The following is a 60,948-nucleotide window of genomic DNA, read 5'->3' on the forward strand; positions in this document are numbered from 1 at the left end:
ATCCCCACCAAGCTAACAAAAAGTTTATGCTTATGATTAAAAATAGCATAATTCTTTGTCAAAGTTGCACAAATGATCTGCTATTATATTTGTTTGTGAGGCCTACTTTTCGAGAGCTCTTCTGTAGCACACCTTCTGATGTCATGTGCTATGATTAATTTAGACTTCGTAATGCATTTGGTGTCAGAAAAAGTATGTAGAGTTGTTAAACAGCTTTGGCAATGTTGTGCAAGCATTTTAATGCTATACAAAAATCATGATTGAAGTGTTCAACGGATCAAGTTGGCTTGATGCAAAAAATATAAGGTAGTGTATTATACATTTGTGAATGAAATTCCATAGTTTGTTAATGTTAACAGGTGGACAAAAAGTTTATTGTCAAGTTGTCTTTGTCTTAATGGATTGGTTTGGAGGATGCAGTGCACTTAAAAGAAAGAATTACAATATTGCATGTGAGAAGTTGTCAAACCTTGTTCTATAAAATAATTACTACGTCATTTACATGCTTAATAGAATGGTTACATATTTAGGAAGTTTGAGAAATCGTTAAAAGACGATATTGCCCCTAATGGTACCATTAAGTCGATTAAGCCTCGAACTAGTTCAAATAGGAATTTTAAGGTGAAATTAAGAGTTTCATAGTTCATGGATGACTCAAAATGGTAATTCGGAGTTCGAGGATCAATTTGGAGTCAAACCGAAATTTTTACTATTCAAGGGCAAAATGGTCATTTGCCACTTGGGGACAAAATGGGAATTTCTAGAAAAGATTTTTTTGGCCCAATTGACTTATTGGAGTATGATTTGAAGTTTAGAAGTGAAAAATTTTAATTTCGATATAATTTGGAGTATAAGGGTGAAATGGTAATTTTACCACCCTAGGGGCAAATCGGTAAATTTTCACCTCGACACTTGTCAAGACAAGGGGATTTTATTCATCATGGAAATGGATAAACATGAGAAATATGTGGCGGAAAATTAAAGAATTAAAAGTTAAATATTTAAAATTTGAACCAATAAGGAAATGCCATGTGTCATGTTTTTATTATTTTATTATTTCTTTTTAAAAAGGTAAAAAATCAGCCTATTTCTCCCATAGTGATCAGCCAAACCAGAAGAGAAGAGAAACCAAGGAAAAACAAACCCTAGGTGCGACAAATCAAAGAGAAAGTGTTGGAATTCAAGGATTTGATCAAGCAAAGGTAAAATTTCTTTGATTTTGCTAGTGATTTACCTTACCCATGCATTTTCCCTTAATTTTCATGGTTAAATTACATGTTTTCATGATGAATTCATGGCTGGTCAAAATGGGTATGGAGAGAGAATGATCTTGGATTGGTTTGATTTTTAGGTATGTTAGTGTTTTTAGGTGATTAATGATGTGTAGCATGAAAACAAGTGAAGAAAACCACCAAAGGTTTGGTGCCCATCAATAGCCGAATTCTCTAAGTGAATAAAGAGGAAGAATGGGATGTTATTCTAGGTGATTTGATTAAGAAATAATAGTTTTTGGTGTAGGAATCAATGAATTATGAAGAGAAAATTAAGTAGGAAAAATCACAGAGTTAGTGTACCATTGTTGGTCGAAAGTTCTAAGAAGAAAAGTGAAGATAAATTTTGCCTAATTGTGTGTTAATTAGTTGTGCTTGGTGAATTGAGGGATTGGAAAAGAAATGGAGCAAGTTGGAGTGAAATTGGACGCATTGGCCAATTTATTGGATGAAAAATCGACTTAGGTCAATACCGGGTCTAGATGGCTACTTGTGCATTTTTCATTTCATATCATGCATATATCGAGCCTGAAATAGCTTATGACTGTTAGACACAATTTAATTGAAATATGTGCCATGGATTATGGCTAGGTGGTGAGCCATTAGATACGGGTAAAGGACTGTACCCACAGACTAAAAATAGGAGTATATCGACTCCTAGAATAGTGAGTAAACTTGCTATCATCTTAATTATCTAGAGTAGATTTATTTAAATGTGTGATTTTATGAAAAAATGGTTTAATTGGAAAATTATTGTGTTTTATGGGAAAATGAGATTTTATAAAATTTTTGCAATTTAATAATGATTTCAAAAATAGAGTAATTGGAGACCTATACTATGATTGTGTTGTTTATCTATGATTTTACATTAAATGGCTTATGATAAATGTGGGTATGACTGGTTATTTTTATGATTTCAAGAATATGTGAGCTGCTTTGATTTGCCTTGAATGTGTTAAGTGAACGATGTCATACTATTGTGATTTTATTAGTTGGTGGATTATAAAGTGGGCACTGCAGTGACGGAGGTTCCGTGGGCTAGCCTAATTAGAGGGGCACGGTTCCCAATTATTGAGCTTACCTCGATTGGAGAGGCGCGTAGGATAACTCCCGAGGTAGGATTTGAGTGCACCTCACGTTCGGGCCACCACGTGAGAGTCAGACTCAGCGAACGTCAAGGAACGGTTGTGTTGTCAGAGGTGAAATGTGTTTGTGTGTGTGACAATAAACAGCCTTGGCGGTCTCGGTAAGATGCCTCCGCGAGGTATCCCCGAGAATGGATTTTTTGCAAGGGCCAAGTTTTGAAAAGTGCATAAGCCATGTTGAGTAATTGAATGAAATCCAATTATTTATATGGGTTGGGATGAATTATTTTAATTGTCTCTTATTACTTGGCTTTAGATTATTTTGATGATGTCTGTCTACTCACTGAGATTATGTAATCATAATCTCACCCCTCTTCCTATCCATTTTTCAGGCTCAGGACAATTTGTTGATAGTTGATTAAGACGAGAATTAATCTCGGAGTTGCATCCTAGAAAGTAAGGGTTCATATCCCTACATCTTCTTAGTCAGTTGGGGGCCCACGTGTCACTGTAAAAGTAATTTTATTCTTTAGTTATTTGATTTAAAGTATGTATGAATATATTTAGCTTTTACACCATGTTTTTGGCGAGTTTCAGTATTTTCGAAAAAAAATGACGAAAAATGCCCTTATGAGCCAGAAAGTAATATTTTATTGTTTTGATTTGGAAATGACTTATGATTTTTTTGAAATGTGAGATTTAATAACTGTCGCTCACTGGGGAGATGCGAAAGCTGATGCTAAGCCTTGTGGGGTTTCGATCGGCATTCGAGGTAATGAGTGCCTATCGGGACATCGCGGCGATTATTACGGGCTCGATGGGAGTTTCGGGTCGTGACAGAAGTGCTAAAATAAAATAAAAATCTAGATTCGCTAGATAGTTAATCATTAAAGGCATGAAGTACATGATGGGTATAATATTAGGTAAAAAAATACCAAAAGAAAAAAACAAATGCTAGGACAAAATTGAATGGAATTAAAAAATTAGATAGCTATACATAAATGTAAGTATTTGAGGTCATAAAATGATTTGTCTTTTAGTTGGGTAGAAAAGATTCATTAGAGAAAAGATATATGACTGTAATTTGCATGTCTAAAATTAAGATTGTTGGTGCGTGTAAGTGTTATTTGTGATGCTAGGAAAGATGAGCAATCATTATCTTCATTTACAGTGTCGTGAGAGATCAGAACTACAATTCATCAACTAAAAAATATGTTAAAAAGGATAAAATCTCCAATATAATAGAGTTTTGGAATTTCTAAAAGGATATAAAGTTGAGGAATTGGTGCAATTTGAGATGATACTTGAGTTGATAGAGGCCATTTATTTAAACTAGTCAATAAATCAATAAAAATCTTCATTATAAACATAATTTAAGTTAAGTAATCGAAAACTACAATAAACTGTTGGAATATAAATAAAAATGGTCATACAACTCTTTGTCAAATAATAAGCATCCATAAAACAGAACAAAGGACAAACCTAATAGGAAAAATATAGCAAAAAATTTTGAGAAGCTTTACACAGTCATTCTATAATTAGGGCAAAACATAGTCATAGCAAAATTCATATATTATAGTATTTGCAGAGCAGAACATAATTGTCTAGTGTAGAGAATGTTCTCAAAGTATTCACACACTCAAGTTAGATCATCAGGAAAAACTTAGTTGTACAATTTATGTCATCAAATTTGTTTAGCCAAAGGTTGCCAAGATATAGTTTTATAAATTGTATTCTTAAACCTGACACTTAACATAATATATCTCAAAGGTTAAAAGAATGATGCAGGTCAATAGCTGGCAATAAGAGTATTGGATTAGTGATAACTTTATGTTGAAGAGAACGAAGTCTATATTGAAGAGAAATTAGTAGATTTTATTTAATTATTTTAAATTAGTTATTTTAGGTGAGTCAATCTAATCATGGTCAGTTTTATGCTTAATTTCGTGTTAATGTGGTTAAGATAGGTTGTTATTGATTTATTTGTGCTTTTGTAGGTGTTTGAAAAAAGAATTTTTGTAAAAGAAGGAGAGCAATTTTGAGGTGTAGACTTTCAATGCATATGTTTCGGTATTTTGGCCATAACTCTCTTTACAGAGATCCAAATGAAGCGATTTTTAGACCATTGGAAATATAAGAGAAAAATCTACAACTTTAATGTTACACTTTGCCTAGTTCATCCTAGAAGATGGTTAAAAATCTTGTCAAAGTTGATGTACTATAGCAGTCCTAGAGCAATTATGATTTCTGTTAATTAATTGGGCAACACATAGTCTGGTGAGGAAATCCCAACTGAAATTGATTTCTTTCTTCACCCAACTTGGCTTAACTTCAAAACCTATAAAAACAACCTTTTAGAGGACTTGAAGAGAATGAAGAAAACACCAGATTAATAGTTGAGAGTCAAGCTACAGAGTTATTAAAAGAATTTGAAGAATTCAAGGAGATTTGAAGATCAAGAATACATTCTTTGGTTTTTTCTATCTTTTTGTTATTCTTTTATTCCCTTGATTTTAATGTGTAAATTTTATTCAATGATGATGTATGACTTGATGGGGAACTAAATTTTTTATCTAAGATTATGATTGAACTCAACATATAGTCTGAATTATTTATCTCTCTTTTACTTATGTTTGATAGATTTAAGTTATTTATTTTATTCTGTTCTTAATACTGCTAATTGCCTGATCACCAATTAGATTGAATTGGAAATGTAGGTTAAACTTTGATGGAGGAGATTTAGGTAGACCTTGAATAGAATACCGTATGATCGAATACACTTAGTTGATTAGGTGGATTGATTTGCATATAGGGTAGACATACACTTATAAGCCAAAATTAGAGCACAAACTTAGAGAATCTTTCTTCAATTTAATTTGCATAGACATATAGTAAATTAATTAGGAGAGGTATTTTTATGAGAAACTCGACAGAGACTTGTAAATAATTTAGGACTTTAGATTAGCAACTTAATCCACTAAACTGAGTTAAGAGAGAGAGAGACAATAATTAGATGAAGACCATTCTTAACTACAGCTAGAGCAATTAGTGGTGTGCAGAATGACAAAATAACTTTCAGAGTTGGAGAGGAGAAAGTGGAGTTTAATTTGATAATGAAGATTAACAGAAGATTATCTTCATTAAAGAGAACGAAGAAAACATCAGATTAACAGTTGAGAGTCAAGGTACAAAGTTATTGAAGGAATTTGAAGAATTCAAGGAGATTTGGAGATCAAGAATACATTCCTTGGTTTTTTCTATCTTTTGTTATTCTTTTATTCCCTTGGTTTTAATGTGTAAATTTTATTCAATGATGATGTATGACTTGATGGGGAACTAAATTTTTTATCTAAGATTATGATTGAACTCAATATATAGTCTGAATTATTTATCTCTCTTTTACTTATGTTTGATGGATTTAAGTGTTTATTTTATTTTGTTCTTAATGCTTCTAATTGCCTTGCCACCAATTAGATTAAATTGGAAACCTAAGTTAAACATTGAGAAAGGAGATTTAGGTAGACCTTGAATAAAATAGCGTATGATCAAATACTCTTAGTTGATTAGGTAGATTGATTTGCATATAGGGTAGACATACACCTATAAGCCATACGTAGCAAAGATTAGAGCACAAACTTAATGAATCTTTCTTCAATTTAATTTGCATAGACATATAGTAAATTAATTGAGAAATGTATTTTTATAAGAAACTCGACAAAGACTTGTAAATAATTTAGGACTCTAGGTTAGCAATATGATCCATTAAACTAAGTTAACCGAGAAAGACAATAATCAAATAAAGGATTGAAGGATATCATAATCTTAGGTCTGGTAGTCATTCACATTTAATAAAGTAAATTAGCATAGATTGGTGTTAGTTTATTAATTTAATTTTTTTAAATTTTAACTGTTTAAATAAAATTAAGGTGTGTTAATTTTAGTAGTTAACAACAAGGATTAATTCAATTCTTTGTGGGATCGACACTCTACTCATATCTATATTAACTTTGCGATACGTACACTTGTGTGAGTAGAAAATTCAACAAGTTTTTGATGCCATTGTCGGGGAATTGATTTTTAATTCTTCCTTGTTAATATTAATACTAAGCATTCTTAATTTTAATCTAGACTTTTCTTTTCTTTAATATTTCAAGTACTTTTGGTCGTTGTATGCGAAGAGCCCAAAATTTGAAAATTGTTCATCTTGATCCAAAAATCGAGAAAACTTTTCATAGACTTCAGAGGAAAAATAAAAAAATTTTTTGCTCCAAGTAAAATAATGGCTGATCAACAACAGGAAGAGACCAAACCTTTAAGGGATTATGCAGTCCCACAACTACAAAATCTCCACTCTAGTATCCGAAGACCTCTTATTCAAGCCAACAATTTTGAAATTAAGCCATAAATCATTCAGATGATTCAGACTGTTGTTTAGTTTTTGGGTTTGCCTAATGATGATCCGAATGCTCATATTGTAAAATTTCTGAAAATCTGCGATACATTCAAAGCCAATGGCATTACTGATGATGCCATAAGATTGAGGCTTTTCCCTTTTTCATTGAAAGATAAAACAAATAGTTGGTTAAATTTGTTTTCTGCTGGTTCCATTAAGACTTGGGATGATTTGGCTAAAAAATCCTTAGCAACATTCTTCCCACCTGCAAAGATGTGGAATGATATTACTTCTTTCATGCAATTTGATTCTGAATCACTATATGAGGCTTGGGAGAGGTATAAGGATTTGATGAAAATATGTCCTCACCATGGATTACCTAAGTGGCTGCAAATTCAGACTTTTTATAATGGTTTGCTCAGACCTTTTAGAACTACTATTGATGCTGTCGCTGGAGGTACACTGATAATTCTATTTTATAGAATTATTTTAGTCTAATTTTGTTAGTAAATATTAGCTAAGTCCTCAATTTTTAATTATAATTTACTTAATTTTTAGTTGGTTTTATAATTAATTTATTTTTAAGTGAGTTATTTTAATTTAATTGTTATTTATTAATTTTTATATTTTTTGTAGGAATTAAAGGAATTGGTCTTAATTTTGGAAAGTAAGGTGTTGAAAGACCTAGAAGTCTGCTTGCATATGCTTCAGTGTTTTGACTATAACTTGAGATACAGTACTCTAAATAATATGATTCTTAAACCATTAGAAAGCTAGGAGATAGGGCTACAACTTTCATGAAGGTCACTTTGCCCAATTCTGCATTGAATATAGAGAAAATTGAATTGGAAAATAGCTGGATGTACTGTGTCAGGAATGGAAATTTTTGAAGACTGAGAATTGATTTTTTGGGCCTCTCATTACACTTTTAAGCCCATTTAAACCCTAGGTCAACTTAAGGAAGTATATGTTAAGTTATTAGTATAAATAGGTTATTTTAAGAACATTAGGGCAGACAACTTTTGAGAGATTCAAAAAGCTAGGAGTTGAGGCTGAAACTTGGAGATCAAGGCGGCAAATATTATTTTGTTTTCTTCCTTAGCTTTTATCTTTCTTGTTAATCTCAATGGTTGAATTTATTATAATGTTATTTATTTTTACAATTATGAGAAACTAATTTTCTTTTTCTAAGATTGCTATTGAACTCATATGTAATCTAAATTTTTAATCTCTTTCTTGCTTATTTTTAATGGGATTTGAATTGTTTATTCCAATTTGTTCTTAATGCTTTTTAATTGCCTGATCACCAATTAAATTGATTTTGAAATCTAAACAAATTTGGGAAAAGGAGTTTCGTGTAGACTAAAATTGGAATAACATATGATCATATTAATTGATTTGTGTATAGGATAGGGATATACCTATAGGCCATTTGTAGCCAGATTAGAACATGAACTTAATGAGTCTGTTTTAATTTCAATTCAAATAGGGATATAATGTTTTGGTTAAAATAGATATTTTTATAAGATGAGTCGTTAGACTCTTATAAATAATTTAGGACTTTAGATTAGCAATTCAACCCATTGAAATAAGTTAAGGAAGAGAGGTAAGATTTTGATGAAGTGTGAGGGATATTGTAATCCTAGGCTTGTTTGATTTGATATTTTCTTAAGTTATTATTATTTTGATTTTTCTTATTAGTTTAAATTTCAGTTAATTAGTTTAGTTGATCAATTAATTTTGAGTGTTTGGATAAGATTAAATTGTTCTAATTTTAGTACTTAGTAAAGTTTTAGATAAATTCTCTATGGGATCGATATTCTGCTTGCTAATATACTGTATATTCGATACGTATACTTATGTAGTGGAATTTTAACTGACATACACTTATGAGTAAATCCATTAATGAGGCTTATGATTTGCTCGAAGATATAGCTTCTAATAATTACCAATGGCCATCCGAAAGATTGGGTATAAGAAAAATTGCTGAAATTCATGAATTAGATGTGTTGAACACTGTTTCTACACAATTGGTCTCTTTCACAAAGAAAATAGATAAACTGAGTGTTAATGCTGTTCAGAACTCCTTTATGACATGTGAATTTTGTGGGGAAGGACATTCCAATGACAATTGTCCCATCTATTCTGAGTTTTGTCAATTTGTTGGAAATAGGCAACAGAACAATTCCTATTCCAACACTTATATCCTGGTTAGAGGAATCATCCTAATTTTTCATGGAATAACAACCAAGGGTCTTCATCAGCAGCTAAGTCAAACTTTCCCCCTGGATTTCCATCTACAGCCCATATGCCAGAAAAAAAGCCTTCAATGGAGGATATGTTCATGCAATTCATGACAAAGACTGATGCATTTATGATAAGGACTGATGCCTCCATTCAAAATCAAGCAACTTCAATTAGAAATCTTGAGACACAAATGGGCCAACTTGCGAGTGCTTTAAATTCTAGACCTCATGGTACCTTACCAAGTGATACTGAACCCAATCCAAGAAGAAAAGGTAAGAAACATTGTAAGGCAATCCATCTTCACAATGGAAAAGAGGTAAGTAAAGACGTAAGTAGTAAGGATTTAAATTCAGAAATTTCAATTCAAAATGATGAAAAGAAATTGAAAAAGATGCTGAAAAAGAAATTGTAGTTGAAAAATTTGTTGAAGATTCAAAAGAAAAATCACAATTAAAATCTACTCCCACACCCCCACCACCTTTTCCTCAAAGATTTCAGAAAGAAAAACTTGATAAACAATTCCAGAGATTTATTGATGTGTTTAAAAAATTACATATTAATATTCCCTTTGCTAAAGCTTTGGAACAAATGCCAAGTTATGTTAAATTTTTTAAAGACATCCTGTCTAAAAAGAGGAAATTAGGTGAGTTTGAAACGGTTGCACTTACTGAAGAGTGTAGTGCCATTATTTAGAATAAGCTTCCACCAAAGCTTAAAGATCCAAGTAGTTTTAGTATTCCATATACTATTGGTGCTCTTTGTTTTTCTAAAGTTTTATATGATTTGGGTGTAAGTATAAATTTGATGTCATTAGCCATTTATAAAAAATTGGGTTTAGAAGATATTAAACCAACTTCTGTAACTTTAAAACTTGCTGATAGATCCAACACTTATCCTTATGGTATTGTGAAAGATGTTTTAGTAAAAGTTAATTAGTTTATTTTTACAGTAGATTTTATTATTCTTGATATGGAAGAAGATCGTGAAATACCGATCATTCTTGGGAGACCATTCTTGAGAAATGCACGAGCTTTAATTGATGTGGAAAAAGGTGAGCTTACTTTAAGGGTTGAAAAACAAGAAGTAACATTTAGTATTTTTCAAGCTTTAAAATTTTACCAATATTGGAAAAATATTAATGTGGTGGATGACATAACAAATATTGTGTTTATTGAAAATCATCAAGTTTCTACTAGAAACTTCTTTGAATTCTTCATGTGATATTATTGACAAAAGGTTCTTGAATATGCTAACCATCTTGATGCCCATTCACGTCTTCCAAGATCTCAATTTGAATCTTTACCATCTTGATGCCCATTGACGTCTTCCAAGATCTCAATTTAAATCTTTGGAATTATCAATTACAACTTTACCAATCAAACCTTTCATTGAAAAACCTCATTTACTAGAGCTCAAACCACTGCCCAATCATTTAAGGTATGCTTTTTTGGGAAACTCTTTTACACTACTAGTAATTATTTCTTCTTCTCTTTCTAATGAATGGGAAAATAAACTCCTTCGAGTTTTAAGGGACTACAAAAAAGCAACTGGATGGACCATTACAGACATCAAAGGAATTAGTCCATCAATTTGCATGCATAAAATTCTCTTAGAAGAAAATCACAAAGCAACAATTGAGCATTAACGAAGGCTGAATCTGATCATGAAGGAGGTAATAAAAAAAGAAATTATCAAGTGGCTTGATGCAGGTATTGTCTATCCTATTTTTGATGGTTCATGGGTAAGTCTAGTCCAATGTGTCCCTAAAAAAAGAGATATGACTGTAGTTTCTAATGAGAATAATGAACTCATTCCTACTAAAACTGTAACTGGATGGAGAGTATGTATGACTATAGAAAATTAAACAAAGCCACTAGAAAAGATCACTTTCCACTACTTTTTATTGATCAAATGCTTGATAGATTAGCAAGTAAGGATTTTTATTGCTTTTTGGATGGTTATTATGGTTATAATCAAATTGCCATTGCTCTTGAAGACCAAGAGAAAACCACATTTACTTGTCCTTATGGAACTTTGGCTTTTCGTAGAAATGCTTTTTGGACTTTATAATGCTCCAGCTACTTTTCAGAGATGCATGATGGCAATTTTTTCTGATATGGTTGAAAAGTTTTTGGAAGTATTTATGGATGGGTTTTTCTATTTTTGGGGATAATTTTGATGATTGTTTATTTAATCTTGCTAGAGTGCTTAAGCGATGTGAAAAAACTAATTTAGTTTTAAATTGGGAAAAATGTCAATTTATGGTGCAAAAAGGCATAGTCTTAGGCCATCGAGTCTCTATTAAAGGTTTAAAAGTAGATAAAGCAAAAATTGAAATCATTGAAAAACTTTCACCTCCCACCTCTGTTAAGGGTATTTGTAGTTTTTTAGGACATGCTGAATTTTATAGGAAATTCATTAGAGATTTTTCTAAAATTTCTAAACCACTGTGTAATTTGTTAGAAAATGATACTCCTTTTAATTTTGATGATGCTTGCCATGATGCTTTTGTTGAATGGAAAAAGAGATTAATTTCTGCTCCTATTATCACTGTTCTTGATTGGAATCTTCCTTTTGAACTAATGTGTGATGCTAGTGATTATACAGTTGGTGCAATCTTGGGACAACAAAAAACGAAAATTTTGCATCCTATTTATTATGCTAGTAAAACATTGAGAGGCTCAAGCAAATTACACCACAATCGAAAAGGAGTTGCTGGCTATTGTTTTTGCTTTCGATAAATTTCACTCCTATCTTGTTGGTACTAAAGTTATTGTTTACACAGACCATACAACTATTAAATATCTGAACAAGAAAAAAGATGCAAAACCACGCTTGATAAGATGGGTACTTTTACTTTAAGAATTCGACTTGGAAATTCAAGATAGGAAATGTGCAGAAAATCAGGTGACAGATCATTTATCGAGATTAGAGAATAATGAGCACATTGAGAATTCAATAGTGATCAATGAAACCTTTCTTGATGAGCAATTGTTTCATATAGAGAAGCAGAAAAATTTGCCATGGTATGCTGATATTGTAAAGCCCGACCTTATAAAATACTATTCATGACATACATGTGATGATAGCATGATTGCATACTAGGAGAGTCTCGAAAAATTTACAAAAGTCGGTATTGTACCTAGAGATACAACAAAGTTTATTTAATCCTTGAACTAGATTAAATAGGAATTTTAAGGTGAGATTAAGAGTTTCACAGTCCATGGATGACTTAAAATGGTAATTCGGAGTTTGAGGATCAATTTGGAGTCAAATCGAAATTTTCACTATCCAATGACAAAATGGTCATTTGCCACTTGGGGATAAAATGAAAATTTTAGAAAAGATTTTTTGACCCCATTTGACTTATTGGAGTATGATTTGAGGTTTAGAAGTAAAAATTTTTAATTTCGGTATAATTTAGAGTAAAAGGGTAAAATGGTAATTTTACCACCTTAGGGGCAAAATTGTAATTTTCCACCATCAGGATATTTTTTCCAGCACATGGTCTTCCTTTATCTTCATCTTTGACCCTTGAATAATCATGTGGTGGAGATAAAATGTTTAAATTTTTAAAATTTTAAAAATAGATCAATAAGAAAATGCCATGTGTCAAGCTTAGGATATTTTATTATTTAACTAAAAAAATCAGCATAAATCAGCCATTTACTCTCCAAATATTCGGCCAAGCAAGGAAGAGAGAGAAAGAGAGGAAGAACAAACCCTAGGTGAGGAATTTCAAGAGAAAAAGTGTGGAAAATCAAGGAAAATAAGTGAAAAAGGTAGGATTTTTCAACTTAAGCTTGAAATCTATTTTCCTTAAGCATTTCTCTTCATTTTCCATGCTTAATTTGCATGTTTTTATGATGAATTGTTGGCTGATCAAAATGGGTTAGGAGAGAGAAAGTTGGATTTATTTGATTTTAATTTATGTTAGTGTTTTTAGTTAGTTTAGCATATTTAGAAACAAAACAATAAGAAAAGAATTTATTTTCTCCCCCAACCATTAATGGCTGAATTTACCATGTAGTGAGTGAGGATGAGTTTGATTTTTATTCTAGGAAAATTGGTTAAGGAATGATGAATTATGAGCCTAGAAAAATAATGAGAATTTTCGGAGCAAAAATATGAATTTTTACCCACTAGGGGTATTTTCGTAATTTATTATTGGGACTGATAATTTGCACCACACTGAGGGACATTAAGTTAATTTGGGTGCAATTGAGGTATAGAAACTGAAAAGAATTAAATTGGAGTTTAAACGGACGCGTTAGGAATTTAATCGGGTGATAAGACGAATTAGGCCAATACCGAGTTTAGATAGTTACCAGTGCATTTTTGCATTCCATATCATGCATTGGTAGTCTAAATTAGTTTACTTTTGATTTAGTACCAACTTGGTGAAATTCTCGATTTTGTACTATGTCAAGGTGGTGAGTCCTCTGATAAAGGCAAGAAAATTGCATCTGAGGACCAGTAGACAGAGTGCTTCGAAAGTCTGCATTCTAGATATTGTGAGTAAACTTACTGTCATTTTAATTATCTAGGGTGGTTTTTATATGCTTTCATGAATTCTATGAAAAAAGGAATTTAAAAAGGTAAATTTTCATGTTTTATGAATAAATGAGTTTCAATGAAATTAATTTATAAATTGTTTTGGAATTAATAATGATTTTGAAAAATAGAGTACACGGAGACTGTTAATTGTGACAATTTGATTGTTTAAATTGACTGACTTATGATAAATCGAGCATGATTGGGTAGTTGGCAATTGTATTGAAATGTGAATTGTTTGGTTGCCTTGAAAAACTGCGAATTACAAAATTACCATATCATGTTAATGAGTTTTATTGTATGGTGAATTATATATATTAATTAATCACTGCAGTAGGGGGTTTTTGTAAACCAGCCTTTTAGAGGGGCACGGTAAACCCCATTATATTCTTACCTTGAACGGAGAGGTGCGTAGGGTATCTCTTAGGGTAAAGCTTAGGGTTCACTTCACGCCAAACCACCACGTGAAGGGGAACTTAGCCAACGCCAAAGAACGACTATGTTTTCAAAATAAAAATATGATTTATGTGAAATGTGAATTTTAATTTTAATAGCCTTGGCGGTGTCGGTAGGATGCCTCGGCCAAGGTGTCCCCGAGAATGGATTTATGGCACAAGCCTAGACTTTTATGAGATTCATAAGCCTTTTTATGTATTTTGAACGAGATGTGTTCTAAATATATAACCCAGTTTATGATGATTTACTTTATTGTCTCCATGTACTCAACTCTAGATGTTTATGATGATGTCTGTTTACTCATTGGGATTTTATAATCTCACCACCCTCATTTCCACCCATTTCAAGTTCAGTATAGACTGTAGATAGCTGATCTCATCGAGGACTACAGTGGGATCTGCATTTTCCAAATCGTAGGTTCACAGTCCTCTTTACTTTTGTTTATTCGGGGGCACTCTTGTTATTGTAAATTAAATTAAATATTTTGGCTTACTGTATTTAAGTATGTATAAATTTATTTAGCTTTTACGCTATAAAAATTATTCACGTATAACTCTATAAATATTGTTTTATAAGAAAATAAAATATTTTACTTAATATTTCTTTTATTTTCTTATTATATTCAAATAACCATAATTTCGTTTTAAATGAAGATTTTAGACTTTTAAACTCATTTTGAATATGAATTATGTGTTTTGTACTTGTATATTACGTTTTAGCCAGTTTCAAAATTTTTGAGAAAAATGACCAAAATACCCTTGTGAGACGAAAAATTAATATTTTATTTGTTTAAAGTTGGAAACAGCTTAAAATCTTTTAGAACACGATATTTGACAATGGTTGCTCACAAGGGAATAGAGAAACTGATAGTAAAGCCTTGCGGGGTTTTGGGTTGACATTCTGGGCAATGAGTGTCTACCGGGACACCGCGGCGATTGTCACGGGCTCGAGGGGAGTATCGAGTTGTGACAGATATTGTGAATTATCCTATGAGTAAACTCTTCTCCTGAATTTAATTCTCAACAAAAGAAAAAATTTTTTGCGTGATGTCAAATACTACATGTGGGATGAGCCTTTTCTTTACAAGCATTGTGGAGATCAAATCATTAGAAAATGTGTTCTTAAAGAAGAATTTGAAACTATTCTTCATCATTGCCATTCATTTGATTATGGAGGACATTATGGAGGAAAACAAACTGCTACAAAAGTTCTACAATCAAGTTTCTACTGGCCTTCTCTTTTCAAGGATGCTCATAATTTTGTTGAAAGATGTGATAAATGTCAAAGAATGGGAAATATATCTAAGAGACATGAGATGCCTTTAAACAACATCTTGGAAGTTGAAATTTTTGATGTGTGGGGAATTGATTTTATGGGTCCATTCATTCCATCCTTCAATAATGAATACATCTTGGTTGCTGTTGATTATGTCTCTAAATAGGTTGAAGCTATGGCATTACCAAGAAACGACTCCAAGGTAGTGATAAACTTTCTGCAAAAGAACATCTTCACACGTTTTGGTACACTTAGGGCCATAATTAGTGATGAAGGGACTCACTTCTGCAATAAAAATTTGGAAGCAATCCTAGCCAAATATGGAGTCAAGCACAAAATAGCCACTTTTTATTATCCTCAAACAAGTGGCCAAGCTGAAGTGTCAATTCGAGAAATCAAAAGAACTTTGGAGAAAATTGTTTGTCTTTCTAGAAAAGATTGGTCGAAAAAGCTAGATAATGCTTTGTGGGCATATAGAACTGCATATAAAATTCCAATTGGGATGTCTCCTTATAGATTAGTGTTTGGAAAAGCTTATCATCTTCTAGTTGAACTTGAACACAAGGCATATTGAGCAATTAAAAAGCTTAATTTTGATTTCAGGCAGCCGGAGAAAAGCATCTTTTGCAACTCAATGAGATGGATGAATTTCGTCAAGAAGCTTATGAAAGTGCAAGAATATACAAAGAAAAGACAAAACGATGGCACGAGCAGAAAATCATAAACAGAAGTTTTGAACCTAGCCAACATATTCTCCTATACAATTCTCGTTTGAAATTATTTCTTGGAAAATTGAAATCTCGTTGGTCTGGACCTTTTATTGTGATGAAAGTATATCCTTATGAAGTAGTGGAGGTAGCTGATGATAAATCAACCCTCAAAGTAAATGGACAATGGCTAAAGCATTATTGGGGAAGCAATTTTGATCGATAAAGGTCCTTAATCACACTTATCAACATAATTTAAATCAGCGAAAGTCAAGCCAATGACAATAAATTAAACGCTTCTTAAGAGGCAACCCAAGCATTCTAACTTACTTTCTTTTATTTTTTTTACTTATTTTTATTTATTTTATTATTATTTATTAATATTTTTTTCAAGAACATGTAAAAAAAAATTTAAGGAGTGGGGTAAGCCGTGTCTTCCCAACGAAGTAATGTAACACGGGCAACAACGCCCTTTAAGCAAGGCGCAGCCTCGAGGCTTAGATCAACAAGGGCCGCGGCGCCCACCAATGGAAGGTTGCGACCCCATGTTTTGGGCTACCAACATAGGGCAGCCCAAAAAAAAAAAAAAAAAGAGGAGGGGGTAGGCCTCGGCTTCCCCAAAGAGAGGTTACGGCCTAGCGATTGACCATGACGCAAGCTACGACACCAGCATTGTCAAACCCTGTTCTATAAAATAATTACGACATCATTTATATGCTCAATGAAATGTTTGCATATTTAGGAAGTTCGAGAAATCGTTAAAAGACGATATTACCCCTAATGGTACCATTAAGTCGATTAGCCTCGAACTAGTTCAAATAAGAATTTTAAGGTGAAATTAATAGTTTCACAGTCCAGAGATGATTCAAAATGGTAATTCAGAGTTCGAGGATCAATTTGGAGTCAAATCAAAATTTTCACTATCCAAGGGTAAAATGGTCATTTATCACTTGAGGACAAAATGAGAATTTTTAGAAAAGATTTTTTTTGGCCCCATTTGACTTATTGGAGTATGATTTGAGTATTGGAGTATGATTTGAGGTTTAGAAGTGAAAAAGTTTAATTTTTGATATAATTTGGATTATAGGGACGAAATGGTAATTTTATCACCTTAGGGGCAAAACGGTAATTTTGCACCCCCAGAGCATTTTTCCAGCACAAGGTCTTCACCCATAATCATTTTTAACCCTTGAATAATGTGTGGTGGAGATTTAAAGCTTAAAAGATAAGAATTTAAAAAAATAGACCAATCATGGAATGTCATGTGGCAAGTTTAAATTATTATATTATTTAACTATAAAAATCAGCCCACACCACCATTTTTCTCTCATAAGGGTCGGCTTTGGCAAGAAAACAAAGGGGAAAAGAAGAATAAACCCTAGTTGGAAAGAAATTCAAGAGAAAAGTGTGGATTTTCAAGGAAATCAAGTGAAAAAAGGTAAAATTTCTTTATTTTAGTTTATGTACTATTTTTCCTATGCATTTTCCCTTAATTTTCATTGTTGAAAAGCATGCTTTTATGGTGAATTCATGGCTGGTCAAAATGGGTATGGAGAGAGAATGATCTTGGATTGGTTTGATTTTTAGGTATGTTAGTGTTTTTAGGTGATTAATGATATGTAGCATGAAAACAAGTGAAGAAAACTACCAAAAGTTTGGTGCCCATCAATAGCTGAATTCTCTAAGTGAATAATGAGGAAGAATGGGATGTTATTCTAGGTGATTTGATTAAGAAATAATAGTTTTTAGTGAATTGAGGAATTGGAAAAGAAATGGAGCAAGTTGGAGTGAAATTGGACGCATTGACCAATTTATTGGATGAAAAATCGACTTAGGCCAATACCGGGTCTAGATGGCTACCCGTGTATTTTTCATTTCATATCACGTATATATATCGAGCCTGAAATAGCTTATGACTATTAGACATAATTTAATTGGAATATGTGTCATGGACTATGGCTAGGTGGTGAGCCATTGGATACGAGTAAAGGATTGTACCCGCGGACTAAAAATCGAAGTATTTCTACTCATAATACTGTGAGTGGACAATTTATTATCTTAAATATCTAGAGTAATTATACTTGTTTGATGCTTTTATTGAATGGTGAGTTCAAATTATAAAATATTATGTTTTTCAATTAAAATATTTTTTAATAAAAATGAGATTTATACTGATTTTGAAATCAAATATTGTTTTGGAAAAATTGAGTATATGGAGATTGTGTTGAATTTATGATTTTATATGTTATTGAAATTGTGGCTTATGACACTATGGTAGCATGATGGCTAAACTTTTGGGATTGTCATGAAATATATGAACAGTTTTGGATTGGTCTCGGTAGATTGGATTAAATTTTATTCGCCATATTATGCTACTGAAAATTTTATGGGTCTGGTGGTATATTAAACGGTCACTGCAGTGGTGGGGGTTTTTGTGAACTACCTATGAGAGGGGCACGATAACCCAATCATATACCTACCTCTGGGTGGAGATGTTGGATGAAGTATCTCTTGAGGTAAGATTTGAATGCACCTCACGTTCAGACCACCACGTGAGATTGAGACTCAGCCAACACCAAGGAACGGCTGTGTGTCAGATGTGAAAGCATGTTTATGGATATGGGATATTTAACAGCCTTGGCAGTCTCAGTGGGATACCTTGACGAAGGTACCCGCGAGAAGGATTCTGGTAGTGGTCAAGTTTAAAAAATTCATAAGCCGAAAAATTTTGATGAAAAGAAATTGTTTGGTAAGATTGAAACGAATTTTGCGTTATGAACATTATTGAGATATAATGTTGTTATTTGTCTCCATCTACTCGGCTTTAGATGCTTTTGATGGTAATTGTTTACTCACTGGGATTATGTCAAACCTTGCTTTGTAAAATAATTATAATATCATTCACATGCTCGATAGAATGTTTGTATATTTAGGAAGTTCGAGAAATCGTTAAAAGACGATATTGCCCCTAATGGTATCATTAAGTCGATTAAGCCTCAAACTAGTTCAAATAGGAATTTTAAGGTGAAATTAAGAGTTTCACAGTTCAGGGATGACTCAAAATGGTAATTAGGAGTTCGAGGATCAATTCGGAGTCAAATTGAAATTTTCACTATCTAGGGGTAAAATTGTAATTTTTCCATCTGCGGACAAAATTTGAGATTTTGAGAGAATTTAGATCACATTTGACAAATTGGAGAATGGTATGAGTATAAGGGATGAAAAATATGTCTATGGGTAATTTTTCATTTTTTGGGGTAAAAATGTAATTTTTCACTTTACGGGGTCAAAAGTGTAATTTTTAAAAATTTGCTTCACCAAATTTTGGAAAAGTCTAGAAATTTTATGGAAGACATGGATAAGTGAAGAGGATTGAGTGGTACAAAAAGAAAGTAAAAAAAGATGGCTAGAAAAAAATAAAATAATAAAATATTCAAAAGGTAAATAAAATAATAATATTTTATTAAGCCTATTAAAAGGCTTGAAAGTTCCAGAATTCTTCATTGGGATTGTCAGCCAAAACCAGCAGGAGAGAGAGAGAAATAAGAACAAACCCTAGAGTGAGAAAATTCAAAGAAAAAGTGTGATTTTTTAAGGAATCAAGTGTTTAAAGGTATGATTTTTCAAGCTTAGCTTAAGATTTATCATTTCCATGCATTTCCCATCATTTTTCATGGTTGAATCATGTGATTTGAGGATGAATTCAATTCTGAAAAAATGGGTTAGGAGAGAGAAACTTGTTAGATTAATTTGATTCTAAGTTATGTTAGTGTTTTAAGTTAGTTTAGCATATTTAGAAACAAAACAACAAGAAAAGAATTCATTTTCCTCCATTACCATTATTGGCTGAATTTTCTAGGGGAATATTGGCTGATGATCTTGATGTTTATTTGAGGAATTATGATGAATAATGATGAATTATGAGTCTAGAAAAATAATGGAAATTTTCGGAGCAAAAATATGAATTTTTACCCATTAGGGGTATTTTCGTAATTTCCTATCGAGACTGATAATTTGCACCACACTGAGGAACATTAAGTCAATTTGGGTGCAATTGAGGTATAGAAACTGAAAAAAATTAATTTGAGATTAAATTGGACGCGTTAGTAATTTAATCGGGTAATAGGCTGAATTAGGTCAGCATCGCATTTAAGCGGTAGTCGGATAAGTTGCATGTCATATCATGCATATATACCGAGCCTGAATTGATTTTATAATGGTCAAGCATTGATGTGGTGAATTATGTATTGTACATTGTGGATAGGTGGTGAGCAAATTACACTGGTAAAAGTATAGAAATTGTGCTTGAAGATTGGGATTAGGAGTACATCGACTCCTAAAACTGTGAGTGGACAATTTATCGTCTTAAATATCTAGAGTAATTATACTTGTTTGATGCTTTTATTGAATGGTGAGTTTAAATTATAAAATATTATGTTTTCCAATTAAAATATTTTTTAATAAAAAATGAGATTTATACTGGTTTTGAAAACTAATATTGTTTTGGGAAAATTGAGTATATGGAGATTGTGTTGAAATTTATGATTTTATATGTTATTGAAATTGTGGCTTATGACACTATGGTAGCATGATGGCTAAATTTTTGAGGTTGTCATGAAATATATGAACAGTTTTGGATTGGTCTTGGTAGACTGGATTACATTTTATTCGCCATATTATGCTACTGGAATTTTTATGGGTCTGATGGTATATTAAACGGTCACTGCAGTGGTGGGGGTTTCCGTGGACTACCTATGAGAGGGGCACGGTAACTCAATTATATACTTACCTCCGGGGGGAAATGTTGGGTGAAGTATCTCCTGAGGTATGGTTTGAGTGCACCTCACGTTCGGGCCACCACGTGAGAGTAAGACTCAGCCAACGCCAAGGAACGGCTGTGTGTTAGATGTGAAAACATGTTTATGGGTATGAGTCTTTGAATAGCCTTGGCGGTCTCAGTGGGATACCTTGACGAAGGTACCTGCAAGAATGATTTTGGCAGAGGCCAAGTTTAAGAAATTCATAAGCCGAGAAATTTTGATGAAAAGAAATTGTTTGGTATAGATTGAAACGAGTTTTGTGTTATGAACATTATTGAGATATAACGTTTTTATATTGTCTTCATCTACTCGGTTTTAGATGCTTTTGATGGTAATTGTTTACTCACTGGGATTATTTAATTTCACCCCTCTTCCTATCCATTTTTCAGGCTCAAGACAGTTTGTTGATAGTTGATTAAGACGAGAATTAATCTCGAAGTTGCATCATAGGAAGTAAGGGTTCGTAGCTCTACACTTTCTTGGTTAGTTGGGGGCCCACGTGTCACTGTAAAAGAAATTTCATACTTTAATTATCTTTATTACTATATGAATAAATTTATTTTACTCTTACGCTACAAAAGTTATTTTTTGAAGACTTTGAAAATATTGTGTTTTAAGAAAATAGAATATTTTATTTAATGTTTTTATTATATTCAAATAGCTATAATTTTACTTTAAATGAGTGTTTTACACTTCAAAATTTAATTTAAATCATGAAATATGTGTTTCCACTTACATATTACATTTTTACGGATTTCGAAATTTAAAAAAAAAAACGATAAAAATGCCCCTGTAAGCTAGAAAATAATATTTTTATTGTTTTGAGTTGGAAACAACTTATGATTTCTTGAAATGCGAGATTTAATAACTGTCGCTCACCGGGGAGATGCAGAAGTTGATGCTAAGCCTTGCGGGATTTCGATCGGCATTCGGAGTAATGAGTGCTTATCGGGACGTCGCGGCTGTTGTCACTGGCTCGATGGGAGTTTCGGGTCGTGACAGATTATGTAATCTCACCCCTCTTCTTATCCATTTTTCAAGCTCAGGACAGTTTGCTGATAGTTGATTAAGACGAGAATTAATCTCGGAGTTGCATTCTAGAAAGTAAGGGTTCGCAGCCCTACACCTTCTTGGTCAGTTAGGGGCATACATGTCACTGTAAAAGTAATTTTATACTTCAGTTATCTGATTTAAAGTATGTATGAACATATTTAGCTTTTACACCATATTTTTGACGAGTTTCGATATTTTTGAAAAAAAATGACTAAAATACCCTTGTGAGACAGAAATAAATTTTCATTATTTTTGGATGGGAAAATGGTCCATATCGTTTCAAAACATGATTTTAGTTATTGTCAATCACAGGGGAGGTAAGAAAACTAATACGAAAGCTTTACGAGGTTTTGGTCAGCATTCGGGGTAAAAAATGTTTGACGAGACTTCGTGGTGGTTGTCACGGGCTCGATGGGGGTTCTGGGTCGTGACAAGCATTATGAGGCCGCAACGCCCACTAGAGGTAGGCCCCGACCCCTTCTTTTTTTTTGGCTGTCTGCTTTAGGTAGCCCACTTCAAAAAAAAAGGAGAGAGAGACCCCCCTTTTATCCCTCCAGCTCACCTACCCTTTCTCTTTAATACAATTTTTTGCACTTCCACTCCTCTCTTCTCAACCATTCCTCTCGTCTTTCTTCTCCTCTTCCCCTTTCCATTATTTCCCTTTCATAGTTCTTTCTCTAGATCAAGTACCCACACCCATTATATCCTTCCACACTAATTTTCAACACCTATGCACTAAATATCACGTAAGTTTCAATATTTCTTTTCTTTTCTTCTTCTATTTTTAATATTGATGACTTACCTCATATTATTTATTTTGTTGAAAATTTGTGTTGAATACTGATGATTCTTGAGACATTGTGCTTAATTATTTTATGGGTATGGTAGATTGTTTAGATTTGCGCTTTAAATTTCAAACATAAGTTGAAAGTGGAAAATATGGGTAAGTTTCTTGATTTTATTTTTTTATGCCTAGTAGTATAATAATATTTTAATTGTAGGATTTTTACTCGATATTATGAGCATTATTTTATGATGAGAGAACTTATGAGCTACTATTGTTGATGGTCTATTGTGTTTTGTTGGTACTTTTCTTTTCTTTTGGTTGATAATTAATTGTAGGATATTCAAGAATGGCACCAAAATGATCAAGACAAAATTCCAATGGTTCGTTTAATCATACTAGACTTGTGTCAGTTGATGCTGTGGCTAGACACGTAAGTTCTCTTGTAAACAAAATTGCAATACCTGAATGAGAATTGGATCAAGGGTTGATTACACACCTTGATCTTCAACCAATGATTGATGGTCGCCACTGGCAAAAATTTTATGCTTTGCCAGAAGTTGCAAGTATCCCTTTGGTAAGAGAATTTTATGCTAATGTTGTAAAAGCTACTAATAATTTTGTTTTTGTGTGAGGTAAATTAGTTCTACTATACTCTGTGAGGAGGGGCTCAATGGCGATTTTTCAATAATGCACCAGTTTCATCCAAAAGGACTGTGATGAAACCAATTTCTAAGATATGGTTATACTTTGTGGCTTCCAAATTACTTCCTACCACACATACTAGTGATGTCACAAGATCAAGCCATCCTCATTTATTCAATCATGATTGGACGCACAATTGATATTGGTCGCATAGTTTACAAAACCATGACTCACACTGCACAATCAAAGTGTGAAGGCTTGTGGTTCCCTTATCTGATTACAGCTATGTGCAAACAAGCTGGTGTACATTGGGATGCTAGTGAGGAGCTGTTACATCTTAAACTTCCAATTGATCTTAATCTCATCCTCAGACAATCTCAAACTTTTACTAGGGGTAGTTCTTCTTCTACACATCATCTTTCACCCCCTTGACCAAGACACCAACAGCTGTCAATGACCCAGAGAATTGAGAACCTTGAGCACCTAGTTGAGAATCTTGCACAACAACTTCAGCAACACATGACTTATCAAATCCAATGCAATTAACATATAGGTCACATGTTTCGAGCTTATGGTGTTTTTATGGGAATGGATATGTTTACTCTTCCATCAGCACCTAATCCTCGTAGAGGTGTGTAATGCCCCGTACTTTGCTATGGTGACTAATAAAGCTTATCGGATGCCAATTGAGGTTAATTATAATGTTTAAAAGTGATGAAAGATGAAAAGAATAGTTTGGGATAAAATATTTCGCACGAGAAGAAATAATAATAAAATAATAATATTTTTATCAAGAAAGAATTTGTGAGATAAAAAGTGATTAGGAAGTGAATTGAGGCATAATAAGGTATTTTGGGTACCAAGGAGACAAGAAGAAATTTTTGGAATAAAATAATATTAAAACATTAATATTTTATTTAGTGTCAAAATTTTTCATGAAGGAGGAGTATATGGTCAATCTAAGTGGGGGAGAAGAGGAATGAGAAAATTTTGGAGAAAAATGACGTTAATGGGACCGCGTGTATTTATTAAGTAAAGATAGCGTAGGTAAATAAATATTTTAAATATTATGGGGACATCGCGTTGGAGTACAAACTTTATACTTTATTTGTACATGTGTAGAAGAAGATAATAGAAGGAAATTGGAGTTAAATGAGTGTTGGGAGGACTAAATGAAAGAGGGAAGAAACTTGAAGGGTAAAACAGTAATTTTACACAAAGTTTGGTCAAAGCTTCCGAAGGAAGCTTTGACTTTCATCCTTATCACCCCAAAACCGTCCTTATCTCCTCCAGCAAGATGTTTCTTCTTCATTCTTGAAGCTTCCAACGCCATTCTCTCATTCTCCCATAGAAAGTTAATTTTCTTTCATTTGTTTTCCTTGTTTTCTTTTCATTTCCTTTCTCTTCTTGCTTCTTTCTTCTCCCAACTCCTTGTGCACCAAAGTTACAACTTCTAAACCCAATTTCCAGCACTTCCAAACCCAAGGAGAGAAAAAAAAATCTCTCTTTCTTTCCTTTATTTTCTATTTCTACTTCACTTTCAACAACACTTGGATTTTTGGCTTCAAATCTTCATTGTCAAGGTTGAAAGGTATATATTTCCAACTTTTGGAATTTTTAAATTTATGGTGATATTTTCAGATTTATTCCCTAATTTCTTCAAATTATTTTTCTTGGAAAGATTAGGTTTTTCTGTTGATCTTTATACCTCCAAGCTCATCCAGATAACGAAAATTTAAATTGAAGTAGTTGGCCAAATGGGTTTGTGAATTAGACTAGAAACTTAGACATATTAACCAAATGCATCATTATGACCTTAGACATATTAACCAAATGCAAAAACAACATTGAACAGTGAAATAATGCAACAGAAACTATTCATGTCAACTAAACAAAGGAGATCTAAGTTGATTAAATAGTAATGAAAAAAATCAAACTGATCAATAATTAATTCAAAATCAGGGCAAAATTAGGAAGCAACAAATAACATTACAGAGAAAAAAGAAAGAATTTGTGATGAAAGACCTTGAAGAAACAAATTTTTGCTTGAGTCTTCAAATTGAACAATTGAGAAATAGAATTTTTGTCCATCAATCAAATTATAAAACAAAAGTGCTAAAACAATTTTATATGGACAAAGCACATTCATTGAGTTCACCAATAGTTGTAAGGTCACTAGATGTGAAAAAAAACCCTTCTGACCTTGTGAGGATGATGAAGAACTTCTTGGTCCTGAAGTACCATAAATTAGTGTAATGGAAGCACTAATCTATCTTGTTAGTAATGCACGACCTGATCTATCATTTGCTATAATTTTATTAGGAAAATATAGTTCTTTTTCAACTTGAAGACATTGGAATGAAATTAAACATATGTTTCAATATCTCAGAGGAGCAATGGACATAGGCTTATATTACTCAAATGTATCAAAATCAAATTTAATTGGTTATGCAGATGTAGAATATTTATCTGATCCACACAAGACTCGATCCCATACAAGTTATTTCTTCATATGTGGAGGTATGACTATTTCATAGTATTTTATAAAACAAACTTTATTTGCTACTTCTTCTAACCTTGTAGAAATTTTAGCAATTTATTAGGCAAGTTATGAATGTGTATGGTTAAAATTTGTAACTCAACATATTTGAGAAACTTGTGGCTTGTCAATTGAGAAGGAACTTCCAACAATGTTAGGTGAGGATAATACCGCTTGCATAACACAATTAAAGGAAGGATATATTAAAGGCAATAGATTAAAACATATTTCATCAAAATTCTTATTTAGTTATGATCTCCAAGAAAAGGTTGATACTATTGCTCAACAAATTCGTTAAAGTGAAATCTAGCATATTTATTCACCAAAGCCCTTCCTACTGCAATATTTGAAAAGATGGTACAAAAGATTGAAATGCTCTATTTTAAAGATTTTAAATAATGTATTTCTTAGGAGGAGTAAAATACGTAATGCACTCTTTTCCTTCATCAAGGTTTTTCTCATTGGGTTTTTCTTGATAAGAATTTTAATGAGGTGAAATTTCAAAAGCATATTTTTGAAAAGAATTATGTATTCTTTTTCCTTCACTCAGATTTTTCTCCATGATATTTTTTCCTAGTAAAGTTTTAACGAAGTATATTTGAAATACCTCATACTTTGATATGGTGATAAATAAAGTTGATTGAATGCAAATTGAGGTCAATTAAAATGTTTAAAAGTGATAAAAGATGAAAGGAGTAGTTTAGGATAAAATATTTCGAAAGTGAGAAAGTAACAATAAAATAATAATAATTTTATCGAAGGAGAATTTGTGAGATAAAAGGTGATTCGGAAGTCAAGTGAGGCGTAATAAGGTATTTTGGGTACCAAAGAGACAAGATAAAATTTTTAGAATAAAATAATATTTTATTAATAAAATAATATTAAAATATTAATATTTAGTCGGATATCGAAATCAGTCATGAAGAAAGATCATATGGTTGATCCAAGTGGGAGAGAAGATGACAAGCCCGACTCTATAAAAATATTTGTCATGACATACATGTGATGGATAGCATGTTTACATGCTAAGAGAGTCTCGAAAAATTTACAAAAAAAGTCAGTATTGTACCTAGACGTACAACAAAATTGATTTAAGCCTCGAATTAGATCAAATAGAGAATTCATGATGAAATTAAGAATTTTAAAGTCCCAGAATGGTTTAATATGGTGATTCGGAGTTCGAGGATCAATTTGGAGTCAAACCAAAATTTTCGCTATCTAGGGGCAAAATGGTCATTTGCCACCTAGGGACAAAATGAGAATTTTAGAAAAGATTTTTTTGGCCCCATTTGACTTATTGGAGTATAATTTGACTTATTGGAGTAGGATTTGAGGTTTAGAAGTGAAAAATTTTAATTTCGGTATAATTTAGAGTAAAAGGGTAAAATGGTAATTTTGCCACCCTAGGGGCAAATTTGTAATTTTCCCCCACCAGGACATTTTTCCAGCACATGGTCTTCCTTTATCCTCATTTTGACCATTGACTAATTGTGTGGTGGAGATAAAAAGGATTAAAATTTTAAAATTTTGAAAATGGACCAATAAGAAAATGTCATGTGTCATACCTTTATTATTTTATTGTTTCTTTATAAAAAGGCATAAAATCAGCCCATTTTCTTCATATGGCCTGCCAAGCAAGGAAGAGAGAGAAAGAGAGGAAGAACAAAAGGAAAAACAAGAAAACTTAGGTGAAAATTCAAAGAAAAAGTGAAGAAATCAAGGAAACAAGCTAGGTAAGTTAGAATTTCTTTAGTTCTCCTTGATACCTAGCTTACCCATGCTTTTGTTCATGATTTTCATGGTTGAATATTGAGTTATTATGATGAATTCAATTCTGAAAAATGGGTTAGAAGAGAGAAAATTGTTAGATTAATTTAATTTTAAGTTCTGTTAGTGTTTTAAGTTAGTTTAGTCTATTTAGAAACAAAACAACAAAAAAAAAATTTATTTTCTCCCACAACCCTTAGCGGCCGAATTTACCATGTGTTGAGTGAGGATGAATTTGATTTTCTATCACGACCCGGAACTCCTATCAGGCTCGTGACAATGGCCGCGACGTCTCGATAAGCACTCATTACCCCGAATGCCGATCGAAACCCCGCAAGGCTTAGTATCAACTTCCGCATCTCCCCGGTGAGTGACAGTTATTAAATATTGCATTTCAAGAAATCATAAGTTGTTTCCAACTCAAAACAATAAAATATTATTTTCTAGCTCACATGGGCATTTTCGTCATTTTTTTTAAATTTCGAAATCCGTAAAAATGTAATATGTAAGTGGAAATGCATATTTCAGCATTTAAATTAAATTTTGAAGTCTAAAACATTCGTTTAAAGTAAAATTATAGCTATTTGAATATAATAAAAACATTAAATAAAATATTTTATTTTCTTAAAACACAATATTTTCAAAGTTTTCCTAAAATAATTTTTGTAGTGTAAGAGTAAAATAAATTTATTCATATAGTAATAAAGATAATTAAAGTATGAAATTTTATTTACAGTGACACGTGAGCCCCTAACTAACCAAGAAGGTGTAGAGCTACGAACCCTTACTTCTTATGATGCAACTTCGAGATTAATTCTCGTCTTAATCAACTATCAACAAACTGTCCTAAGCCTGAAAAATGGATAGGAAGAGGGGTGAGATTATGATTACATAATCCCAGTGAGTAAACAATTACCATCAAAAGCATCTAAAGCTGAGTAGATGGAGACAATATAAAAACGTTATATCTCAATAATGTTCATAACACAAAATTCGTTTCAATCTATACCAAATAATTTCTTTTCATCAAAATTTCCCGGCTTATGAATTTCTTAAACTTGGCCCCTGCCAGAATCATTCTCGCGGGTACCTTCGTCAAGGTATCCCACTGAGATCGCCAAGGTTGTTCAATGACCCATACCCATAAACATGTTTTCACATCTGACATACAACCATTCCTTGGCGTTGGCTGAGTCTCACTCTTACGTGGTGGCCCGAACGTGAGGTGCACTCAAATCATACCTCAGGAGATACTTCACCCAACATCTCCCCTCAGAGGTAAATATATAATTGAGTTACCGTGCTCCTCTCATAGGCAGTCCACGGAAACCCCCACCACTGTAATGACCGTTTAATATACCACTAGACCCATAAAATTTTCAGTAGCATAATATGGCGAATAAAATTTAATCCAGTCTACCGAGACCAATCCAAAACTATTCATATATTTCATGCCAACCTCAAAAATTTAGCCATCATGCTACCATAGTGTCATAAACCACAATTTCAATAACATATAAAATCATAAATTTCAACACAGTCTCCATATACTCAATTTTTCCAAAACAATATTAGTTTTCAAAACCAGTATAAATCTCATTTTTATTAAAAAACATTTTAATTGGAAAATATAATATTTTATAATTTAAACTCACCATTCAATAAAAGCATCAAACAAGTATAATTACTCTAGATATTTAAGACGATAAATTATCCACTCACAATTCTAGGAGACGATGTACTCATAATCCCAGTCTTCAAGCACAATCTCTGTACTTTTACCAATGTAATTTGCTCACCATCTATTCACAATGTACAATACATAATTCACCACATCAATGCTTAACCATTATAAAATCAATTCAGGCTCTGTATATATGCATGATATGATATACAACTTATCCGACTACCGCTTAAATGCAGTGCTGACCTAATTCGGCCTATTACCCGATTAAATCGATATACGCGTCCATTTAAACTCCAAATTAATTTTTTTTCAGTTTTTATACCTCAATTGCACCCAAATTGACTTAATGTCCCTCAGTGTGGTGCAAATTATCAGTCTCGGTAGCAAATTACGAAAATACCCCTAATGGATAAAAATTCATATTTTTGCTCTGAAAATTTCCATTATTTTTCTAGGCTCTTAATTCATCATTATTCATCATAATTCCTCAAATAAATATCAAGATCAGCAGCCAATATTCCCCTAGAAAATTTGGCCAATAATGGTAATGGAGGAAAATGAATTATTTTCTTGTTGTTTTGTTTCTAAATATACTAAACTAACTTAAAACACTAACATAGTTCAAAATCAAATTAATCTAACAACTTTCTCTCTCTAAACCCATATGATCAGATTTGAATCCATCATCAAAACACATAATTTAACCATGGAAAATAAGGAGAAATGCATGGAAATGATAAATCTTAAGCTAAGCTTGAAAAATCATACCTTTAAACACTTGATTCCTTGAAAAATCATACTTTTTCTTTGAATTTTCTCACTCTAGGTTTTGTTCTTATTTCTCTCTCTCTCCTGCTGGTTTTGGCTGACCATCCCAATGAAAAATTCTGGAATTTTCAAGCCTTTTAATAGGCTTAATAAAATATTATTATTTTATTTACCTTTTGAATATTTTATTATTTTATTTTTTTCTAGCCATCTTTTTGACTTTCCTTTTCTACCACTCAATCCTCTTCACTTATCCATGTCTTCCATGAAATTTCTAGACTTTTCTAAAGTTTTGGTGGAGTAAATTTTTAAAAATTACACTTTTGCCCCTGTAAAGTGAAAAATTACATTTTTACTCCAAAAACTGAAAAATTTCCCATAGGCATATTTTTCATCCCTTATACTCATACCATTCTCCAATTTTTCAAATGTGATCTAAATTCTCTCAAAATCTCATATTTTATCCACGAGTGGAAAAATTACAATTTTGCCCCTAGATAGTGAAAATTTCGGTTTGACTCCGAATTGATCCTCGAATTCCTAATTACCATTTTGAGTCATCCCTGAACTGTGAAACTCTTAATCGCACCTTAAAATTCCTATTTGAACTAGTTCGAGGCTTAATCGACTTAATGGTACCATTAGGGGCAATATCGTCTTTTAATGATTTCTCGAACTTCCTAAATATACAAACATTCTATCGAGCATGTGAATGACATTATAATTAGTTTACAAAGCAGGGTTTGACATTTTCATTCTAGGAGAATTGGTTAAGAAATGATGAATTATGAGCCTAGAAAAATAATGAAAATTTTCGGAGCAAAAATATGAATTTTTACCCGCTAGGGGTATTTTCATAATTTGCTATCGGGATTGATAAATTGAATCTCATTCACATTCACTAAGGTAATTTAAGTATAATTGGAGTGTAGAAAGTGAGAAGAATTGATTTGGAGTTAAATTGGAGATAATAGGCCGAATTAGGTCAGCACTGCATTTAAGCGATAGTCGGATAAGTTGTATATCATATCATGCATATATACCGAGCCTAAATTGATTTTATAATAGTCAAGTATTGATGTGGTGAATTATGTATTGTACATTATGGATAGGTGGTGAGCAAAGTACACTGGTAAAAGTACAAAGATTGTGCTTGGAGATTGGGATTAGGAGTACATCGACTCCTAGAACTGTGAGTGAACTTATTATCATCTTAATTATCTAGAGTAGTTTTATACAATTGTGTGATTTTATGGAAAATGGGTTTAAATGGTAAATTTCTATGTTTTAAGAGAAATTGTGATTTTATAAAATGATTTTATAAATTTTCTGAAAATTGAATACTGGTTTTGAAATAGAGTAATTGGAGACTGCCTGCTTGTGTTGCAAATTTATGGTTTTGAATTGAATGACTTATGACAATAAATGAGCATGAATGGCTAAACTAATTTTGGTGTTAGAATTATTTATACTGTGTATTCAGCATTGAGAGGCTAGGTTGCAATAAATTGCCATGTCATGCTAAAATAAATTTTATTGATTGGTAGATTATATATTAATTATTCACTGCAGAGGGGGTTCCGTAGATCAGCCTATTAGAGGGGCACGGTAAACTCCAGTATATTCTTACCCCGAACGGAGAGGCGCGTAGGGTATCTCCTAGGGTAAAGCTTAGGGTTCACTTCACGCTAAACCACCACGTGAAGGAGAACTCAGCCAACGCCAATGAATGACTGTATTTTCTCAAACTAAAAATATATTTTAAGTGTATACGAAATTTTAACAGTCTTGATGGGCTCGGTTGGATGCCCTGCGCAAGGTATCACCGAGTATGAGTTTTGGCACGAGCCAAAGTTTTAAGGAATTCATAAGCCAAGTTGATTTCTCGATTTAGATGGATTGATTTTATTTGGTTGAAATAAGTTGAAAGGTAATGAAACTACAATATGATGACTTATTTTAATTGTCTCCATTTACTCGACTTTAGTAGTTTAGATGGTATCTGTTTACTCACTAGGATTTTATAATCTCACCACCCTCATTTCCTCACATTTCAGGCTCGAGGAATTCCATAGTTAGCTGACTTTGACCAGGACCTTCATTGGGACTCGAATCGGTAAAAGCTGTAGGTTTCCAGCTTCCGATGCATTTTGGTTAGATGTGGGCCCACGTGTCACTGTAAAAGAAATTTTATGCTTTGGTTATTTGCTTTATAGTATATATGAATATAATTAACTTTTATGCTATAAGAATTATATACCGATAGTTTTACGAAAATTATTTTATAAGAAAATAGTTATTTATTGAATATTTTTATTATATTCAAATGGTCAAATTTTCATTTCAAATGAACGTTTTAGATACTTAATTTGTTTTTAAATCATTAAATATATATTTTTTGCTTACCTACTACATTTTTAGCAAGTTTTGAGATTTTCAAAAAAATAAAAAATAAAAATAAAATGACGAAAATGCCCTTGTGAACCAGAAAACAAAATGTTATGTTCTGATTTGGAAATGATTTGTAATCCCTTGAATTGTGATATTTGATAACTATTGCTTATCGGGGAAGTGCGAAAGCTAATACGAGAGCCTTGCGGGGTTTCGATCGGCATTCGGGGTGAAGAATGTTTGTCGAGGCCTCGCGGCGGTTGTCACGGGCCCGATGGGGAGTTCCGGGTCGTGAAAATATTCTTAATAGAATGGATATTCAAGGGAGAGTATTATGAATGTATGTGTGAATATCTATTTTCTTATGTATATCTAGATTTAGATGTAAATTAGATTAAATTAAGATTAAGATTTAATCCATCTATCTAATCTCTTAGAATTATCTTTATTTTATAAATTCAATCTAAATAAGAGATTATTAGTCTATAAATGGCCCCCTCATTTTATTTGTAAATACACTAAAATCTTCTTACTCCCTCTAAATACTTTCTGCATAGTTATTATCTTTCTTTTATAGTTGTTCTTTCACTTTATATTTCATAATATTTTTATTTTAAAAAAATTTTATTTACATTTATTGTCAAGTCTCTAAAAGTTTTAAATTTAATTTTTAATGGAGTGGCACTATCTCATGATCTGATGATGTATTTACATTTGTTTTCATTTATTTTCAAGTCTCTAAAAATTAGTAATTTTTAAAGTTTTAAATATAAGGTGTTATATTTGATACATTGATAGTGTATAGTTTCTATAAACTATCAGGACATCAGATGGTACCACCTGATTAAAAAATAAATTTAAATTTTTGAGTGACTTAAAAATAAATATTACTAATTTTCTTAATTTTTTTAAAAAAGATAAACAATTTTTTCTCTCTCCAATTCTCTCTTATCCAATCTCTTCCTCCTTTTCCCTTGACGATAATAGATCCAAAAAGAAAAGAAAAAAAAATTGTAAATAACTTTGATAGAAAGATAGATGATAATTGAAGAAGTGGGGTTGATTTTTTCTTTGTAATCAGGGTTCATTTGGGATTGATCAGAATCTAAAATCGAGATGCATATCCATTGCCCAAGCAAACTTTGCCAGAAGAGACTTGTTGAAGATCTGAAATTAAGCTTGTAGCTTGGGCCACGGAATCATTAACATGTACCTCTATTTCGTCCTCTCTGCCCATGGTGTCAAGTTTGGACCCAAGTCTTTGTTAATAAAATAAGAAATTTGAAATGTTGAAAAAAGAAAACGGGTAAACCAAGAAAAGAGTGAAATAAATATTATTTTCAAGAATCAAAATTAAGAATTTAAGGTTTTGGATTTCTTCTTGTTAAGGAAAGGAGAACATGAGAAGAATAATAGGAGATTGGCAGAGGAGTTAGAGAGAAAAAGAAAATTGTTTTTATTTTTAAAAATAATTATTATTATTTTTAAATTCTTTAAATATTTAAATTTATTTATTAGTAAGGAAACATCATTTGATACTTGTCAGTGTATTTATTGAAATGATGGCACCTCAGTTTATTGAAATAAGTAGAAACCCAATCCACAAACATTTACTGTAAAAGATTGAATAGTGCAGAGAGCTTCAGGTTGCACTCTTACCCATTCACATTCATTATTTTCAAACAACAACCCATCATAGCATTAAGTTTCCATCCCCACAAAATCGAGGAAACAAAATCAAAGCTCAAACTTGTCTGATCTCGTACCCAGCACAAATCATCGCCTTATAATAGATTATTAGGTTATGAGATTTGGCAGAATGGCTCTTAATGTTTGATTTTTCTTTTTAATGCATGTGATACCTGTTATTTCGTAATGAGTAATTTTTTCTTATTTTATAAATTTTATTTTTTAAGAATATTTAAATTTAAAATTTTTATATTGAAATTTCAATATTAATTAATTGACTTCCTTTGATGAGTTATAAATTTTTTATTAGTTTATTACTAAGGAAAATGTTAAAACGGGTGAAATTTATAATTTTCGAGTAGACACAATACTTATTGTAGATATTTAATTTATTTACAAACTATGATATTGTATCTGGACATCTATATAAAAGTTAAAATTTGTGACATAAAAAGAAATAATTTTATATGGACAACCTATTCTCTTCAGGCGTGTCTCATAATTAATTTATATTTCAAATTTGAATATAAATCTTGCACAAACTAATTTAATTTTAAATATTTTTTTATCTTTACAATACACATTTAATCCTTCTTCTTGGAACCATATATCTTCTTTCCATCGTCACAAGTTTACAAACATTTAAATAAAGTTAAATTATGCAATTAGTCCTTATACTCTACAAAAATAATAGATTTAATCCCTATATAATAATTTGTGTAATTCGGATCTTTATACTTTGTGAATTTGTTAATTACAGTTGCTAATTCTAACACCGTTAAATTTAACAGTTAAGTATGTTGACGTGGCGTTAACTATATGTTGATGTGGCATGGTCATGTTGATGTAGGATAAATGTTGACATGGCACAACACTAACATGGCATAATGTTGACATGTCCACATGAATTTAAAAAAAAATAACAAAAAGCATGCTAATCCTAAATTAAATCCTAAATTAAATGAGATTTCCAAACAAATAAAGAAAGAAAATTAACAGCCCAAGAGGGAGAATCAAGAGCGGGAGAAACAATTAGTTTTTTTTTTTAATTAGGAAAAGAGGAATTCGAATATTTCTCTTTAAGCAAGGATTATGCATCAACCAATAAACTAAATGTTTGAGTGCAAAAGAAACAACTAGTTCTAGAATTGAATAGTTGAAATTTAAGAAAGGTATGATCATGATTTCTGGCCTTATTTTGAATCTTAATTCTCAGTAAACATAATTTTCAAAGAGTTTTGGACAAGTTGAGAGATTTTGGTAGACCAAAAAGCAAAGAAGAAACAGAGATTTTGTAAGGTTTTGTTAATATGCTTTTGGGTTTTGAATGGTGCAAGGCAAATTGGGCATAATTAGTTCGCTTGTAAATCTTGCCTATTCTTATTAGTTTTTTATAAATTGCGAACATATTTTATTTTAGTTTTCTTCGGGTATTTTTCATTGCTGGCTTTTGTTTTGTTCTAAAAACTAAAACTAGCTTTTCTAAATTGTTGTAGAAAAACCTTTTAATGCCATTGAATATAAAATAGTTTTTCAATAACAAATTTTTTTCTTGTTTTTCTTATTTTTTTCCTTTTTATTATTTTCAAAATTTTTCCTTTTTAATTTTATTTTTTCTTCACTTGAGTAAAGAAAATAGGATGATTCCCATGGGAGAAGATAGATTCATGTAAGAGTGCTTTTATTAATATGTTTTTGGTGGGTTGTTAATTTTTTTTCTACCTTTGTTTATAAATCTCATTTAATTTAAGGTTATACTGCTTTTATTATTATTATTTTAAATTCATGTGGACATGTCAACATTGTGCCATGCCAACATTTATGCCACATCAACATGACCATATCATATCAACATATAATCAACGCCGCATCAATATACTTAATGTTTGAATTTAACGATGTTAGAGTTAAGGATTGCGATTAACAATTTCACAAAGTATAAATACTTGATTTATATAAATTATTATACAGAGATTAAATTTATTCTTTTTGTAAAGTACATGGACTAATTATATAATTTAACCTTTAAATAATTATTTTTCAAAACATAAGGAAAAAATTTTCAAATATAAATAATCCATTTTTGACGTGCGGACTTATTAAATGATAAAATATGAATAGCCATAATTGATTAAAAAATTATAACATTTAAAAATATTTATTACTTATCAAGTTTCTTACTTGTATGAGAGACTATACAAACAAAAAACTTTTAAAATTTTGAAAACAATACAATAATTTAAGGGTTCTAATTTATTTTGTTGTCTTATTAATTTTAAGCACATGTTTCGATATAATAGCACTAAATGACTATTGTTCCTAATTTAATTTTAAATATTACTTCCAAGATCCAATTAAATATAGTAACAAAAAATGCAGAACAAATTAGTAGTACTCTGTTACTAATCAGTAATCACAAATCAGTCAATCAATAAGTTATAATGGAATTCCTAATGGCACGAAACTCTAATCTAAGGTTGCGGGTAACTCACTAGGCCACATTATGCTAATCACTAATGGTTATGGACTTTGTACTAATCTCATACGGTATATTAAAAGTGAGTTTAAATTGAGGTTTCAATTGGCTCCAATGGAATGACATCAGCAAGGTTTTTTTTTTTTTGGTTTTCAACGGGTGATTTTTTTTGGTGATTGTGGAATTTTTGAGTTTTCTTCTGTCTTTTCACTATCAATCTTTTCTTTGTCTTGAGAAAGGTTTTAAGGTTTTAATATGTTTACATGTTATTTTGGTCTATTTCATTGCTATGCTTCTAAATTATTCCCTTTCTGTCTAGGATTTTCCGTCCTCTTTCATTTCTTACTTTTTCTATTCTTTTCATCTTTTTCTCCGTTTTTTGCACTGCTCTTTTCTTGTTTTTTGGTTTTGTTTTGTTTTCTTTGTTTCTTTTTGTACTTTTTTGTTCATTTTCTTTACTATTTGATTCATTGAGGTGCTGTTCTTCTTGATTTCTTTACTTTTTGGTATTTTGATTTGTAATTTTTTCTTTTTTTTTCTGTGATTTGGTGCTATTCTTGACTTTTGTATTTGGTTTGGTTTATTATTTTTTCTGGCTTGGTTGTTTACTTGGTGTTCCAGATTTGTTTGTTTTTTTCTTTTGTTTTATTTCTTATGTTTTGTATGTTTGATTTCTATTGCTGCTTTCATTGTCTCCCTCTCTGAATTTCGCTTGGTTTGGGGTTTTTTTTTTTTTGGACTCTTACAGTGTGCTTGATTCAGAGGAATGGCTATGTCATTCTCCTCCTATTTCTATTACCAGTCAATCAATCATTTGGTTCATGGGAATAGTCATTCCTTAGAGTGATCATTCCTTAAGAGGCTGGAATAGGCATTACTAAGCCCCCTTCGATAATGTCTATTCTAAGCTAGTGAGAATAAGAAAAAAATGATTTGATGAAATTACACCCTTACAATGTCAAAAATTACCTTCTTATATAATATGAACCCATTCTTTTTCTCTCTCTCTTCCTCACTCCTCTCTCTAAAGCAGCCTCATTTTTTGTTTTTCCTATCTCTTCCTCACCCCTTCTCTCTCTAAAACAGGCTAAGTAGCCTCATTTATGGATCTTTTTTCTCTCTCTTCCTCACACCTCTCTCTAAAGCAGCCCCATTTATGGTTGTTTTCTCTCTTTTCCTCATCCTTTCTCTCTAAAGCAACCCTATTGTGTATCTCAATTTTTCTGGATTTGGTGGAGTGAAAAAAAAAGATGGAATTGAGTGAATGATTTGTTGTGTACAATTAAGAAAAAATTGAAAATGACTTGCAAATGGAGGATTGCTGAATTGTAAAACCAGATTCAGGTTTTGTTAGTAGCCCATACAAAGTTTTATGATTTGTTTTTGATAGAATTTGGTGTTGACTGTTTGAACATAGAGAGTAGGAGAAACAAATGATTGCCATCACATATATTCAACCTAGAAAAGTCATCACAAGACTTCCAACTTTCCATTTGCCAAAGGAAAGAAAAGAAAAAGAATGGTACAATGAAGTTAGTCGACATATTATAAAATGAGGAAATAAAAAAAGGGGTAATTTAAAGATATAGATTTGTTTCATTATTGTTTTGATCACCATAGACACAGAAATTGTTATTGTTTTAGTTGAGTAGGATTTTTTTAATTGTTTTAGTTATTGTTTTATTTTTTCTTATTTAATATTATTATTTAAATATTTAAAGGGTATTTTGGTCATTTATTATATATTCCTTGATTATTCTTGAAATTATTCCTATCAACCAAGTATTGAAATAAATTATAATAGCAACTCCTCTCTCATTCCATTCTCATTAATCAAATTACATAAATTATTCCTCTCTTTTTCTATTCTTATAGAATAGCTATTTTATTCCCCTTCCATTCCATTCGGCTTATCAAACATACTCTTAATTCTTTGATCTTGTTGTCCTTTTAATTATTGTTTAGGTTATTGTCTTTGTCTTTGAAATTTAGTTTTGTTTGGAATGAGTTTTGAAATTTTTTTTCTTTAATGTTGTGTGAATTCTTTGTTTCTATTTATTTTTTTTCTTTTTCTGTGATGTTTAATTTGATTTTCTATTTTCGTTTTATTTTTTCTTTTATTTTCTAATTTCAACAAATTTTTTGGCCATTATGTTTTTGACAAGTTTTTTTTCTTATACTGGTATAAATGGGTTTGGCTTTTTAAAAATATTTCTACGCTATTACTTTCAAGTTGTTCAAGTACATGTAAATAATTTTTTCTTATCCAATACAATTCTCACAAGTAGTTACCAATTATTCAAATATTTACTATTTTCAATATAGCATACTTAACTTTTTTTTTCAAAATTGATAACATATGATAACTTTTCATATAATATTTTAAACAATATCTACAAAATAACAATTTCCTAACGCAACACAAGAAGCACTCTAGTATCAACCTAACACACACAATAGAGAAACGTAAAATTAAAAGAATAGAGATAAAGTTCATGATAATATTTTGATATTTCATTTTTTAGAGTATATTCAAAGAAAGTAAAGTCTGTTTTGGTTTGTGTGCCTTCATTTAATTTTATACATCATGAATACATAAAATTTCATAAATAAAAAATGTTTTAAAAAAAAAAACCCACCAACACATGCCCCACGTTTATTGAAGATTGAGATTTTGCTTCCAATTGCAAATTTGCAAATTGTTTATATTAAGGCAAGCAAATCAAGAGCCAATCGATCAAGAATGGACGAAGAACATCAGAGCAGTGGGTTCAAACTGTTGGGATTCTCCAAGTTCGCGCGGACCACCCCCATGTCTGATCTTTTCAAAGTCAAGGGGTTCCACCATGTGGAGTTCTGGTGCACCGATGCCACCAACGTCGCTTGCCGCTTCTTGTTGGGCCTTGGTACGCAAATGGTCGCTAAATCCGACCTTTCCACTGGAAACATGATCCATGCATCTTATCTCATTAGCTCCGGACACCTCAACTTTCTCTTCACTGCTCCCTACTCTCCCTCCATAGCTCAAGCTGAAAATCTTTCTCCCACAGCCACTGCTTCCATTCCCACCTTCCGACCACGCCGCCTGTCGCGCTTTCTCCTCTTCTCATGGCCTCGCCGTCCGAACCATCGCCATTGAGGTCCAAGACGCTGAGATTGCCTTCTCCACCAGCGTGGCTCATGGAACCAAGCCTTCCTCCCCTCCCAATTTCCTCGACAACAGAGTTGTTCTCGCCGAAGTCCATCTTTATGGCGACGTTATTTTGCGTTTCATTAGTTACAAAAACTGTGACGATTGCAGTCATGATGATGGTCCTGGCTGTTGGTTCCTGCCAGGATTTGAAAAGATGGGAGAAGGCTTTTCCTATTCGTTGGATTATGGGATCCGTAGGCTCGACCATGCTGTTGGACACGTACCAGAATTGCACCCAGCGTTGTCCTATGTAAAAGCATTTACAGGGTTTCATGAGTTTGCGGAGTTCACTGCTGAAAATGTTGGGACAAGTGAAAGTGGATTGAACTCCGTGGTGCTAGCCAACAATGATGAGATGGTTTTGCTGGCGATGAGCGAGCCGGTGTTGGGGATGAAGAGAAAGAGCCAGATTCAGACTTATTTGGAGCATAACGAAGGCCCTGGAGTGCAGCATTTGGCGTTGGTGACTGAGGATATATTCAGAACCCTGAGAGAAATGAGGAAGAGAATGGGAATTGGAGGTTTCGAGTTATACCGTCACCTCCACCCACGTACTACAAGAATTTGAAGAAAAGGGCTGGAGATGTGTTGAGTGATGAGCAGATTAAAGAGTGTGAGGAGTTGGGGATTCTGGTTGACAGAGATGATCAAGGGACACTGCTCCAAATTTTCTCCAAGCCCGTTTGAGATAGGTATTTGTTTGTTCTAATCATCTTTCAACTTGCTTTTTCCATATATAGAAAGAGATAGACGAAAAATTAGCTGCTGATTGCCTTCCATTTCCTCTAATTGCTTGAATTCTATTGGTATATATGCTTTTGGCAGGCCAACATTCTTCCTAGAGATAATTCAGAGGGTTGGTTGCATGCTCAAGGATGAGCAAGGAAAGCTGTACCAGAAGGTTGGATGCGGAGGGTTTGGAAAAGGCAACTTTTCTGAGCTCTTTAAATCCGTGGAAGAATACGAGAAGACACTCGAAAGCAAACGAATTGCAGGACCAGCCACTGTATGATCAAGAAAGAATTCCTCTGCAGCCATTAGCCCACTACCTAATACGTATATCTTTATGGTTCAATAATCCTGTTCCCGCCAAACATTGTCGTGTTGCGACTACCTCTGCCAGACATATTAATTACGGGACTATATTGCGGATAAAAATAAAGGTTAGTTGATGTTTATTTTATAAATAAGGAAGCAAATAATTCAATTGATAATTCAATTGATTGGAAGTTTCGAATTTGTATTTTGAGATGAAACAACAATTCCTCCTATGTATTTCATAATTTGATTCTATTATAACAAAAAGTTTGGAACAACAATATATATATAATCTGTGTTTCTTATATGGTTTTTTTTTAAATACTTATCATACATTTTAAACCTAATTAAGCCTTTGACGGATTATGGAAAGGAAAGTGCTGCAGAGTGATGATGAAGGGGTGAAAAATTTGTCACAAGACTGAGGGAAAGAAGGATGTTGTATATGTTTGAATTGAAGTCTCTTCCTTTGTTCAGTTATTCTCAATTAATTAACAAAAAGTTAACATGGATAAAAATTTTCTCGACCTGGTCCAAATGTATAAGGAAAATCATTTTTAATTTCATGGGGTGGATCTTTTGATAGAAGATCGCCATTCCAGATATTAGGAATTATTATTATCTCTACTGATTTCATCTGTTCTCAAAGGGACAAAATCTGACATGAGTTTAGACCAATCAGCCTAAACATGCTCAAAATCCAAATCAAGTTAACCTGAAGCAATTAAAAAAAAAAGTAAAAAATTCGAAACCCAAAGTAATATGTGATCTTTGATCCAAAATGAACAATATAAAACAACCCAAATTTAAAGTGGAAGCAATCTTATGTATGAAATAAAAACTTCGGACTTGAGCTATGTGATATATTTTTAACGAAATTAATAACTTAAGAAAATTAGATTGGGGACACTGCACGCTTTCTTGTGATTGTCTAATTTTCAGCTTCTAGTCTTTTATTTACAGAGCAGTTCATGTATCAATTTTTTAATACATAGTAAAAAGGGAAAACTGGAGTGTTACAATCAACCTTAGTCATCATTTCTTAAATGTAAAAATAGGACCAACATTGAATTAATTTGTTTTAGATATCATGATTTCTTATAATTTGTAAGTGTTAAGATTCGGTCAATTGATTTTGCCTTACAGAAATAATTAGGCTTATTGATCATTTACCCATTTATATTTAATTTATATAATTTAAGTGTTTAAAAATCTAAGTGTAATAACTTTTAAAAATAAAAACAATCTAAGTGTAATACTTGTACAAAGAAAGAAAAAGAGTTTAATTAGAGCGTAGAGGATCAATTGAAATGCAAATACTTCATTCATAAATTTTGTAATAAAATATGAAAAAATTTTAAATCAATTTAGCCTCAGTTTGTGAAGAGTATTTTTTTTTCTTTATAAAGTTATACCTACGAGCTTGTTTGGCCTAATTTTTTTTAATTTAAAAATTATTACGAAATATAATAATTTTTAAAATTAAGTTAAAACTGATTGGTAAACTATTTAGCAAAATAAATTATATAAACTCTATTTTTGGTTAAAATTACTGTAAAGTGTATTCATGTCATCTTTAATTACTTAATAAACCAAAGCAGAATAAGTCTGCTTCGAGTTTATACATGATTTCAAATATTAAAATAAAAAAAATTCACAAAAAAATAAAACAACTTTCAAACTTGTATAGTAATAATAATATTAGATTTTTTGATTAAAAAGAGAGAAAACCTTTAAATAGTACCTAAATGCAGTTTTGAATTTTAGGTCTTTTTTTCTCTTAATTTTTATAAAAATAAAAAAATCTTAGATTTTGCTATTTTATTGTTGAGTCTTCTGTTTTTTTTTTTTTGTAATTTTTGTAGAGGAAGATAGAGGAGATCGCAATTTTGTGTTGGAGGGTGGTGATTTGCAAAGGGAGGGAGAGGAGAGGGAGATTGATTGAGATAAAAGGGTATTTCTTGAAAGCTTGCGTATTTTTAAAAAAAGAAAAAGAGAAGAGAAAGTTCTTCTCTGTAGCTTTTTGTTAAGCTTTTTTTTTTTTAATTTTGTTCTTTAAAAAAATTACATTTTTTTTAACAACTTCTCAAAATTCCTGTTTGAATGTTTTCTGTTTGTAAGAGACAGATAAGCTGAAAAAATACCAAGCCAAAAAGACACTACAAGTAGAAACTACAATAGTAATAAAACATTATATATCTCATATAAAATATTAATGATATGAATAGATAAACCAAACAACATATCAAGATAATGTTGGACAAATTTAGCATAACATAGATCATACCCACTAATGGTGAGATTTGAACTTGAGATCTCAAAATTCAAGAACCTCTTCTTTAGTGTATGTTTGACTAGGTTTTTTTTTTTTTTCAGCTTATCTATTTCTTAAAGCAGAAGCTAGGCTAAACAAGATTTTTGAGAAACTCTACAAAAAAAACAACTTTTTTTAAAGAATAAAATTTTAAAAAAAGATCTTAAAGAAAAGCTCCAGAGAGAAGCTTTTTCCTCTATTCTTTTAAAAATATGTCAAGTTTTCAAGAAATACCTTCTCTCTCAATCAATCTCCCTCTCCTCTCCCTCCCTCTACAAATCACCTTTCTTCAACGCAAAATCACGATCTCTCTTCTTTACCTTTTTCTACAAAGACTACTAAAAAATAAAAAACCCGACAATATAATAGCAAATTGTAGGATTTTTTTACTCTTACAAAGATTAAGAGAAAAGAAGACCTAAAATTCAAAGCTATATTCAAGTACTATTTAAAGGTTTTTTCTTTTATTTACAAAAAAAAATCTAATACTATTAATACTATACAATTTTGAGAGTTGTTCCGTTTTTTTATGTATTTTTTTTAATCTGAAATCGTATATAAACTCAAAGCAGATTTGTTTCACTTTGATTTATTAGGTGATTGAAGATGGCATAAATACTGTTTATGGTAATTTTAACAAAAATTAAAGCTTTATAATTTATTTTGACAAATAACTTACCAAACAACTTTAACTTAATTTTAAAAGCTATTATTTTTCGTAAGAGCTTTATAATACTTTTTAAGTTAAAAAAAGCCATACCAATCAGGCTCTTATTATTGAAACAAAACCTCATTAGTTAAAAGGCAAATTACTGTTGTTTAAATATTTACTTACTATACAAATTTTCAATTTATTTTTATCAAAATTTTCGTATGAAAGATATTAAATTAATTTATAGTATTAATATGGTATCATTTATCCAATAAGAAATATTATTTTTATTAAGTTGATAATTGTTAGGATAGTCTTGAATTGTGATTTAATTAGGATTGTTTAATTCTAATTAAATTAATATACCTTATAAAATAGTCTTTAAATCTAGTTAGACTAGAATAATAATTCCTAATTCTATTAGGATAAGATTCCTAATTATATTAGGATAAGGTTATTGTATTTGGTACTATAAAAGGACCCTATGGGTTAAAGAATAATCATCACCTAAATTTAGAGAGAGTGATTTAGGTGTACGTGGGATAAGGGTTATGAGTTTGACACTGTTCTTGTAATCTCCTAATTTTTCTCTTAGTGGATTTTTCTTTGTTGCTGTGCCCGTGGACGTAGATCATCAAAAGACCGAACCACGTAAATTCTTATGTTCTTGTGGGTGTGCTTGATTTCTTTCTTTCTTTATTCTATTGATTGGGTTAGATCTTGGGCAATTCTTTAGAGACAATTCCGCAATTTCTCAACAAACTGGTATCAGAGCTTCAAGGTCTTGGGTCAATCTGAATCTCGGTATGGCAACTTCGTCGACCAAGTATGAGATTGAAAAGTTTAATGAAAGAAATGATTTCAGCCTGTGGCGTGTTAAGATACGCGCATTGCTAGTGCAACAAGGACTGTTGAAGGCATTGAAGGGAAAAGAGCATCTTCCCTCGAATTTATCTGATGGTGAGAAAGATGACCTTATGAAAAAAGCACTTAGTGATATTCTCCTTGGTTTGTCTAATGAGGTGCTAAGAGAAGTCACGGATGAAGAATCTGCTGCTGCAGTGTGGTTTAAACTCGAAAGTATTTATATGACCAAGTCCTTGACGAATCGGTTTTATATGAAGCAACGATTGTATACTCTCAAGATGAGTGAAGGTACGTCCGTTAATACCCACATTGATGAATTTAATAGAGTTATTCTTGATTTAAAGAATATCGATGTTAAAATTGAGGATGAAGACTTAGCCCTAAATCTTTTATGTTCTTTGCCTCCATCGTATGAAAACTTCGTGGATACTATGCTATACGGTCGAGACACTCTCACTTTCGAGGATGTAAGGGCATCTTTAAATTCCAAGGAATTGAAGAAGAAAGTTGTTGGTATCCAGAATGAAAATCAAGCAGAAGGTTTGGTTGTGAATAGAGGAAAAGATAGAGAGAAGGGTATAAACAGAAAAGGTAAATCTAGAGCAAAAGGGAAAACTTGCTGGAATTGTGGTCAGAAAGGGCATTTTAGTCAAGATTGTATCAAATTTAAGGATGATGAAAAGTTCAATAAGTCTGAGAATACTGCAAACGTAGTTGGAGATGACTTTGATACTTTTAAGGAAACTGATAATGTTTTTGCAATTACTAATTGTAACCTGATGGATACATGGATCTTGGATTCGGCTTGTTGCTTTCATATATGTCATAGGCGTGATTGGTTTATAACTTATCAATCTGTTAATATGGGCACTGTACAATTAGGAGATGATTTCTCTCTCTCAGTTGTTAGGATTGGCACAATTCGAATCAGGATGTTTGATGGTATGGTAAGAACACTTGAGATAAAACATGTCCTTGACATGAAAAAGAATTTAATATACTTGAGTTTGTGAGAGAAGAAGGGCTACAAATATAGTGGCCAAGATGGTGTCTTGAATGTATCTAACGGAGCCTTAACTATCATGAAGAGCAAGTTATCCGGTGACCTTTACTGTCTAGTGGGAAACACGGTCATTGAAACTGTTTCTATGGTCTCATCTAATGATCCTGAAGATGATGTAACACGTTTATGGCATATGAGATTTGGTCATATGAGTGAGAGAGAGATTAGAAAAATAAGTAAGCGTAGTTTGCTGTGTGGTCAAAAGAGTGGAAAGCTAGATTTCTGTGAGCAACATAGAGTGAAATTTAACACTAAAACTCATCAAACCAGGAGTACAGTAAACTACATCTATTCAGATTTGTGGGGTCCTTCTTCGGTGGCATCAAAAGGTAGATTATTATACATGTGAATCTTTATTGATGATTTTTCAAGAAATGTGTGGACGTATCTTCTGAAGGCTATGAGTGAAGTGTTAACCACCTTTTTGCATTGGAAGGTATTGATCGAGAAGCAGACTAAGAAAAGGATCAAGAGCTTTCGAACAAACAAAGGTTTGGAATTTTGCAAAGGTGAGTTTGGTCTATTCTACAAGAATGAGAAAATCGTTAGACATCGCACTGTCGACAAAACACCATATCAAAATGGTACTGTAGAATGGATGAAGAAAACACTTCTGGAGAAAGCAAAATACGTGTTCTCAAATGTTGGCCGAACCAAAGTATTCTGGATAGAAATTATCAACATGGCTTGCTACTTGGTAAATCGATCTCCATCAACTGCAATTGAATTTAAGACTCCCAAGGAAGTTTGGTCTGGTAAGCCCGCTGATTACTCTATATTGAGAGTATTTGGTTGTCCTGTTCATGCTCATGTGAGTGATGGTAAACTTGAGTTGAGGGCGACAAAGTGCATATTCCTAGGCTATGCATATGAGGTGAAGGGTTATCAGTTGTGGTGTACTGATTGTAAGTTCCTCAAGTTTATGGTGAGTCGGGATATTACCTTTGACAAGTCTGCATTACTTTGTGGGATAAAGTCTAGAATTGCAAACAGATCAGACCAAGAAGTTGGCAAGCAGGTGGAGCTTGAAATCAATGCTCTTGTGACAGTGAAATTCAGAAAGAATTGCAAGAGGTACAAGAATTGGTATCTCAACGAAGCATTACTTGTATTGATGGTGATTCTGATTCTTATGTTTTATTTGTGGAAGTAGAGATTGATGAGTCTTACTTTTATCATGAGAAAATTACATATGCCAAGTCTTCTAACAAGATTGAGTCTCTACACTAGGATCAAATATGGGAGCTTGTGAAAACACCTAAAGTTACTATTGAAGTTGGCTTAGTGTGTGAAAGAGGTGCAAACATTAGTCGTAATGTGGTTGGCTTCTCCAAATCAGATTTTGCTGGTGATTTAGATAGTAAAAGATCTCGAATGGGGTATGTGTTCACTCTCTCAGGGTCTGCAATCAGTTGGAAAGTAGTAGCTGCTTTGTTTACAACTGAAGTTGAATATATGATTGTGACCGAGACTGTGAAGGAGGCCTTATGGCTTCGAGACTTGGTTAGTGATCTTTGTTTTGAACAGGAATCTAGATGTGAGATTGTAGTAAAGAAAATAGTTACAGATGAAAATCCAGCAAATATGCTAACTAAGTCAGTTTCTGGGATAAAGTTCAAGCATTGCTTGGACTTGATCGGTGTTCGTAGTGCTTGAGGCCCATTGGGGCAGTGGCGGTGTCAACAGAGATTGGTTCGTAAGGTGGAGCTTGGTGAATTCAAGCCTAAGGTGGAGATTTGTTAGGATAGTCTTGAATTGTGATTTAATTAGGATTGTTTAATTCTAATTAAATTAGTATACCTTATAAAATAGTCTTTAAATCTAGTTAGACTAGAATAACAATTTCTAATTCTATTAGGATAAGATTCCTAATTATATTAGGATAAGGTTATTGTATTTGGTACTATAAAAGGACCCTATGGGTTAAAGAATAATCATCACCTAAATTTAGAGAGAGTGATTTAGGTGTACGTGGGATAAGGGTTATGAGTTTGACACTGTTCTTGTAATCTCCTAATTTTTCTCTTAATGGATTTTTCTCTGTTGCTGTGCCCGTGGACGTAGGTCATCAAAAGATCAAACCACGTAAATTCTTGTGTTCTTATGGGTGTGCTTGATTTCTTTCTTTCTTTATTCTATTGATTGTGTTAGATCTTGGGCAATTCTTTAGAGATAATTTCGTAATTTTCCAACAATAATGGCATGTGCACGGGTCTAATAGCCCACCAGAATTGTGGACTTGGGTCAACTACAGATATTATTATATTATTAAATAAAGTATTTTTATTTAATTTTAACTTTAAATATATATTTTTAATTATTTAAACATAATTTTTAGAGAGATCAATCAAACTCATCTCAACTCATAAATACCTCTGTGTTAATAACCAGTATACTCTTTTAACAATTGCAATTGAAACTCAAACATAACTTAAAACCCAATTGAATTCGAGGTGACCCAAACTTATAACTATCTTCACTTAAATGTCTCATGATTAAGACAAACTAAAACCTTAAGACACATTTAGTTCACAGAATGTAATAAAAAGAGAATGAAATACTTAACATTTTGTCAAAGATATGATAGTCAATAAAGCAACATCTGTCGATAATAGAAAATTTGATCGTCAATATATTCCATGGAAAAGTCATCAAATCCGTCGGTGTTTGCATTAGTTAGTAATGATATTGGTCCTATTCTGTTGGTAAACAATAACACAACAACAAGAATACAAATTAAAACAAAAATACAGCACAATAACAATAAAATAATAATAGAAATTAAAACAATAATACAACAACACAATTAAATAAAATATAATACAAATTAAAACAATAATACCACAACAACAACGATAACTCAACAACATATACAATAACAACAATAGCAATAAAACAATTATACAAATTGAATACAAGAAAAACACAAATTGAGGGATTTTTTTTTTTTTTGGGTTTATGGCTACCAAACGAGAGGAGCAAAAAAGAAGAGCAATGTGACTGACGGACAACGAACCTGAAAGAGAGAAGAGAGGGAAGGGTACGGTCAGCAAGAGAGAGAGGGTGCAATCGACGATGGGGAGGCTGGATAAGCCAACTGACAACACAGGAATGGCATGTAGGGGTTAACGATTGGGGGAGATGGGGGTAGATTTGAGAAGAAAGGTGAGAATTTTGATTCAAATAACCCCAAACCCTCATTATTGACTGAATATTCGATTGATAAAATTATAGTATGCCGATTTATATTCGATCGATAAATTAATAAGTACCTATGAAATCTTTAGTTGATAATATTATGTCATTCCTATTTCTTTGACACCAAATCATTACTGATCACTTATCAACTATTTCGTTTTTGTCAGTAGCATCTTATCCATTGATTCATCGTCATTTGATTAGCAATTCATGGATAAATGAAAGCTTTTGTATGCTAGGGTTAGGTTTTAACATTTATAGGGTAGTAATTTTACAAAATCATTAAAAATATTTTTGTCTAAAACTTTTTCAACCTATTTTTTGACTTATGGAATAACTATAATTATTTTAATTTCTTGGAATGATTATTCTGTGAATCAAACAAAATGTAAGAGAGTATTAAAAAAGAGGGGGGAATGGCGAACTAAACATGTCAAAAGTAGCTTGAACATGAACCGACGTGAGTAGAAAGCCACTACTCTTTACTAATGGACAGGTTCTCTGTCCAAACAAGGAAGCAACAGAAAAGAAAAAAAAAAATTGACTGCTGGGAGATAATTGAGGAAAATTTTGATTTTATTAGGAATAAAGTTAATTGCGGCAATAATGGGTATAAACATAGGGAACAAAACCAATTAAATAATAATGACCAAACCTAATATATTAATGCACAATATTCTAATTTGAAAAGAAAATATCAAGGACGATTAAGAAGAGGAAGGTTTGAAATTTTATTGATTGTGTTTAATTTCTATTTACATTAGGAATTTGAATAAATTAAACTGAATTGACATAGATAAAGAAACTAATCAATGTATTTATTGTCTTGTAAAACGGGTATGTCAAGGGAATGATGGACTGTAATGTAACAATGGGACATGTCAGCAATCCTTGCAGGATTGAAATGCCAATCCAGTTAATTTCCCTTTTTTTTTTTCTTATTTGGGAAGAAAGAATTTGAATCAAACATTTTGAGTAAATAATATGTAATATTAATTATAATTAAGAATCAGATGACGAATTAATTAATTATAGAAAAATATCTCTCATGTTTTTACCCTAAACAAAAACATGAACGTTCAATGACCACCCAAGAAATTTACTCCACGTTTTTTCATACACAATTTGTTTCAAATTTATTGCTATATAATGCCCATCCAATGAAATAATTTTTCACTTAAATCAGAGAAAATGTACAAATGTTGTATTCTTGCTTCCTCAAAAAGCCTTGTGGCATTTCTATTTTGTTCAATTCAATGGAAATTGTTCCTCGTTTCTCCTTGTAGAGTCGATAATCTCCTGCTTCGGATCATCTATCGTTGGAAACTGATGCAAATAGAGACTCGATTTGTTTGAGAAATTATAGAAACAGTGGTTCGAGGGAACGTAGTAAATTATCTGAGATAATTTTATTAGTTCGCTGTGAGGGGTGGATGGCATCCCAAAATACATACTTATTTGCATCTGTACACGTGAGATGCCGATTGCACAGAATACCCATCTCGAACAGCCCTGTGCCACAACACCCTTCTTCTGCAACCTCAAATCCTGACAATCAAACAAAAAACCTTATATGTTTATCATCAATTATTCAAAGCTTTACGGTGAATGTATAAGATAATAACTTTATATATCATTTAGTTTATTTGAGACATCCATTATTTTTTTTAATGCAAGAGGATTATGAATCAGCCAGTTGGTTCTCCTTAATTTTTGAATAACCAATCAAATTATAAATTGCTCTACCCCCACTCATCATCAGAGCTTGCTGATAAATCCAACTTGACTTGAGTCAGCTGAAAGTTCAGCATGCCCTTAAATTGGTCTGCTGTCTGCAAGCTCAATTAATGATAGTGCACAACAACTTTAATTTTGTTCACCGGAAAATTGTTAATCTCTAAAACCTAAATACTACTACCTAATTGCTTGTATAATAAATTTTCTCTATTTATAGCTTAAATGAATTCTGCAATCTTGATAGAGGTCTTTTGGACCTCTTAAACATCTAGTTATGGCAAGTGTCAAGAGTTGAAGAGATTTCGTTTCAGGCAGATTTGAGTATATTCAAACATGTTAAATATGATATTTTGTATCCACTTTTTTTTTTTAACAAAAAAAAAGAAAATTGTAGATATATTGCGTATAATTAAGTTTTTGTACTTTTATTTTGAGTCAAATAAATTTTTATAGCTAATAGTTGATTGTGTAGCTTGTAAGAATTTGAACTTTTGCTAGCACTTGTTTTGGTGAAAAAAGCAAGTCGGGGCTTTAGCATATAGTTAAGCAAAGCAAATGATCATTTCTCGAATCCAAAGTAACACCATAATTTTATGTTCTGGAAGGTATGGAGAAAGGACAACGAATAGCACGACACAGAGGAAGGAACGATATGAGAAAATGGACATCCAATAAAGAAAGAATGAAACATGAAGACATTGAAGAATGGAGAAGCAAACTTTTCACGATCTTTGTGGACAACATCATTTCCACAGTGTCTTGGAGAGAAGTGAAAAAATGGTTTGACGGGTTTGAAGTGGTTGTTGACCTATACTTGGAAAGTAAGAGTAGATCATCTAGAGGTAAGAACTTCAAATTTGCGTTTGTTAAATACCACTACACTAAGGAGATGCAAAGGGCTACAAAGTATGGGAATGGTAGAAAGACAGAATTAGGCATATTGAAAGTTAAAGAAGATGAATACTAGTGGTAGGCCTAAAAACGAAAAAAGGATAAGGAATACCTACATAGAAACACTGTGAACAGAGGTTGGTTGAGTAAGGGAGAGAGGAGAACGTATAGAGATGCCTTGATTTTTAAGAAAGGACAAAAAGCAACGATCGGGGAGTTGAACGGAAGGAACACTACTTAGAAGAAAGAAAGAACCCAAACTATAAGAGAGTTATCTGTTGAGATTCCAGGGACTAATATGGAATGGCTTAAGAGGAGCTATGTAGGCACACTGAAACAAGTTATCCATATCAGAACAGCTCAAGTGGGGATAAGTGGTAAAGGTATCTCAACAAGCATGAAAATCTTAAAGGGATGGAAAGTAGTCATCACCTTCGAGGATGAGGATCAGATGAACATAATTTTATACCTTTATCCTGAAGTTCTAGGAGTTCGGTTTGAATTTGTTAACAGAATCAAATCCTCTCAAGAAGGGAACATTGTCAAATCATGGTTCATTATTGAAGGCATCTCACTGCATTTATGGCATAGGAATGTGTTTAATGCGATTGTTAGGGAATGGGGAAGAGGTGTTCAACTTGATAGACCAACTATTCGTTCTGAGAGATTTGACCGTGTCAGGATATTGATTGAGATTACAAATGAGCAAAAGGTCTCACAGACGACACACCTAAAAATCAATCGCCTTTCGATCTCCTTCATGATAAGAAATGAAGATAAAAGGAATAGAGTGATGGATGTGAAGTATATAAAGAGATTGGAATGTCTCAAATAGTGTGGTTGAAACCAATCAGTAAAGACTGTGAGATGAAGATGGCAACAGAGGTGATTAAGGGGGGAAGTGTGATGAGGGTAGAAAAGTCTTTAACCATTTCAAATTCAAATTCAAATTCAAATCAACTATCCCAAGAAGAGAGGTGTCAAGGAAAGTCAAAGAAGAGAACATGATAAAGGAAGTCATGACGCACGAGACATTAAGTAAGGAAAGCTGTCCGAAATTGGATAGGCCACTAAAGAATGATGGGTCATCGCATCAAAATGGGGCCACTTTTAGAGGGAAAAAGCTCGGATATGAGATTGAGCTTTGGGCCAAAAACGAGGAGATAGGTAATACCAGTAAAAGAAGGAAGAATAGGCTTGACCTATTTACAGAAGGCTGGAAGTTAGAGGGAATTAAGCTAGGCCCTGTGGAGAATGAGTTAGAACTAAGACCAAGCCTAGAGAAATTGAATGGAGGTAAGGCTTTGAATCAAAGGAAAAACCATGGGGAAGGTAAAAAATTAGAAGGCAGCGAATTACAAGGGAAGCAAAGGATGATGAACTCGAAGGTCAAAGTGTTGTCAGATTTTGTGATAGGCAATAGAAGGTACATGGACAACAAGAATGCAAGCATTCAAATCCTTCAGAGATTGAGTAAAAAATTGTGAGAAGGATTGAATAAAAGGATACAGATTAGAAAGAAAGAAATACGATTGAGAGAAAGTCGATAGTGGATAGTTGCATAAGAGTTGCAGGAACAGGAAATAAGGGTAAGAACGAAGAGCTTAGAATATCATATGGCCAAAGGACCAAAGAAATTGAACTAGAGCTTCATATCCGATCAAAAAATGGATCAATGTAGAGCAAAGAGGGATGAAACAAGAAAATTTCTTAGGAAACTGAATCACTGATGAAGATATCCAACATCAAAATGTAGTGGTAATAAGGGAAGCAGAGGCAACTTACAAAGTAGGAATTCAATTAGAGATGGTGTATAAGCAAGATACATAGACTATGATAAGAACTTTTGCTACTGTGGAGTTAGAGGAATTGTAAAAAAAAGAGGTCGTGCTCTTTGAATGGTATGTCTTCTTGCTTGGGTTGTTTTTATGAGTCCATAATATCGTCTATTTCTTGGAATGTCAAAGGTATGGGTAAACCAAAAAAGAAAAGGGCCCTTAAAAGCTTGGTTGCTGTACATAGTCCCAAATTCCTTTTGGTACAAGAAACCAAATGCCAAGAATTGAAACAGAGAATAGTAAAAAGCATTTAGGGAAATAAGAGGCTCGAGTGGGTGACATCACCTACAATTGGGAGTTTTGGAGGTTTCTTGTCATGTTGGGATGAAGACTTTTTTGCTGTTGAAAAGGTAATTGTTGACAAAAGATACATTGTTATTGTAAGACAGGTTAATGAACTTAATATTAGGTGTAGAATGGGCAATGTATATGGTGCCAATGTCAATTCTGAAATACAGAATTTCTGGGATGATTTAAGAAGGATAATAAGTGAAGAAAATATCTCTTGATGCATAAGAGGGGATTTTAATGTGGTAAAAAATAGTGAAGAAAAATTAGAGTCACCACTAGTGAAAAAGCCATGGAGAGTTTTATGGAATTCATAGAGGATTGTAGTTTGGTAGACTACCCATGTCGGGCGAAAAGTTCATGTGGGTGAGTAATAGAGAAGTCATGTCCTATAGTAGACTTAATCGATATTTAATCTCATTGGAAATCGTGGAAGCCTATCACAGGATCTAGCAGTTGTGCCTACCACGATCAATATCGGATCACAACCCTATTGCACTCACCATGTAGGAAAAGAATTGGGCCCCAAAGTCGTTCCACTTTTCAACCATTGGTTAAACAAAGCCACATTCCAACCAATGTTTGATAAAGCATGGAAGAAGGCAGCCACTATTAGAGGGTGCAAATGTAATATCTGGTACAGATTGAGGGAAACTAGCAAATGTATCAAAGATTGGCAACTTTATCTTTAGGGGATCGACAGATAAAATATTAGCAAAAAATAGAAGCTAAAATTCACAATCTTTAGTTGGAACAGCAAAATTACGAAAACACTAGTGAGATTAAAAAAAAAGACAATAAAACTGAAAACTAAATTGTGGGGAGCATTAAAAGCTAAAGAGATAACTTGATAGTAGAAATCCAAGGTAAGGTGGTATCTTGAAAGCGACAGAAATATGAGATTTTTCCACAATATCGCTTCGACAAGGAAGAAAAGAAACACAATAAGTTCTATTGTAATCAATGAAAGGGCAGTTAAGGATCTTGGGATCCTAAATATGGAAATTATGAGCCACTTTCAATCTTTGTATGAAAAAAGACAGATGCATCATTGAATGATCTAAAGGGCAAATTCAGGGTGCTCAAAGATAGCTCAATAAAAGCTTTAGAAAAGCCTTTTACTGAACAAAAAATTTGGAATTCCATTGCCAACTGTGATAGCATTCGAGCTCCAAGGCAGGATAGTTTTAATATGGGTTTTTTCAAGATACAATGGGAACTCTCAAAGGTGAAATAATGAAGATGGTCAATGACTTTTATGATACAACTTCTCCAGACAACAAGGTAAATACATAGTTTATCATGCTCATACCCAAGTGTAGTGGCCCTGCCTCTAAATGATTATAGACCAATACGTCTTGTTAGCAGTCTCTACAAGATTGTTGCCAAAACCCTAGCCAACAGGCTAAAATTGGTAATTAACGAGGTTTTCAACGAGAACCAACTTGCTTTTGTTGTTGGTCGATAACTTTTTAACTGCCACCTCATTGTAAGTGAGGCCATTGATTATCTAAGAAAAGAGGTGACTGATGGACTATTATTCAATGTTGATTTCGAAAAGGCATACAATTATGTGGATTAAGAGTTTCTTGACTTTATTTTGGGCAAAAATAGGATTTGGCATCCAATAGAGAAAATGGTTTAAAGCATGTCTTTCTTTAGCATCCATATCTATTCTAGTCAATGGCAACCTTACAAATCAGTTCAGAATGAGATCAGTACTACACCAAGGATGTCCACTCTCGCCTTTCCTATGTAATTTTGTGGCGGAAACTTTTAGTGTGCTTATGCTCAAAACTACCAGTATGGGACTTTGTTAGGGAGTGAAAGTTGGCAGAAACCAGATGGTTGTCTCTCATTTGTAATTTGCTAATGACACTGTAATTCTATGCAAATCGATTTCAATAGCCTTTTTAATGCTAAACATTTGCTGAGGTGTTTCTAGGTAGTTTTCGGACTCAAGATTAATTTACAGAAGAGTTGTTTATTTGGCACTGGTCTTGATTATGAAACTACTGTGGAATAGGCAAGAAAGATTGCTAGCAAAGCAAACAAATGGCCTATAACTTACTCAAGATTACCTTTCGACACCATAATGAGCTCGATTAAGATGCGAAAGTCTATTGTCGACAATTAGAGGCAAGACTCTCGATTTGGAAAGTAAAGTCCCTTTCTTTTAGATGAAGAATAACCTTGTTAAGAATAGTCTTTAATAGCCTACTAGTCTTTTTTATGTCAATGTTTGCAATACCAACCGGAGTTAAAGAAACCCTTGATAAATTACAAAGACGTTTCCTATGAGGTGGTACTATCAAGAGGAGAAGGATACACTATGTCAGCTAGGAATCAACATACTTGTATTGTGACTTAGGCGAAATCAATCTTGTCGATCTCCATGTAAAGAATAAAGCCCTCCTTAACAAATGGCATTGGCAATTCAATAATGAAATTGGAGTTTTCTAGAAAGAGTTAAGAAAATTGAGTATGATTCTCACACATTGGTGCCATTGAATGCCAACTCAAGAAGATTTTCCAACATGTGGAAAAACATAGTGAAGCGACTTAAGGATAACTCTAAAATGGCGAGCATCACTTGTGATGGAAATATGAATCTTAGTTGGCAACGATAAGAGGATTAACTTTTGGAGGGAGCAATGGATATCGATATTTGTTCTGTGCAACCAATTCTAAAGAATATTTGCTTTGGCTATTGGCAAAAATGGTGTGATCAAAGAATTCGATAAGTGAAAAAATCAAAGGTGAGAGTGGACCATTAACTTGAAAAGACCTGTGCTTGGATGGGAAGAAAAACAATGGGAGGCTTTTATGTCTTAACTCTTTTACCAAGTGTTACATAAGGACTTCCAAGATAAGTTGATTTGGAAACATAACACAAGTGGCATCTAGAACTCTAAGTACTTTTGTCGAGCTATCTCTAACTAATAACTCAAATTCTGAGGTGTGGAAACAGCTTTGGAAAGGATTAGCACCCCATATAGTTGAAGCTTTTATTGGTAGCTACTTAAGGAGAGATTAGTGGTGAAACAAGAGCTGGAACACAAAGGTATTATCAGACAAGAAGCCACATATTGCTTGCTGTGCAAAACAGGTAATGAGATCATTAATCATTTATTTTTCTCATGCACTGAAACTTGGAAATTGTGGTACTAGTGTTGTGACTTTTGGAATATTAAGTGGGTTATGCATGATGATCCTGTTATTTGCTTTCAATACTGGAATGAGATAAGTAAATGAATGGAAAATGGGAAGGTGTTTAGAATGACTTTTTACACTATTGCATGGTTCAAATGGTTAGCACGAAACGAGGCTGTGTTTAAAAGCAAAGAGTGGAGTAGCTCTCTTACTTTTGATACAAGTAAGTTAAGATTGGGATGGCGGGTAAAAGCCAAATGGCCAGAGCTCAACCTTTCTTTGTTAGATGTGATTAAAAGTCCAAATCTTGGCCTGAGTCCTTAAAAAAATAAAAAACAGACAAAAAGGTTAAGTGTTTAGCAAGGACCACTTACGAGGAATCTCAAGCTCAATGTTCATGCGGCTATCAATGGACGCCCTAGTGAAGCAAGGATAGGGGTTCTTAGAGATGAAAGAGGGAACATCTTTCTCCTCTTCTCAATGTTAGTGGGAGTTACAGATTCAAATACAACTGAATTATTGGCTCTTTAGAAAGGCTTTCAAGTGATGGCAGCTTCTAAATGGTCAAATTCCCATGGGATTGTCTTTGAAAGTGATTCATCCAACGTCATTTCATGGGTGACAAACCCTCACAACACTCCATGAAAACATAAAAGGATCATCATGAAGATTGAAAGGCTAAAAGCCAAGCTTTCTATATGGAGCATTACAAAGATTCCTCGGTTTGCAAACGAAATTACTGATAGCTTGGCCAAAACGGGCATACATAGATAGGGAGATCTAATGTAGATTATTGGTAATGTATGTGAAAGCCAAGAAACAAAGGAAAGCTAGTTTGGTATAGCATAGGGATGTAAATTTTGATATACCATAGGGTGTATAGTGACAAAGAGTAGATGACAAATCTACTTATCCTTTATTGCAGAACTCTTCTTTGTTCACCTACAGGTTTTGAGGAGCACAAGGAAAAGCCACTTAAGCCAACCTTGGTGCTCTCCTTTTGTACCTATCATTAGTAATACAAACTCTACCTTTAAAAAAAAACAGTTAATAGTTTATTATTGTCACTAATTAAAACGTTACTTGTCATTTTATACACGTGTGACATTAATGTGAAGAGTGAAAATACCACATGATCATATCATGTCATCATCCATTATGACATGTCAACATATCTCGTCAAAAACACATGGTAAAGAATAACAAATGATATTTTGACTAAATTAACTATTAGTTATAAAAAATTATATATTTAGCTCAAAATAAAAAAAAAAGAGTTTATTTGGTTCAAAATAAAAGTAAAAAAACTTAATTGAATGTAATATAAGAATAAATACTTAATTAAAATTTTTTAAATAGTTTAAGAATTATTTTAAATATTATGTCAAAAATATATTAAAAGTAGGACAATGATAGTAAAGGCTTACCATTCTGAGAAGGATTTTGGATAAGCTGCAAAAGCAAGTCATAAGCATCTGCGAAGAACACTTTCAACCCAGGAAGCTCCTTGTTCAGCTTTGCCACCAACACATTCAACTTGCCATTAAACTCCAAGGCAACTTTGTTGCGTTCCTCCACGCAGTTAAGAGGGTCCTCAAAATTTGTGGCTCTTTGCACTGGCAAACAGCCCATCGGAGGAAGTCCTGTGAGGGACATCTTTCGGGCCCCTAGGTCGTAAATTTGCGTAACGAAATTTTCAGCAATGCCAATGAGGAAATCCTCATATTGTTGAACGGTGAAGTGGGACTGTCTGTCAAGAAGGGCATAATAGTTTTCTAGGAAATCATTCGTTCCTATGCTTATTAGATATAAGGCCTCGGCAATTATTCCGTTCGCCTTCTGAACACCAAGATAGGCTCGCAATTTCTTTTGGTACTCCTTGTAGTACTCCACTTCCTTCCACAGAGGAATCACTTTCTGCCATTGTATATTCAATACCACTCAATTTCACAGAAAGGACAAGTAAATGGATATCACATACTAGACACCGTTGAACAGTTGTAAGAATTTAATGATTTAATTCCTTAAATGGCAGAGTTATGTTCTATGATGAATGAGGAAGGACAAAAGAAAGGAAAAAACAGAAGACCAGCAACAACTATATAGTACAGGATGAGATTAAACAATCCTGAATAGCTTAAATACTTAACTAGCTTAATTTAAAAAATTATGATGAGGAATATGCTCAGTACGGTATTATTGAATTAACTTTGACTAAGTGCATACCAGTACATCTGCCGTAGCATTGTCGTAGCCAGTTGCAGCAGAAGCAAAGCAAACTCCAGAGGCGAAGTCTGAGATGTTTAGGGTAGGATCTAAGTAGGCAGGAATAATAGGTTTTAGCCCAAAGCCCTCGGAGATGAAGTCAGGAGAAAGGCGACCATTGCAGAAGCGTCCGGTTGGGCTGCCTCCAGGAAAATCACGGCCATAAGGCTCGAAATTGGACTTAGCAATTGTTGGAATGTAATTGTTGTTACCAGAATCCACAGTTGAATCTCCGAAGACTATAATAGCAGAAACTTTAGCTTCGGATTTAGAAGCCAGAACTAAGATTTGAACGAAGAAGATCCAGGGAATGTTCATGCGTGCCATGCCCAGTTCGAAGTCCCAGTTAGCATGTAGCTAAACAGGAATGTATCCTAAAAGACAAAAGATAAAGCAAAAGCATTGAGATAGTAAATGAGTCCAGCCTGATAGGAACTTATATATGACAAAGTTGGATGGTAGCTAGCTTAATTCACACTAGTCTTAATTAACTATACTCAGTGGAAACAGAAATAAAGAGAGAGCGCGCGTAACTAATTATATGAATTGAAAGAAGAAATTAAGGTTTTATGTGCTGTGTTGGAACTATTCTAATATATTTTCCATTGTTTATCATTAATTAATGTCTAAATCTGGGGAAAAAACTATGAACTTTTTTGGATTTCGATGGAGACTCAATGATGAAGGCTTGGCAGTTGAGAGATACCAGAGATGGGCCACTTTTATTTATATATTATAATTATTATCCAACATTAAAGACATTTACAAGATATAGTTGTATGCATTGAAGTATATGGCCCACTTTCAAGATGCTCCTCCTTGCACATGGCAACTTAATTTCTCGACAACCCTTGGTGTGCGTAAAATGACAACATGGTTCTCGATAGGCTAAATTCTTGTATAGGAATTCATTGCCTTGATTCATATGTGATGTGTTTTTCGTGCGTTAACTCATGGCACAAATTAAGCTAGGAAACAGGAAAGGACACTTCTCACTACATTAACACCACCTTGTAAATCTCTTCTATGGAATATTACTATGGTTGTACGGCAGCTACAGCATTGTACTTCTATGAACAAAAATCAATTCTTTCCTTCTTAGCCACCAACACAATAAGGAGTTCAAAAACATTTAATTATATTTTTTTTAGACATCTATAATCAATAACATAAGTAAAAGCAAGCCCTAAAGGGGCTTCCTCAGTTTGCCACGTTTTAGTTTTCTTATTTTAACACGTGGCAGCTGACAGTGTGATTAGAAAAAACAAACTACCATTAAGTGAGTCAAACAAAAACAACGAAGAAAGCTTTTAAAGGGTGTCCATGCCCAGCTTTGAGGAAAGGGGTTTTAAATGGAGTTTTAAATCTGTGGCAGGACTTTTAAAAGAAAACCCAAATTGCAGGAGGAGAACGGTGGTTAGGCTTTTTTAGATAGAGAGGAATTAAACTGGCGGCAGAAGGAAGGGGAAGAGAAGAAACGAGGAAAGGGAAAGAAAGAGGAAGACACTGTCGGAAAGGCTTAGGCCAACAAGGGCGACGGCGCCAGGGACTAAGTAATGGAGAGAGGGTTTAGAGAAAGGGGTTGGCTGCTGCCAATGGAAGAAGAAGAAGAGAGTAAAAATGAAGAAATGGGAAAGGGTTGGTAACTAGGGTTAGGTTAAAATTAAAATCACGTGGTTTTATGAAGGATTCAAAAAAAAAAAAAAGAAGCGGGTTGGATTCATCCAAGTCTTTTATTTGTAATTTTTTTTTATATGTGAATTAAAATTATGAAAATAGGATAAGAATAAAAAGTGAAACAAAATTTTTTTGATAAATAATAAAAAATGAACAATTAATTGAAT

At 32.7% G+C, this 60,948-nt stretch overlaps 1 protein-coding gene, 1 non-coding gene and 1 pseudogene across 4 annotated transcripts; 1 reads left to right on the top strand and 2 right to left on the bottom strand.

The window, feature by feature from the left end:
- Window positions 1–7,019: 7,019 nt before the first annotated feature.
- Window positions 7,020–7,126, bottom strand: LOC148764522 (small nucleolar RNA R71). The gene has a single exon (XR_016024400.1). It is a non-coding gene; the product is annotated as a small nucleolar RNA R71 (small nucleolar RNA).
- A 32,224-nt stretch (window positions 7,127–39,350) lies between these two features.
- On the top strand, window positions 39,351–40,968 carry LOC18612225 (4-hydroxyphenylpyruvate dioxygenase-like; annotated as a pseudogene). Its single transcript, XR_016028817.1, has 2 exons — window positions 39,351–40,492; window positions 40,626–40,968. The product of XR_016028817.1 is annotated as a 4-hydroxyphenylpyruvate dioxygenase-like (transcript).
- A 9,036-nt stretch (window positions 40,969–50,004) lies between these two features.
- On the bottom strand, window positions 50,005–59,569 carry LOC18612227 (GDSL esterase/lipase At2g42990-like). Of its 2 annotated transcripts, XM_018114994.2 has the most exons (4): window positions 59,066–59,569; window positions 58,267–58,756; window positions 50,387–50,480; window positions 50,005–50,258 (listed from the first exon to the last, which is right to left on the bottom strand). In XM_018114994.2, exons 1-4 carry the CDS (start codon window positions 59,429–59,431, stop codon window positions 50,246–50,248), a joined length of 963 nt encoding a protein of 320 aa, XP_017970483.1. In that variant the 5' UTR covers window positions 59,432–59,569; the 3' UTR covers window positions 50,005–50,245. The 2 variants fall into 2 exon arrangements, with proteins under 2 accessions (XP_017970483.1, XP_017970479.1); XM_018114990.2 differs by having other exon boundaries at window positions 50,005–50,480.
- Window positions 59,570–60,948: the final 1,379 nt, after the last annotated feature.

The sequence above is a fragment of the Theobroma cacao genome, chromosome 1 (genome assembly GCF_053813885.1).
Source record: "Theobroma cacao isolate CCN51 chromosome 1, ASM5381388v1, whole genome shotgun sequence".
Lineage (NCBI taxonomy): Eukaryota > Viridiplantae > Streptophyta > Magnoliopsida > Malvales > Malvaceae > Theobroma > Theobroma cacao.

What these genes read in the sequence shown, in the direction of transcription:
- LOC18612227 (XM_018114990.2), bottom strand. Translation starts at nt 59,431, where the DNA reads ATGGCACGCATGAACATTCCCTGGATCTTCTTCGTTCAAATCTTAGTT. An exon ending in ATGCTACGGCAGATGTACTG is followed by an intron (nt 58,757 to 59,065) that starts GTATGCACTTAG and finishes ATACAATGGCAG; the next exon opens with AAAGTGATTCCTCTGTGGAA. An exon ending in CCAAAATCCTTCTCAGAATG is followed by an intron (nt 50,481 to 58,266) that starts GTAAGCCTTTAC and finishes TTTGATTGTCAG; the next exon opens with GATTTGAGGTTGCAGAAGAA.